The 69277-nt window shown below is 46.8% G+C and overlaps 5 protein-coding genes across 6 annotated transcripts; 2 read left to right on the top strand and 3 right to left on the bottom strand.

Annotated features, from left to right (window-relative positions):
* Nucleotides 1–20099: 20099 nt before the first annotated feature.
* srsf4 (serine and arginine rich splicing factor 4) lies at nucleotides 20100–29908 on the top strand. The gene is made up of 6 exons (XM_079258550.1): nucleotides 20100–20254; nucleotides 22798–22937; nucleotides 26312–26421; nucleotides 26504–26718; nucleotides 28963–29040; nucleotides 29119–29908. Exons 1-6 carry the CDS (start codon nucleotides 20148–20150, stop codon nucleotides 29555–29557), a joined length of 1089 nt encoding a protein of 362 aa, XP_079114676.1. The 5' UTR covers nucleotides 20100–20147; the 3' UTR covers nucleotides 29558–29908.
* A 1606-nt stretch (nucleotides 29909–31514) lies between these two features.
* Nucleotides 31515–39768, bottom strand: msto1 (misato mitochondrial distribution and morphology regulator 1). Of its 2 annotated transcripts, none has more exons than XM_079258545.1 (14): nucleotides 39609–39768; nucleotides 38508–38637; nucleotides 38300–38369; nucleotides 38148–38223; nucleotides 38037–38079; nucleotides 37812–37965; nucleotides 34311–34425; nucleotides 34099–34233; nucleotides 33869–34021; nucleotides 33663–33794; nucleotides 33410–33594; nucleotides 33226–33330; nucleotides 33043–33155; nucleotides 31515–32973 (listed from the first exon to the last, which is right to left on the bottom strand). In XM_079258545.1, exons 1-14 carry the CDS (start codon nucleotides 39690–39692, stop codon nucleotides 32714–32716), a joined length of 1755 nt encoding a protein of 584 aa, XP_079114671.1. In that variant the 5' UTR covers nucleotides 39693–39768; the 3' UTR covers nucleotides 31515–32713. The 2 variants fall into 2 exon arrangements, with proteins under 2 accessions (XP_079114671.1, XP_079114672.1); XM_079258546.1 differs by having other exon boundaries at nucleotides 38471–38637; nucleotides 39609–39747.
* A 777-nt stretch (nucleotides 39769–40545) lies between these two features.
* Nucleotides 40546–46226, bottom strand: smim13 (small integral membrane protein 13). Its single transcript, XM_079258552.1, has 2 exons — nucleotides 45818–46226; nucleotides 40546–41392 (listed from the first exon to the last, which is right to left on the bottom strand). The coding sequence occupies exons 1-2, from the start codon at nucleotides 45891–45893 to the stop codon at nucleotides 41190–41192; spliced, it is 279 nt and encodes a 92-aa protein (XP_079114678.1). The 5' UTR covers nucleotides 45894–46226; the 3' UTR covers nucleotides 40546–41189.
* A 2344-nt stretch (nucleotides 46227–48570) lies between these two features.
* On the top strand, nucleotides 48571–55257 carry zc3h12ab (zinc finger CCCH-type containing 12Ab; the record flags this gene model as incomplete). The annotated part of the gene is made up of 5 exons (XM_079259234.1): nucleotides 48571–48923; nucleotides 50483–50622; nucleotides 53326–53560; nucleotides 53670–53764; nucleotides 54371–55257. The coding sequence occupies 5 exons, from the start codon at nucleotides 48571–48573 to the stop codon at nucleotides 55255–55257; spliced, it is 1710 nt and encodes a 569-aa protein (XP_079115360.1).
* Nucleotides 55258–55402: 145 nt separating this feature from the next.
* Nucleotides 55403–68185, bottom strand: LOC306770374 (1-phosphatidylinositol phosphodiesterase-like; the record flags this gene model as incomplete). The annotated part of the gene is made up of 3 exons (XM_079259233.1): nucleotides 55403–55467; nucleotides 67260–68074; nucleotides 68151–68185. 3 exons carry the CDS (start codon nucleotides 68183–68185, stop codon nucleotides 55403–55405), a joined length of 915 nt encoding a protein of 304 aa, XP_079115359.1.
* Between the last annotated feature and the right edge of the window lie 1092 nt (nucleotides 68186–69277).

Raw genomic sequence — 69277 nt, 5'->3', positions numbered from 1 at the left:
CATAACATTTCATGTATATTAACCTTAATAATAATAAATTGATAGTATGTTATTTTCTTAATAATTTTGAATGTATTGAGTCAAAATTGTGACATTTCTTAAATATTTTTGACCAACCAATTAATAATTTTTTACAACTTAGAATGATGATATAGTTGGATCAACACAATTTACCAAAAAGATTGCTGAGAAAAAAGTTTTCATACACAAAAGTTTCTACCATCACAAGGGACTTTGACTGCCATGTTGTCTCTGTGATGCCACGCGCAGCACTGATCTGACGCATGCCTGATTAATTAAAAATGAACACATTAAATCTGATTGATACAATAAATGCCCAAAATTCCACAGCCAGGTGAAGACTGATCCCATCTGGTCTGTCCACAGCAGATGGTTTTTACCGGTCCAGCAGACCTTAATGCTATCAGCCACCACCCCAGCACATGTCAAGAAACATCCTGCAAATAAGGATTAAAATTGTTTACATGTAGGTGATTTACGTTACGCGCTGACGTTGCGGTAACGTATTGTGTCATTTCCTGTTTCCCTAGCGTGTATCACTGCGGATTGCTACGAGCCGTTGGCTCCTTTAACTTCTTTCTAACTTCTATCTATTGTTAACCAACCACTCACTTTAGCGCACAATATCTTCCCAAACCACTGTTCTATATATTGCCTTTATTTTTGGGATCTTTGGCTTTCTGTTTACTGACTTAAAACAGCTCAAGCACTCGGTTTTAGCATGGCTGCTAGCTCTCTTCCCACACCCCGGTCCCCTGCCTTTTCTTGCTCGGTGTGTCTGATGTTTAGCTACTCCTCCGCCTCCTTTAGTGATAACGGTAGGTGTATTAAGTGTAGCAGCGTGGCAGCCTTGGAGGCGAGGCGAGGCTCTGCGAGTTAGAAGCCCAGCTCCGCACTCAGTTAGGGAAGCAGTTAGTCAGCAAGCCCCCATTAGCCAGTGCGGAGCTACCAGCCAGGGCAGCTAGCCCACCTAGCCGTCCCTCAGCAGTTCCCGCGCAGCCGGGAGCCGAGGCGGGCTGGACGACGGTCAGGCGGAAGCGTAGCCTCAAACCAAAACCCACTGGCCACCACCGACCTGTTCACGTTTCTAAGAGATTTTCCCCGCTCGGCGACACACCTGCTGAGGCAGAAACCCTGATTATAGGTAGTTCCATAGTCAGAAACGTGGCACTAGAGACACCGGGGACCATAGTCAAACGCATTCCTGGGGCCAGAGCGGGCCACGTCGAATCGTATTTGAAGTAGGTGGTGTCCCGATAACAACGTGGGTTTTATAGATAATTGGAGCGCTTTTTGGGGAAAGCCTGGTCTTATTAGGAGAGATGGCATCCATCCCACGTTGGATGGAGCCGCTCTCTTATCTAGCAGTATGGACTCTTTTATTAGTCAGCTAAATTGACAACTCAGGGTTGGGACCAGGAGGCAGAATTGTAGTCCTACACACTTTTCTGCAGCTTCCCACCTGCCGCCGCCCACCCAAAACCCCATTCCGACCTTATACAACTTCCCAGCAGTAAGAATTAAACAACACAAAAACACTTCTGGGGTTAATCGTGAAAACCTCATAAAAATAAAAACAATGGATCTAATAAAATCTGAAAATAAGACAATAAAGTGTGGCCTACTGAATATCAGATCCCTCCCAAATAAGTCTTTATTAGTCAATGACTTGATAGGTGATCACCACATTGATTTATTCTGTCTTACGGAAACCTGGTTACAGCAAGAGGATGATGTTAGTATTAATGAAGCTACGCCAGCTAACTATTTAAACTTTCACATTCCTAGAACTACAGGCAGAGGAGGAGGTGTTGAAGCTATTTTTCAGTCAGAATTTTTAATTAATCCTAAGCACAAAACTAACTATAAATCCTTGGAATTCCTGACATTAAATTTATCTCATCCAAAATGGAATTGAGAGAAACCGCTCCTTTTAGCATTAGTGTATCGCCCACCTGGACCTTACTCCGAGTTTCTGACCGAATTCTCTGATCTCTTGTCTGAGTTAGTGCTGACTACTGATAAGGTCATTGTACTAGGTGATTTTAATATTCATGTTGACGATGAAAATGATAGTTTAAACATTTCCTTTAGCTCTATTCTAAACTCAATTGGGTTTTCACAAAATGTCAATGGAGCCACTCACTCTCATGGTCATACTCTTGATCTTGTTCTAACATCTGGTATTGAGACTGATAAGCTCAAAGTATTTCCTCAAAACCCTGTCTTGTCCGATCACTTCTTATTAACCTTTGAATTCACTTTATTTGATTACTCACTGACCAAAAATAAATTCTACTATAGTAGATGTTTATCAGACAATAATATTACAAAATTTAAACAATCAATTGAATCAATTTTTTCACCTCTACCATGTGTTAGCATGACTGAGAGTCCCCCTTTAAGCCTTACTCCTGCTCAGATTGATCAACATGCTGATACTATAACAGCTTCAATGCGTACAACCTTGGATAATGTTGCTCCCCTAAAGAAGAAGAAATTAGGTAAGATTATGAAGGCTCCCTGGTTTAATTCCCAGCTTCGAGCTCTAAAACAGGCGTCAAGGCGTTTGGAAAACAGATGGCGTTCATCAAGATTAGAGGAGTCTCACTTAACCTGGAAAGAAAGTTTAATTGTGTACAAAAAAGCCTTACGTACGGCAAGAACAGCTTATTATTCATCATTGATAGAGGAAAACAAAAACAACCCTCGGTTTCTTTTCAGCACTGTAGCCAGGCTTACTAGGAGCCGGAGCGCTGTGGAGCCATGTATTCCTTTCTCACTTAGCTGTGATGATTTCATGTATTTTTTCAGGAATAAAATTGATACTATTAGAGATCAAATTCACAATACTCTTCCTTCTACCTATAATGTTGAGCCTGTTGTGGTCTCCGAAGCATCCTTAGAACCAGGATCTGACTTGTGTCTAAATAGTTTCTGTCCTGTCCAACCCTCTGAATTAACTAAAATAATACCTTCATCTAAACCATCCACCTGTATCTTAGACCCTCTCCCAATGAGCCTCTTTAAAGAGTGTTGGGGAAAATTGTTATGAGTTTGGTTTGAATTAAGTATTAGACATATATGCATTGATTTGCTGTGATCCTGCTGTGTTTTGTGTCTATGCACAAAGCTTTCTTTAAGTTATATGATCCTTGTCTGGAATGTGCAGACAAAGTCTGAGACAGGAAGAGTTTCCTGCAGGGCATCTGTTTTTGTCAACTGCTTGGTTGACCAGTTGTCTAAAGGTTAGAGGTTAAAGGTAATAAAGTAATATAGTGAGTGATTGATGCTTAGTGAGTTCAGTTTAGTCTTAAATAAGAGATAATGATTGTTTCATATGGTGTGCTCAGCAACTAGGAGGAGTTAAGCATGGTTTATAATCGGGTGTTACTTCAGCATCTGCAGAGAGAGTTCTCTCTCCAAGCTCCAGCAGTGTGCTTGTATTAGTTTATAATAAAATGTTCATTGTAAGAAGACAGTTGACTCTTAGATGTATTACAACTTCTCAAGACCAGAGTATTTTCCACCACAGTTTTTGGGGGCTCGTCCGGGATCCTGCGTCAGTCCGCCCAGGTTGGGGTTAGACGGGTTGGCCACCTGAATCCACAGATTCATCCTAAGAACCTCAATTAGAGAATTTCAGAGGACAGGACGTCTTTCTCCCACCCGTGGTCGACTACGCCAGGACTCCTTCTGAACCAGTGTGAAAAGACAATGGTGAGAAGTGTTATTCTAAATTTACATTAATTTTCAGACTCAAACTGGAGTCAAACATTACTAGAAATTTATCACAAATTAATAATCAATATCTTAATTAATAATCACAATATTTTTCTGTTTTGTGGTCAATTGTCTTCATTATTCTCATTGTGACAGGGATTCTCCTCCTCACCTCCTCATCGAAAGAATAACTCAAGGGATAAGAGAATAACTTAAGACGAGATCAGGTTGACGTCATAAATAAAATCCTGTGAGTTTAAGTTAAGTTTAGGTTAAAGTTTAAGTTAAAAATCGTGAGTAACAAGACCAAGTCGTAAGTGCTGTGAGCTAGACGTAGCAAGACCAGACCAGTAAATCTTGTGAGTTACAAGACCGAGACCAGTAAATTAGTCAGTAAGTCCTGTGAGCTCGAGAAGCAAGACCAGGCCAACCTTGAGTTAGAAGACGGAGAGGAAAGCCATCTTGAGTGAGGAGGAACAGAGAAGAAACTGTGTGGGCTGGTTTCTGGAGACATTGAGAATTTTGCCTGATAATTCTACAAAGGTGTGGGATTGACCCTCTGTGTACATCCGCTGCAAACAGAACTAGTTCCTTTGCAGTAGGAGGTTGATGTACAGCACCATTAAGAAGTTGAAATCTCTGTCTTCATGTGAGGGTAAACTGGGGTGGTTGTGTAAAATTTCCTGTGTTAAACTTGATTGGATTGATTGTGTGGAGAATTAAAACCACGTCTTGTGAAGCCACACCGGACTCTCGCAGGAGAGCCTAGAAGCTTGTGTGGGGGTAGACAAACGTGGGGGCACGACCCATTCACATGCATTCATCCAACTGTTGAAGTGAATTGTTTGTGTAAAATCTAATTTACTGCAGTAAGAAAAAAAACGAAAAAAACAAACAACAAAAAATGTATGAGAGAAGGAAGTGAGGAAAAGAGTGTGTTCATTAAAGGCCTTCTGCTCACTGAAGGAGATGATGTCATAGCATGTTAGGCAGAAACAAACATATAAATCCTGTGTAAAATAGCTGCTTGTGCTTTTCTTCCTAAAGCTTTTATAAGAGCATAAAAGCCACTCCCTGTAAGAATGTGGAACCTTTTCCTAAGGAAAAGCATTCTTTATTATCACCTGAGAACATTTTAAAGAGCAACAACATATTAAGAATGAAAAATCTGAAATGTGAGAGATGTGATTTATAGTATTAGGAACTTATTATGTTAAATTACTGTACATTGTGTAGGCAATTAGCTTAGGTTTCTGTCTTTTCCCTTTCAGACATTCATAAGGTGATTTTTATTCCTTTACTACTGCAATTATTAATTTACGCCTAGCATGTCTAAATAAATCTAGATAAACTGGAAATAAATAATGCAGCTGAAGGATGCTGAAAATAAGCATAATGTTAGGAAAAAAAGAAAATTCTTGACCTTAAAATAGGAATGGTGAACCAACGTAACTTTGCTAGAGTAAATTTCCCTTGCAATAAGTTCACTTTAGCTAAATGTGAGCTAACGGCGAGAAGAGAAGTTCTCAGAACAAGTGTATCTTCTTAGCAAGATCATGTTCAGCTTTCCCAGGAGATAATTGAGTTATGAATCCACTGATAATATAGTCTCACACACACAATTACAATGTAATGTTCAAGTTACATGATGTTCACAGCACAGAACATGGTCCACATAATATGTTTGCCACAGGATTCAGAAGAAAACTATTATAATTATGAGGCTATGATCTTTATTTCCCCCTTACTGGAGAAGAAAATACACCACATGACCAAATGGTTCAGTCTCAAAAGCTCGTCTGCTGTATGGTGTTGGACACATTGCAGCGTTCCCTTCTAAACCCTTGTCAGCATGCAGCTTGGTCCACAGGGACCTCAAATGTCTATCTTGCCTGAAGGGGATTCAGAGGAGGGGCTGGGGGAGAGTGAGTTCTTGATCCGGGTCACTGCAGAGTTCTGGGTGTCACGCGTGGTCAGTCAGGAGACTGGAGCAGAAACGGTCCCTACAACCTACAGCATCATTCCACCTCCCTTCTGTGACCGATCTAAGTCCTGGAGCAGAACCTGATATGCAGATGTGGCTGCATGGACCCGGCCGCTGCTGATGGGGCCCGGAGATCCCAGAACCAGAGGGTCTGGCAGAGCCCTGTTGGTTGTGACTGTGAACAGTGTGGATATGGCTCCTATGGTGGACATGTGAGCTGGATTTTCACCTTTGACCTCTGGAGGTGATGGATCCTCCTTGTTCTCAGACTGTGTTTCAGTTGTGGGATTTTCTGGAACTAAAAGACTAACGAATGTGGCCGGCAGGCAGCACGAATCTCACCCCGACTACAGAATCAGATGGTGTTTTCTGGAATAAGCTGCACCCTGATTCTGTCAGAAAGACTGTTGGGTTCACTCAGTTCTCTGTGGAAAACCTGGATCTCCTTCCTTGAAATTTGCCTACTTTCTGATCCTTTACATGTTACTCTTAATTAATTACACATATGAATCTGATTTATCTACCAGGAAGCTTTGATGAACATGTGTCGGGCACTTCCTGGCATGAATTTCTGATTGTATGCTGATTGGAGGAGAGCATGGTGGCTGTGGCGCGTCTGACTCCTGAGCAGGTCGAGTGATACGAGCTGAATGATTATCCACAAGACCAGGCCAAGGAATGAGGCCCTACAACCAAACATTTACTCACTGTTTCTGCTTAGCTTTATACCACATTTATGAGCATGCATAAAATTTTGCACTCCTGCAGACTTCTGCAACTGAACAATGACACAGACATCTCTGCTCTGCTGCAGGGAAGCTGTTCATACAGACAAGTCAACTTCTGGCACGCTGTGCCTTATAAAAAAACAAAAAAAAAGGTGTCAAATTCTGCCGCCTTTTCAAAAAAAAAAAAAAAAAAAAAAAGTGATGAATACTAAGTTTTTAATGTTTGAGACAGAATAGATGTCAAAAGAGAAAAAATAAGCCGCTGTATGACATTAAATAAGAAGGTAGTTTTGTAATTTCCCGACTTCAGTGAATGCAACACAAGTACAACAATCTCCGTGTTTTATTTGCTGACAGCTGGTGTTTTATCCCTAATCTGAATTCATTATTTTGAATTAAAGCAGATATGCTCAGCGGTTAAAATACACATCAGATGACTTTTGTTTAAAGAGTAGAACCAACTCTTGCGATGGCTGCCAGTAAATAGACCAGTCTCCTAGTTAACACGCTTAATAAAAATAACAAACAAGTCATTTAAGCCCTGTATGTCCTCAAAATAACATGAATATGAGGCAGATTATTTGAACAGTATTGATACTTCCAAAGTTAAGCTAACTATGCTAAACCGTTAGCCTTGGCCTTTTCTGTTACACACGTTTGCATTAAAATCATTAAGGAAGAAGTGCTGCTGTGAGTGTGTGCACGTACATGTGTGCGTCGTGTTGTTGTAGATGAAAACAGCTTTACCATCAGTATTAGAAGTTTGTTTCTAAATGCTGCTTTAGTTCAAATGTAGATAGAAAACAAACAGCTTTATTATGACCTGAAGGTCTCTGGCTGTTCAGTACCTGAAGTCCAGCTGTTAAAGATGGGTTTACATCTTGTTGCTTTATGCTTATGCTTATGTTCACAATATATTTGGAATAGAAAGCCAGTCTTATCATGATCTCAGTTTTGTGTGTGTTGCTCCTGAATGGGTCTGTTGGAGTCTAAGAGAGACAAATCAGAGTAAACCATGAGACTAAACTAGACTACATTACTGATTAAATCAACAGTTCTGAATGAGCTTTATTTAATATATGCAGAGATTCTTCAGTTTGGTTCTGCTTCTGTCATTTAGCAGACATGACATAAACAACACGAGCAGTAAATCAGAAAGGAAATTCCAGCATGGATAAGTGTTGGTCAGACTGCTGGGAGTCCAGTTTGACACATGTCCTGCTATGCAGTACTAGAGGATTTTTCTGGTTGTTGATTAAGATGAGACTACCTCATCTTAATCAGTTTCCCAAAGAGATTCTGGAGAGACGCAGGGTCCTGTTTCCCATCCGGAAGAAGCTCAGAGACGAAGGATCCCGTGCAGTCATCGCGGTGGACAAATTGTTCGTCAATGGACAGCTTTACCGTGACAAAAATACCACCCCCTGGCTCTACTAACCTCAGGTAATATCTATCACTCATACAGCTAATTATTGTTCAATTTACATGTTAATCTGCTATAAGCACATTAATTATGGTAATTCAGAACTGTACATTTACTGCCAGTCTTTGTAAATTTGCTGTTGTTGTTGCTTTCGTTTTGTTCTGTTTTTGTTTTTTGCCCCCCCCCCCCCTTTAGGGCTTTTGTTTTTGCTCTTTTGTTTGTGCTATTTCTTTTTATGTGTAGTTGTAGTTGTTTGCTTTTCTCACTCCTTTCCTTTCTAGCTGCTCTTTCATTCTATTATGCCATAACAACAATAATAGGTAGGGTACGCACGTACATCCACATGACACAGACACTAAATGTCATGCACATAACACACCTACAACACAGAGCACGTTTAATCACATCAACACTCACCCCCAACTCTCACACACACTCTAAGCATGTGGACAGACATATAGGAACATTGTACACACAGATGAATTTATATACGCACACAATCTACACACAGCATGCATGCATTAATGTGGGCTTGCACACACACAAACACACACATACTTTTATAGAAACACTTCAGTAGCTTGAGCATGACCACCCTGAGGTTTGTTACGTGGAATATATGGGGAGCTGGTTCCAGGGAGAAGAGGTTGAAGGTGTTTAGCAGATTGAATGATCTACAGGCAGACATTGTCCTGCTACAGGAGACTCATTTATTAAAAACAACAGCTAACGTACTCTCTACAGTACAGTTCCCTCACGTGTACTCGGCCTGCTTCAACTCAAGACAAAGAGGAGTAGCCATTCTGATAAACAGGAAAATTCATTTTACTGCTAATAATATAATTTTAGACCCAGGTGGAAGATTCATAATAATGACATTATCTATCCTAAACATGAAGTTATGCATTGCAAATATTTATGGCCCAAACACTGATGACCCCTCCTTTTTTCATTCCTTCTTCTCCTTACTATATGATCACCTTGATAATACACTTATCATTGGGGGCGACCTCAACATGACCTTAAACTCTGGGATGGACAAGGGGGGCGGAGCAGGGAAACATAGGGTCTGGCAGTCAGCAAGAGTTGTTAAACAATATATGGAGGATTTTGGTCTTTGTGATGTCTGGCGCTCACAACACCTCACTGCTAGAGAGTACACTTACTTTTCATCTGTCCACCACTCATACTCCAGAATAGACTACTTCCTCACTAACAGCTCTATGATGAACAATATCTCAGAAACTAAAATCCATTCCATCACTATCAGTGATCACGCACCAGTATCATTTACCCTAATGAATAAGAAAACTAAACCATCTTATAGCAAATGGAGACTTAATACATCATTACTTAAAGATCCTGATTTTATCAGTTACTTCAAACGGGAGTGGTCTTTGTATATAGAAAACAATGACATACCAGGAACATCAGCATGTGTTCTTTGGGAGGCAGGAAAAGCAGTAATGAGAGGGAAAATAATTTCATTTTCATCACATAAGAAAAAGAAGGAGAGTTCAAAAATATCTGAACTAGAGCTTAAAATAAAATCACTAGAAGATGCCTACAAGGCTTCTCCAGAAGAGCAAGTGCTGAATCACATAAGAAAGGCTAAACTAGAGCTGAATGAAATAATTAACCAAAAAACCCAGTTTTTGCTACAAAGACTTCGCTTAGAGAATTTTGAACATAGCAACAAATCTGGAAGATTTCTCGCAAATCAATTAAAAGCAAACAAGGAGAAAACAACCATCTCCTCTGTTAAAGATTCAAGAGGAAATATCCTCCATGATCTTGATGGAATAAATGACACATTTAGGGATTTCTATAAAACATTATATTCCTCAGAAACAGATCCATCAGACAACAGCATTGAGGAATTTCTCAGCTACCTCAATCTTCCAAAGTTACAACAGGATCAGGAAATGGTTTTGGACGCACCCATTTCAGTAGGGGAACTACATGAAGCTTTAAAACACATGCCCAGCAATAAAGCTCCAGGACCAGACGGTTTTCCAGTTGAATATTATAAAGAATTTTGGTCTATACTAGCACCCACTTTTTATAAAATGGTTTTAGAAATTAAGGAAAAAGGCCAAATATCTCAAAACATGAATTTGGCTAGTATTACAGTAATACTAAAACCAGGAAAAGACCCCAAACTCCCATCTAGTTATCGTCCAATATCACTAATGAACGTAGATCTTAAAATAATCAGTAAAGTGCTTGCTACAAGACTAGAAAAAATAACTCCACTTATCATACATCCTGATCAAACAGGATTTATCAAGGGACGACATTCCACCACTAATACGCGCAGACTAATAAATCTAATTGATTATGCCACCATACATAACCTGGAAACTACAATAATCTCTCTAGATGCTGAAAAAGCATTTGACAGGGTGAACTGGAAATTCTTATTTGCAACATTAAGAAAATTCGGGTTTGGCTCATCGTTTATCGACTGGATAAAGATACTGTATAGCAATCCAAATGCATGCGTCAGGACAAATGATCAAACTTCTCACAGCTTCAGATTGCAGAGAGGCACCAGACAAGGCTGTCCACTCTCCCCCTCACTTTTTGCAATCTTTATTGAACCCTTAGCAGCTAGCATTAGACAAAACAAAGACATTAAAGGCATTAACTGTAGAAATATGGAGCATAAGACCAGTCTTTATGCTGATGATGTATTACTTTTCCTTCAAAATTCACAATCATCCATCTGTCAGACAATCGCACTCATCAATAAATTCTCATCAATTTCTGAATATTCCATTAATTGGTCTAAAACCACCGTTCTACCCATCAACTGTTCCTTCCATAATACTCCTGACACTGCTTTACAGTCAGGAGATATTAGATACTTGGGAATAAACATCTCACCCAGACTGTCAGACCTTATAAAGCTAAATTATGTCCCTCTACTAAAAACAATTGAGGACGATCTCACACGGTGGAAATCTTTACCCATATCACTAATGGGAAGAGTTGCAACTATAAAAATGATGATTCTACCTAAAATCAATTATCTGTTTTCAATGATCCCCATTAAACCTCCCTCCACCTGGTTTAAATCACTGGACTCTAATGTTACTAGATTTCTCTGGAAAGACAAACCACCACGGATTAGTCTAAAAACACTCCAGAAGACTAAAGATAGCGGTGGCTTAGACTTGCCTAATTTCCAAAATTACTTTATAAGCAATAGACTACAATACATCTCTAAATGGCTTAAACCTAGCTATCTAGATGAACCATGGCTTAATATAGAAGAAGCTATGTGTGAGGATATGGCAATTTCAGACCTGCCATTTATCAGCACAGCTGTCAAACGCCAAAAATGCTTTAAAAGCATTAATATCAGCTCCTCACTAATGGCCTGGTGGGAATTTCTTAAACTAACCAAATCCTTGCTTATTCCATGCAAACTTACACCTATTTGGAACAATCCCGACATCCAGCAAAACCGGAAAATGATAAACTTCCCTCAGTGGAAGAATAAAGGAATAAAACAGTTAGAACATTTAATAGAAAATGGGAACTTTCTCCCTTTTGATACAATTACTTCACGATATGAAATCAGCAGCACAAAATTCTTAGAATACCACCAACTTAAATCTATTATAGGTAAGAAATACACCCCTGATCAATTAAACTTGCAGCTACCTATCAGGGCTGCAGAATTCTTAAATCTCAATGCCCCGAAACTGTTATCCAAAATATATAGATTACTATCAAAGCTAGACGATTCCATCTGTCTCCCAACTTCTAAATGGGAAGCAGACTTATCCAGTAACTTTGACCAAAATGAATGGTCACAAATCTGTTCAAATACATTTACAATGACTAAGAATTCAAACATGCAACTAATACAATTTAAAATTCTGCATAGAACTCATTATACAGGACACAGGATGTTCAGGATGGGTCTGTCACAATCAAACATCTGTCCACACTGCACTGGCAACACGACTGACAGCTACTACCATGCTTTGTGGTCTTGCCCACCTGTCCAGGAATTCTGGTTTCAGGTATGTAAAGATCTGTCAAATTGCTTCAAATGTAACATCCCTACAAACCCCAAACTGGGCCTACTGGGTTACTTGGGTGAAATTAACATAGAATTTAATTCTGCAAACTTAATCCTCACCAGTTTATGTATCGCAAAGAAAACTATCCTTCTAAACTGGAAAAGCAAACAAAGTCTGTGTATCCAGCAGTTCAGAAATCTCTTATTAGATCACATCAGTGTCGAGATGATGTCTGCCTCCTCAAGAGATCAGTCAGCTGAACTTTATTCCCTCTGGTCCCCTGTGATCAGCTCCATCACTTAGTATGGGGGGAGAATGTGACCTTATTGCGCTCGGGGTTGGTGGCCGGTTGGGGTTCTCTGGGGGCTGTGGGTCTGTGGTGGGCTCCTGGGGGGGGGATTTTGACTGCTCCATTGCTGGAGTGGCTAGGTTTCTAGCCCTACTGTGGACCTGGATGGGCCAGCGGCTGGAGTTGCCGCGCAGCGGCGGGGCGAGGTCGCTGGCGGGGGATGGGTTGGCGGGCGTGACTCCGAACCGGCCGCCTGTGCCGCCGTGGGGTGGGCTGGGCGGGGTCCCGGGCTCCGGTGCCCGGGGTTGTCCCCTGTCTCTTGGGGGTGGGGGGTCGGCTTGTGCCGGGGGGGGGCTGGGCTGACCTGGACCTGCCGCTGCGGCGGCAGGCAGGTACGTGCTCTGGTGCCTGGTTGCGACCCTGGGACTTGTTGAGTGGGGGGTGTTTGATAGTGTGGATGGGATGTGAGTGTGTATGGAGGGATGTGTGTAGGGGGTGTGCGTTGAGGACTGGTGGCGGTACATAGGTATGTGGATGTGTGTGGGTGGGGAAGTGTGATGATGCGTGTGTGGGGGGGGTGTCGTGGTGTCTGTGGGGGGGGTAGTGCCGTGTATGTGGGGAGTGGCGGTGGTGCATGTATACGGGTGTGTGTATGGGGGGGGAGGAGGGGGGAGGGGGGGGCGTGCTGTCTGTGTGTGTGTGGGGGGGGGCAGGGGTGTATGTATGGGGGAGTGGGTGGTGCATGTGTGTGGTAGGTTGGTGGATAAGTGTAGATATGATGGATGGGAGTGGGGGAGATTTGGATGTGACGTGGGGGTCAGGAGGATGGTTTTAAGGGTGGGCTGAACGGGTGGCTGGGTGGACCTGAATGTGTCCGGAAGTGTGTGTGTGTGTGTGTGGCTGTAGGTTTGTGCTGAGACAGTGTGAGGTGCCGATGTGTGGACAAGGTGGGGACTTCATGTCCCCAGGTGGGGGTGTCCTCTGTGAGTGAGGGGGCGGTGGACAATCGGTCTGGGATTCCCCTTCTGCCGCCCCGCCTCCTCTTTGTCCTCGTGCCCCCCTTCTGCATGTGGTGAGTTGGTCCCCTCTTGGGTCGGTGATGACTCTCTGGTTAGAGTCGCCGAAGGCTCTGGTTACGGGGATGGCTGTCCCCGGCTTGTCCTGGTCCTTGGGGGGCCCTGGGAGTAGGGGGCATGCCCAGTGCTGCGGGCGGCTCACCTTCTGGAGGAAAGCTCACTTTCCTCCAGACTTAAATCCCTCAACCCCTCTTCCTCCCCGCTCCCCATCACACACAGGCAGGGTATTGGGAGGTGTGCACGTGGCGCTGGGTGGTGAGAAAGGCCATCAAGGTGGTCTTGATCGCTGCACCCAGCCTCGGCTCACCTCCCAGTTTTAATTACACTTAGACACCAAACACCAAAACACTGACGACTCACATGATTAGGGGGAAGAGCATGCGGTGTATGGTGGGCGGGGCTGCTTAGGTGGTCCCTCTCCCAGCACCGCGTGGCAATTCCCTCAGTTTTAATTGCAACTAATACATACTTCACAACCAGTCATAAGCGGGGGGGAGGCAGGGACGATAGGGTCTTCTCATGCCCCTGCTCTCGGGGCTTTACTGGGGGGGGGTACGGGTGGGGGAAGAGTGCCGTCCATTAGGCCTAAGTCTGGGCTGGCCTGGCTGTAGGAGGGTTGTCGCCGGCCCTGGGGGGGTGCTGGGTCGGCTGCATCTGTGGGGTGGTGGGGGGGACGCTGGGAGTGGTGGGCGGTAATTATGGAGGCCCTGATCGGGGCCATCCTGTCCTCTGCCCCCTCTGAGGTATCTCACATGGGACATGATGGAGGGGTGAGGTGAGGATGTGTGGGAGTGGGTGTATGGGGTTACAGATGGATGGTGGGATGGCTGGGGGGGGGATTAGGGTTGGGGATATAGGTGGGTAGGGGATAGGGATGTGTGAGGATGAGTAGATGTGTGTGTGGAGGGGTATGTTGGCGCGTGGGTTGTATTGGGGTGTGCCTGTGTTGGAGGAGTGAGGGTATGTGTGTGTGTGTGTGTGTGTGTGTGTGTGTGTAGGGGGGGGTGTATATGCGGAATGGGATGTGTGAGTGAGGGTGAAGTTTGGAGGGGGGCTATGGGTGGTGGAGGGGTGTTTGGTGGGGCATGTGTGGTTGGGTAGAAGTAGAGGGATGGGGTGGCGGGGTGTGAGCGTGTGTGTGTGTGGGGGGGGGGGTGAGCGTGTGTGGGGGCGGGGGCGATTGGGGTTCGTGTGACTTGGTATGGGTGAGTGAGTAGAGGTGGGGTGGGGTTGTATATGTTATGGATGATGTGCATGGATTGCAGAGGGTTGTGTGGATGGGGGTTGAGAGGGGAGTGCGTGTTTGGGGGGGGGGGGGGGGGTATGCATGTATATGTGTGAGGGGAGTGCGTGTTGGGGGGGGGGGGCGGGGTATGCATGTATATGTGTGTGTGGTTTGGTGGTGGGGGGGGTGGTGTCCTGTACCCGGGGGCGCAGCTGGTGCGCTGGGGTGCGACCTGGCTGCCGCTGGGTGGCGGTCTGGGGATCCTGGTCCTCCGTCGGTGTGGGCTGTGCCCTCTGCCTGCGGGGGCGGGGGGCTGCTCACGGGCTCTTGGGGCCCTGGGGCCTGCGCTCTGTCTGCCCTAGGTGGCTGGTGCCCGGCGGGATCGGCCCTTGCCGGCCTGGGCCTGCTGGGGCCTGTTCCCCCTGACTGCGGGGGACTCTGGTTGGGCACCTCCTTCGCCACCTCCTGGGCAGATGCATGGCTGGCTCTGGAGTGGGGGGGTTGGGATCTGTACCTGGGGGTGACTGTCGGTTACCCGGGTCTCTGGGTTCTCCTGGCCTTCCTCTAGCTGTAGGCGGGCGGGGTCACATTGGCATGATCACTCTTCTCTAAACATGTTCCACTCTGAATGTTCTGCATGAATGTTCTGCATGTGTCACAGTCACTGAGTCATCCAGCAAGTTTATTCACTAACAGCAGGTACCTCTCTTTCTGTCTTTTTGACTTAACTTGCTAGTTTCTGGTCTTCATGATTGTCAACGGTTTTGTTCTCCACGAATCTAGAGTTGGCTTGTGTGGGTGTATATATTTATGTGTGTGGGTGGGTATGTGTGTGTACTTATGTGTATGTGTATGTATGTATGTGTATGGATATGTATATATGTATGCATATGTGTGAGTGTATGTGTATGTATGTGAGTATGTATATGTGTATATATGTATATATATATATATATATATATGTGTGTGTGTATGTATGTGTATATGTATGTATGTATATCTATCTTTATGTATGCATGTATGTGTACATGTGTGTGTATGCATGTGTATGTATGTGTATATGTATGTATGTATGTATATATGTATATATATAATGTATGTGCGAGTGTATATACATATATATGTAGGTGGGTATGTATGTGCATATACATGTATGCATTGATCTCTTTCTTTTGTTTTTTTTTTTTTGTTTTTTTTATGTTCTCTTTTCTGTTCTCTTTCTGCCCCTTTCCTGTCCTTTCCGGTCGGGTCCAGTAGCATAAACTCTGTAATACAAGCTATTATCCAAAACAAATTGAAAAATAAAATAAGAATCAAGAAATACAAGGGGATCATTACATCTACAAAAGTTCCCCTTGGCAAAATAAATTTGCTCAGCAGAACACAGCATCCAGAACATCAGTCTGCTTGCTTAAATGCTGGACAAGACAAAAAAAAAAAAAAAAAAAAAAGAAAAAAAGATGAGACTACCTGATAGGAACTTTGCAATAAGTAATTAAATGAATTTTGTTACTTTGAATGATTACCTACCAGATAACTGAGTGGCCCTAACTGTTGCTTTGTATTGTTCATGATTTACTCCATGACTGTTTAGCTGAAACTGACTATCCTCTGCACCCCCCAGGCCTGGCCCCCTGACCGACCTCTAGTTGACCCTGACTTGATTTTCCTTTTGATGCTGTTTGCTCTGACTGTGACGCGGTGGAGGCTGCAGCTCTCCCGTCTCAGTTCTCGTTACTTGAGCTTACTCTTTAGCTGAAAACAAGTCCATGTTTTGGCGCTCTCTTATGAATGACTTTCTGGATGCCATTTTCCTGAATGTTTTCCTCCCACAGGTTGCAGACGGGGAAATTTCCTTCTGGCTCTCTTTTCAGGTCTTCCTTGGACCAAAAGTACTTTCTCTGGTTCTGATGTACATGCGCATGCGTAACATGGAAACATGGGCTTTTTTGTTATTCTTTTTGCAGGACCCTCACCCAAGCGGGCATGGTTCCTTCCAAGACTGCCTGTTCAGACACAGCTCTGTGTGAAAGTAATGTTTTAACATACTGTCCTAACCTCATAAGAACCCTTTTCAGGCATTTGCACACAGTTGAAAGCTGCCCTTCATGAATCAGCATCTACGCAGCTCTATTCACTTCAGCCGGGAGATTTTGTCCTGATAAGAAGCTTTAAACATCAGCGCTGGAACCAACATCGATGGTTTAGGCCATTTCAGGTTTTCCTGACGACCCAGACAGCGGTAAAGGTCGCAGAGTGAGCTGCTTGGCACTACAGATTGCTTGAACCTCCTGAAGCTCTTCAGTCTGAAATTACAGAAGAATAACGCACCACCCAACAAAGGGCAGAATAATCCCTGTGGTTGCGTGGGTAAGTGAGATAGTCTACTCTCACGCCTGAAGACCAGCCTTCGCTCTCAAGCAAGATCAGTGTGAGGTGAAGACAAAAAAGCGCTCCACTGCCACTGTGATATGCCAAGTCCCACCAGAACGCCGACAGTGTCTTCACTACACCTCTGTCACCCCCTAAGAGGAATGATTTGTTTCCACTTTTCTTACATTTATTGTTAGACTCAGATTTTGAAGCTGAAGCAAATGGCTCCTCACTATTGTAATTTCTGAAAGATTCTTTTAAAACCCGACAGGCATGAGGCTCCTGATGTTTTGAGAATGTTGTCTTCTGTATGTATTTTTGCGTTCTGATTATAATTTCTCTTCTTATTGTTGGTCCTGTAGGACCAAGAGGAGGGAGAGTGTTGGAGAAATTATTATGAGTTTGGTTTGAATTAAGTATTAGACATATATGCATTGATTTGCTGTGATCCTGCTGTGTTTTGTGTCTATGCACAAAGCTTTCTTTAAGTTATATGATCCTTGTCTGGAATGTGCAGACAAAGTCTGAGACAGGAAGAGTTTCCTGCAGGGCATCTGTTTTTGTCAACTGCTTGGTTGACCAGTTGTCTAAAGGTTAGAGGTTAAAGGTAATAAAGTAATATAGTGAGTGATTGATGCTTAGTGAGTTCAGTTTAGTCTTAAATAAGAGATAATGATTGTTTCATATGGTGTGCTCAGCAACTAGGAGGAGTTAAGCATGGTTTATAATCGGGTGTTACTTCAGCATCTGCAGAGAGAGTTCTCTCTCCAAGCTCCAGCAGTGTGCTTGTATTAGTTTATAATAAAATGTTCATTGTAAGAAGACAGTTGACTCTTAGATGTATTACAACTTCTCAAGACCAGAGTATTTTCCACCACAGGACATTTTCCCTTTAATTAAGACATCACTACTAAACCTTATCAATATGTCTTTAGTGACAGGATATGTACCACAATCATTTAAAACTGCTGTAATCAAGCCTTTACTTAAAAAGCAATCTCTGGATCCAGAGGTGATAGCAAATTATAGACCTATATCTAACCTCCCGTTTATGTCCAAAATTCTGGAGAAAATAGTTTCAGCTCAGCTACATGCCCACCTGAGCAGAAATAATTTATGCGAGGAGTTTCAGTCAGGATTTAGAGCTCATCATAGCACTGAGACAGCATTGGTGAAAGTTACTAATGACCTTCTTATGGCCTCAGACAAAGGACTTGTGTCCGTACTTATCTTGCTTGATCTTAGTGCTGCATTTGATACAGTCGATCATAACATTCTGTTACAGAGACTAGAACAGGTGGTTGGAATTACAGGTACAGCGTTAAGCTGGTTTAAATCATATTTATCTGATAGACTTTAGTTTGTTCATGTAAATGACAAGTCGTCCTCCCAAACTACAGTAAGTCATGGAGTTCCTCAAGGTTCTGTACTTGGACCAATACTCTTCACACTATATATGCTCCCTTTAGGCAAAATTATTAGAGAGCATGGAATAAACTTTCATTGTTATGCAGATGATACTCAACTATACTTATCCTTTAAACCAGATGAAACAAATCAGCCCAATAGGCTACAAAATTGTCTCATAGACATAAAGACTTGGATGTCTAGAAATTTTCTCCTCTTAAACTCAAATAAGACTGAAGTAATTCTCATTGGATCTGAAAAACTCAGAGCTAAATTTTCCAGTTTTGTAATTAACCTGGATGGCATTACTTTAGCTTCCAGTGCTACAGTGAGAAACCTTGGAGTAATATTTGACCCTGACCTGTCCTTTGGCCCACATATTAAGCAGGTTACTAAAACAGCCTTCTTTCATTTACGTAATATAGCCAAAATTAGGGACATTCTGTCTCAGAGTGATGCAGAAAAACTGGTTCACGCTTTTGTTACTTCGAGACTAGATTACTGTAACTCTCTATTACTGGGCTGTCCTAAATATGCCCTGAAAAGCCTTCAGCTGATCCAGAATTCTGCAGCCAGAGTCCTGACCAGAACCAGCAGGAGAGATCATATTTCTCCAGTTTTAGCCTCTCTTCATTGGCTGCCTGTTGAATCTAGAATAGAATTTAAAATCCTTCTCCTTACATATAAAGCCCTCCACAACCAGGCACCTCTATATATAAAAGACCTCATAATTCCTTATATACCAAGCAGAGTACTTCGTTCGCAGACTGCAGGCTTACTTGTGGTTCCTAGAGTCTCAAAGAGCCGAGCAGGAGGCAGAGCCTTTGGTTATCAGGCCCCTCTCTTATGGAATAAGCTCCCAGTTAGTGTTAGGGAAGCAGACACCCTCCCCACCTTTAAGACTAGGCTGAAGACTTATCTTTTTGATAAGTCCTATAGCTAGGGATAGTTAGCATCCCTTAGTTATGCTGCTATAGGTTTAGACTGCTGAGGGACATTTCCTGATACACTGAGCTTCTTTCTTTTTCTCTTTATCTCTTTCTTTTACCCCCCCTCCATAACAGTGTTGCATCATTAACATGTATGTCTCCTGTCTCAGCAGGTCTCCCTGGCCGGGAGTAGCAGTTCCTGTTGTCTGTTGTCTTTCTGTCCTCTTCCCCCCACACAGCAGAGGCAGATGGCTGCCTGTCCTGAGCCGGGTTCTGCCAGAGGTTTCCTTCCTGTTAAAAGGGAGTTTTTTCCTTCCCACTGTCGCCAGTGTGCTTGCTCAGGATGGGAGATTGAGTTGGACTCAACTCAATCTGTTGGTTTCCTTATATAGGCTATTATGAATTGGCCTTCATTATGTTTTCCCCTCTGTCTGTAAAGCGTCTTGAGATGGCACTGCCGTGATTTGACGCTATATAAATAAAGTTGAATTGAAAGTTGAATTGAATTAAATTAATTATCTAATTCATAATTAACCAGTTTGTCGGATTTATTAAACTACAGCAAAGAAACACTGAAGCCTAAAAGGGCAAAGTTCATATTAAAGTGAAACAGGAAAACACAGAGAAAGCTAAGGACGCTAGAAAAACAAGCGTCCTTAGACGTCCTTAAACAAAAAGAATACTAGGAAGCATGAGACAAGTTAGGAGCTTGACTAGTGATGGCAAACTAAACAGACAAAGAACAAAGAAACCTGACGCTCCGCAACCAGGCCTGGTTTACCTGACAGTCTAAACACGGGGAACACGTGGCCCTTTAGGCCACGTCCCCTGAAAGGAGAGGACTTTAGTGTTGCCGCCTCGCTCTCCTCCCGGTGCGTGAGCTCGTTCGGCTTTTATCGCTCACATTTCGGCAGCTCGCACACGCCAACAAAATGTCGCGGGTGTACATCGGAAGACTGAGCTACAGAGCCCGGGAAAAGGACGTGGAGAGGTTCTTCAAAGGCTACGGGAAGATTCTGGAAGTTGATCTTAAAAACGGGTAAAGTGTTGATGGAGGCTGGAGCGTGAGCCAACTGTGCGACACGCAGAGAAAGCAGCGATCCGGACTTGCTGGTGGACACGGGCCTGTGCTGCTCATGCTAACTAGCATCTCGCTGCTAACGCTAACTAGCATCTCGCTGCTAACGCTAACTAGCATCTCGCTGCTAACGCTAACTAGCATCTCGCTGCTAACGCTAACTAGCATCTCGCTGCTAACGCTAACTAGCATCTCGCTGCTAACGCTAACTAGCATCTCGCTGCTAACGCTAACTAGCATTGTTAATAAAAGAGACAGGCCTGCACTGCTAATGCTAATTAGCATCTCGCTGTTGCTAGCGAGCCCGCGCCACCAACATTTACCAACAAAATAAACTGAAGAATATATCCAGGCCGTGTTTAGGATTATGTTAATCTATTTTTAGTATTTTAACCTCAAAAATACATTTAGTTTAAACCGGGTTATTGTTCGCGCCTCATTGACCACCGCCGGCACATGCTAAGCTAAAGTCGGACGTGGCAAAGCGGCATGCGGCAGAGAGTCGGAGGAGTCCGGCGGAGCGTTGGAGGAGAGCCGCTGCTGGAGAATCCTTTTCTCAGAAACAGCCAGATCTAACGGTGGAAAATGCATCTCGGGTTCCAGTTGCATTTAGTTACAGAAAGTCTTTTCTGTCCAAGTATCAGCACGGTTTCATTGTCCTGGTATCGCGGTAATCTTCCTCGTTTACATGAAAATCTGAGGTTCTTTTGCTGGCATCAGCTGGAAATAATGAATTTTTAATAAGCTTCATTAGCTTTTATATGTATGTTCAGTTATTCTTTTTTTTTTTCCAGCTGTAAAACGGATTTTTTTTTCATGCAGGAAGTTAAAGAGTAAAACTGTAAAGGCTCGATGTAAACAGACAACATGGAGCAGCGGTTAGTCCTTTATTCGGTAAAAAAAAAAAAAAAAAATAGTGTTGTAAATAAAACGGAGAGTACCATCTTCTAACAGATACAACCAATACAATTAGTTGATATACAACTTTTTAATCTGGTCTTATTTCAGTTTAGGTGCAAAACTATTCTGTTTGCAAGTTTTAACATCAACGCTAACACCTTTCCTCAGAGGTGAAAGTTGCTTTTTGGTTCAGAAAGATGTCTTCATGAACCCAGCGTTAGTTCCGTATCTGTGGTTTACACAGCGTGCACTAATGCAAACATAATGCCTACGGTTATATGATGGTTTTTTAATTCGGCATTAACATATTCCCCTACGAGTTTACATGGAAATAATTCTGAATGGAGGTTCGCATAAAACACTTAATTCCTCTTTAGAGCGGCGGGTTGGGAAGGGTTCTGATTGGACAGAGGGTGCAGGTGACGTATGATGTATACTGGAAAACAAAGTTGTCTCCCTGCTTCTCGTCTTTTCAGTCGTAACTTGTAAAAACTACATAAGTACCAGTTTCGCCGCTGTTTTTATTATAAATGTGAAGTAGCAGCTCAACACGAGCATACTACTTCACTTTCTGCAGCAACTGAGAAGGAGACGAAAGATAGACCACCGAACACGGGAGGTAAAACAATGCGCGTCATCGGGACAGGACAAGGTAACGAGCATGCTCAGAATGACCAGAATTAAGCGTAATGAAGGTTTACATGACAGAGGAATTAAATAGTTCGGGGTAAAATCGAATCAAAAAATTGAATCTCGGGATTTTTTTGCTTCACAATTTTAAAATAAATGTTTTTGTCAAAAAAATTATTTTTTCAGATAAAAATAATCCATTGTAAAATTTTAATCATTTTTATTGTTTTTATTGATCGTTCATGTAAATGAACATGTAAATTGATTGAAATCAGCGATATCGAAGAATTGTGAGAATCGCAATTTGAATTGAATCGGCACCAGAAAAATCGGAATCGGGACGAAAGCGTATCGTCACAGTCTTGTTAAATAGTTCGGAATTAAATGCGAATAAAGCAGCCACTTAACACTGGAATTAAGTTTAGTCCTGAATAGAAATCTGCATTAGGAATGAAGTGTTTACATGGTCGTTTTTCATCAGTTTAAAGCAGATTAACTTTTATCCAGAGTTAAACAGGAATTAAACTTCGTCTAGATCCACCGTCCTGCAACACGCCTGGATCACATGTGTGACTCTCCTCCTCCTGTCGTTCCTGACCTGGCAACCTGGCAACCAGACAGCTGTGTGATTTGGGTGTGTTGGAGCAGGGATGTTACCAGCATGCTGCTGGAGTCCTAATTTAGTGTTTACATATTTATTTAGTCAAGATTTGCACGTTGTTTTGCTCCAGTTTTCCTCTCAAATAGGTTATCTACAAAGCAGATGCTGTAAAATGTTTTTTATAAATGAATATTTCCTGCATGATGGCCCAGCAGCGATGGTCACACCTCCAGTCTGAACATCATCAGCTAAAAAGCAAACTAAGTGACAAACACGTTGATGTGGTTTTCCTTCATCGCTTTGACCTCATTCCTGACCTTCACAGGACGAGCCTGCAGGCGTCTAACCTCCATGTGTCGTCTTCTGCCTGCAGGTACGGCTTCGTAGAGTTTGATGACCCCCGTGATGCCGACGATGCTGTGTACGACCTGAATGGTAAAGAGCTGTGTGGGGAGCGGGTCATCGTGGAGCATACAAAGGGGCCCCGCCGTGATGGCGGCTACGGTGGACGGAGTAAGTGTCCCTCGGGGCGTCCCGTTCATTTCACATGAATGACATTGACCTGATTGACAAGGGGCTGAATTTGAGCCCCGTCCTTGGTGGCTGATGAGCATTAGCGCCTTTAAGTTTGCTGCGACTGAAGCTTCCTCTGAGGTTGATGACTTAGACGTGGCGTTGGTACGCAGCTGAGGGAGGCGGTCGGAGAAGGGGGGCGTGGTGTTGGTACGCAGCTGAGGGAGGCGGTCGGAGAAGGCGGCGTGGTGTTGTTACGCAGCTGAAAAAGGTGGCCGGAGAAGGGGACGTGGTGTTGGTACGCAGCTGAAAAAGGTGGCCGGAGAAGGGGGCGTGGTGTTGGTACGCAGCTGAAAAAGGTGGCCGGAGAAGGGGGCGTGGTGTTGGTACGCAGCTGAGGGAGGCGGTCGGAGAAGGCGGCGTGGTGTTGTTACGCAGCTGAAAAAGGTGGCCCGAGAAGGGGACGTGGTGTTGGTACGCAGCTGAAAAAAGTGGCCGGAGAAGGGGGCGTGGTGTTGGTACGCAGCTGAGGGAGGCGGCCGGAGAAGGCGGCGTGGTGTTGGTACGCAGCTGAGAGAGGCGGTCGGAGAAGGGGGGCGTGGTGTTGGTACGCAGCTGAAAAAGGTGGCCGGAGAAGGGGGCATGGTGTTCGTACGCAGCTGAGGGAGGCGGTCGGAGAAGGGCGCGTGGTGTTGGTACGCAGCTGAGGGAGGCAGTCGGAGAAGGGGGCGTGGTGTTGGTACGCAGCTGAAAAAGGTGGCCGGAGAAGGGGGCATGGTGTTCGTACGCAGCTGAGGGAGGCGGTCGGAGAAGGGCGCGTGGTGTTGGTACGCAGCTGAGGGAGGCGGTCGGAGAAGGGCGCGTGGTGTTGGTACGCAGCTGAGGGAGGCGGTTGGAAAAGGCGGCGTGGTGTTGGTACGCAGCTGAGGGAGGCGGTCGGAGAAGGGGGTGTGGTGTTGGTACGCAGCTGAGGGAGGCGGTCGGAGAAGGGGGCGTGGTGTTGGTACGCAGCTGAGGGAGGCGGTCGGAGAAGGGGGGCGTGGTGTTGGTACGCAGCTGAGGGAGGCGGTCGGAGAAGGCGGCGTGGTGTTGTTACGCAGCTGAAAAAGGTGGCCGGAGAAGGGGACGTGGTGTTGGTACGCAGCTGAAAAAGGTGGCCGGAGAAGGGGGCGTGGTGTTGGTACGCAGCTGAAAAAGGTGGCCGGAGAAGGGGGCGTGGTGTTGGTACGCAGCTGAGGGAGGCGGTCGGAGAAGGCGGCGTGGTGTTGTTACGCAGCTGAAAAAGGTGGCCCGAGAAGGGGACGTGGTGTTGGTACACAGCTGAAAAAAGTGGCCGGAGAAGGGGGCGTGGTGTTGGTACGCAGCTGAGGGAGGCGGCCGGAGAAGGGGGCGTGGTGTTGGTACGCAGCTGAGGGAGGCGGCCGGAGAAGGCGGCGTGGTGTTGGTACGCAGCTGAGGGAGGCGGCCGGAGAAGGCGGCGTGGTGTTGGTACGCAGCTGAGAGAGGCGGTCGGAGAAGGGGGGCGTGGTGTTGGTACGCAGCTGAAAAAGGTGGCCGGAGAAGGGGGCATGGTGTTCGTACGCAGCTGAGGGAGGCGGTCGGAGAAGGGCGCGTGGTGTTGGTACGCAGCTGAAGAAGGCGGTCGGAGAAGGGGGCGTGGTGTTGGTACGCAGCTGAGGGAGGCGGTCGGAGAAGGGGGCGTGGTGTTGGTATGCAGCATAAGGCGGTCGGAGAAGGGCGCGTGGTGTTGGTACGCAGCTGAGGGAGGCGGTCGGAGAAGGGGGCGTGGTGTTGGTACGCAGCTGAGGGAGGCGGCCGGAGAAGGCGGCGTGGTGTTGGTACGCAGCTGAGAGAGGCGGTCGGAGAAGGGGGGCGTGGTGTTGGTACGCAGCTGAAAAAGGTGGCCGGAGAAGGGGGCATGGTGTTCGTACGCAGCTGAGGGAGGCGGTCGGAGAAGGGCGCGTGGTGTTGGTACGCAGCTGAAGAAGGCGGTCGGAGAAGGGGGCGTGGTGTTGGTACGCAGCTGAGGGAGGCGGTCGGAGAAGGGGGCGTGGTGTTGGTACGCAGCTGAAGAAGGCGGTCGGAGAAGGGGGCGTGGTGTTGGTACGCAGCTGAAGAAGGCGGTCGGAGAAGGCGGCGTGGTGTTGGTACGCAGCTGAGAGAGGCGGTCGGAGAAGGGGGGCGTGGTGTTGGTACGCAGCTGAAGAAGGCGGTCGGAGAAGGGGGCGTGGTGTTGGTACGCAGCTGAAGAAGGCGGTCGGAGAAGGCGGCGTGGTGTTGGTACGCAGCTGAGAGAGGCGGTCGGAGAAGGGGGGCGTGGTGTTGGTACGCAGCTGAAAAAGGTGGCCGGAGAAGGGGGCATGGTGTTCGTACGCAGCTGAGGGAGGCGGTCGGAGAAGGGCGCGTGGTGTTGGTACGCAGCTGAAGAAGGCGGTCGGAGAAGGGGGCGTGGTGTTGGTACGCAGCTGAGGGAGGCGGTCGGAGAAGGGGGCGTGGTGTTGGTACGCAGCATGAGAAAGGGGCGTGGTGTTGGTACGCAGCTGAGGGAGGCGGGCAGACTGGAGGCTGCTGGGCGAAGATGCAGACAGACCAGACCGGGGGGGTGGTATAGCAGTGCTGATGCCTATCAGCGCCACCAACGACCTGCAGCCTCCGTGCGGCGGATGCAGACATGATGTGACGGGGAAATGGTTCACATTGATTATGTGTAAAATGTGATGTAATATGTCTGATTCCATTTTATTTCATTATAAATCTGATTGTCAATTTAAAGGTAAAGTTTAACAAAGAACCTCAATGTTTTAATTGAAAGAGTCCTTTGCTGACTGCCTGCCCCTATTGCTGGCCATGGTGTCCCCCCTTTCCAAGAGTGTGGTTTGACCATTCTGGGCCCCTGGCAGACCAAAAAAGGGAGCCATTGTGAATGAAGACCGCTTTTGCCATTAGGCCCAGGCCGGGTGGTGAGGATGCCATGGGGTTAGGAGCAGATGTGGGTTCAGCTCTTCTAGGTGCCTGAAAAGCAACATGTTTTCTAACAGTGAAATGTTAGATAGGATAGTTTAGACATGCTTTAGTTCACCGTAAGTACTTCCTCCATCAGTTTAACTTTGTTTTTCTTTCTTTTCTTTTCATCTTTTTAATAGAAATATGTCCTTTTAAACTAAAGTATCTGCAGCTGTAACTAGGAAGGAATGATAGGGCTTTTTAGATTTACATGATTTAAATTAAACCTTTTTATCCTGTTTTACTTTTTTCCTTTTGCTTTGTTTTACATAAGATAATTGTAGCTTGTAGCTCTGAGATTGAATGATTTACTCCGTCTCCGTTCACCTCCGGTCCTCATTCGTCTTTCTTTTTCCTTGTTGCGTTAAAAGGTGGATATGGCCGGTGGGGAGGACGAGACCGATACGGCCCCCCCGTACGCACAGATTACCGACTCATTGTTGAGAATCTTTCCAGCCGCTGCAGCTGGCAGGACCTGAAGGTGGGACGCTCTTTCTGCTGGACCAGTTTCACCAGTTTGTGTTGGGTAACTGGAGTCCAACTGGATTCTGGTTTCTGTTCAGGACTACATGAGGCAGGCGGGGGAGGTGACTTACGCCGACACCCATAAGGGCCGCAGGAATGAAGGCGTGATCGAGTTCAGGCAGTACTCGGACATGAAGAGAGCTCTGGAGAAGCTGGACGGCACCGAGGTGAACGGCCGGAAGATCCGGCTCATTGAGGACCGACCCGGCGCCAGACGCCGCCGATCCTACTCCCGCAGCCACAGCCGTTCCAGGTCAGCCTTTCACCTTACGTTCTCTCGCCGTTCGTACAAACGGTCCTAAACTCCAACCTGCAGGTTTTCCTCCGATGGAGACCAACTCTCACACCGGCAGGTCTGAGTTGGTCTCCATGACAACTGCATCCTTACCCGCCAAGCAGCAGGTCAGCCAGATAGACGGTGGAATAATCTGATAATTTACAGCTTTTCTATTAATTCATCTCAATTTATCCCATTTTAGTTGCGAAACATTTTTCCCACAAAGCAACATTTTTTCATTTGATTAGATTTTAGTGATCAAATAGAAAATAATGTGTTAATGTCTACGTTTGGTTTTAAATGAGAAGAGAAGAAATCCCTGGTCACGTTTACTTCAACCAGCAGCTCCATCACGTTCTCCTTGTTCCCCTCCACACGCTTCGTCACCAGACATGAACATGTGACAGTAAACCTGTTGTGGCTTCAGTCTGGTCCTGCAGCTGGAAGCTTCTAGAGGCTTCCAGAGAGTTCTGGACAGGGGAGGGGCTTATACAGCTTCTAGAGAGTTCTGGACGGGGGAGGGGCTTATACAGCTTCTAGAGAGATCTGGACGGGGGAGGGGCTTATACAGCTTCTAGAGAGTTCTGGACGGGGGAGGGGCTTATACAGCTTCTAGAGAGATCTGGACGGGGGAGGGGCTTATACAGCTTCTAGAGAGTTCTGGACGGGGGAGGGGCTTATACAGCTTCTAGAGAGTTCTGGACGGGGGAGGGGCTTATACAGCTTCTAGAGAGTTCTGGACGGGGGAGGGGCTTATACAGCTTCTAGAGAGATCTGGACGGGGGAGGGGCTTATACAGCTTCTAGAGAGATCTGGACGGGGGAGGGGCTTATACAGCTTCTAGAGAGATCTGGACGGGGGAGGGGCTTATACAGCTTCTAGAGAGATCTGGACGGGGAGGGGCTTACACAGCTTCTAGAGAGTTCTGGACGGGGGAGGGGCTTATACAGCTTCTAGAGAGTTCTGGACGGGGGAGGGGCTTATACAGCTTCTAGAGAGTTCTGGACGGGGGAGGGGCTTATACAGCTTCTAGAGAGATCTGGACGGGGGAGGGGCTTACACAGCTGCTAGAGTTCTGGACGGGGGAGGGGCTTATACAGCTTCTAGAGAGTTCTGGACGGGGGAGGGGCTTATACAGCTTCTAGAGAGTTCTGGACGGGGGAGGGGCTTATTCAGCTTCTAGAGAGATCTGGACGGGGGAGGGGCTTACACAGCTTCTAGAGTGTTCTGGACGGGGGAGGGGCTTATACAGCTTCTAGAGAGATCTGGACGGGGGAGGGGCTTATACAGCTTCTAGAGAGTTCTGGACGGGGGAGGGGCTTATACAGCTTCTAGAGAGATCTGGACGGGGGAGGGGCTTATACAGCTTCTAGAGAGTTCTGGACGGGGGAGGGGCTTATTCAGCTTCTAGAGAGATCTGGACGGGGGAGGGGCTTACACAGCTTCTAGAGAGTTCTGGACGGGGGAGGGGCTTATACAGCTTCTAGAGTTCTTCTGGACGGGGGAGGGGCTTATACAGCTTCTAGAGAGTTCTGGACGGGGGAGGGGCTTACACAGCTTCTAGAGAGTTCTTCTGGACGGGGGAGGGGCTTACACAGCTTCTAGAGAGTTCTTCTGGACGGGGGAGGGGCTTACACAGCTTCTAGAGAGTTCTTCTGGACGGGGGAGGGGCTTACACAGCTTCTAGAGAGTTCTGGACGGGGGAGGGGCTTATACAGCTTCTAGAGAGTTCTGGACGGGGGAAGGGCTTACACAGCTTCTAGAGTGTTCTTCTGGACGGGGGAGGGGCTTACGCAGCCGCCGTTTGCAGACATGAGTAAACTACATGTGTTTTCACATTACTGACCAGGAGCCTCAGTCGTGTCGGTAACAGTAGAAAGTCGCTGGACTTTTTGTAATTCGTCGCTAGAGAGTCTGGAAAACTGCAGACTTTGTTGCTAAGCTAGCAGCGGAGGTCGAGCGACGATGTTATCGGTTTATCAGCTTTAATTTCTCTGTAATTAATTGCAACTAAAGTCCATCTGTAATTTAAACATAAGTGTTCTTACTGCGTTCAGACTGCTGACTCAGAAGTTGATTCAGGAAGTTGATTCTTTCCACCAATCACAGAACGGCAGCATGTCAAGCCCCGCCCCTTTAGGGTGTAATGAGGGAGATATCAGATGTGTGTAGATTAGCGAGGTTTGTCTGTTTTCATCCGTCTGGTCCGTCTGTCTGCAGGTCTCGCTCCAGAAGTCGCAGATCTCACAAGAGTCGCAGTCGCAGCGAGAGCAGCAGTCGCAGCCGCTCCAGATCCAGGTGAGACGCCGTCCTCGGATCACTTCCTGTCCTTGGCCTTGTGGTGGCGTTAACGGTCTTCCTCCTGGTCCTCCTCAGAGCGGGGTCTCGGTCCCGCAGCCGGTCTCGTAGCAAGAAGAACAAGAGCAAGGAGGAAGAGGAGCGCAGCAACGGCGCTCAGAAGGACGGAGACCACAGCCGAAGCCGCAGCCCCAAGAGCAAAAAGGGCAAGAAGGACGGGAAGAAGACCAAGAAGGAGGATTCCAGGTCCAGGTCCCGCTCCAGGTCCCGCTCCAGGTCCCGCTCCAGGTCCCGCTCCAGGCAGTCTGGGTCTAAAGGCCCCGAGCAGCCGAAGAGCGATGACGAGGCCGGCGAGCCCGAGGCCGGCTCCCGGTCCCGCTCTCCTGAAGAATCCAGAGCCAGATCAAAATCCAAGTCCAAATCCCGGTCCCCCTCACCTGCCAAACCCCGCTCCCGGTCCGCCTCCCGCTCCAAATCCCGTTCCCAGTCTCGCTCCCGCTCCCGTTCTCGCTCCTAGTTCAGGTTCTGGACTGTCAACAATCCCCTTCGCTGTGTACCCCGCATCAACATTCCCCGAACCCCCCTCCCCCACAACACCCTGCCTCCAGTTTTTGATAAGTAGCTGCAGGTCTCTAGTCTTTGTAGGATCCAGGTCTCTGCAGGTCTCTGCAGGGTCCAGGTCTCTGCAGGTCTCTGCAGGGTCCAGGTCTGCGTTAGTTCTTACCGATCTGAGTTTTATAAGTTGAACGGACGTGTGGTTTTTTTTTTAATTGGACGTAGAAACAAACTGTTAACATGGCGGCCGGGAACGCTGCAGCGTTCCGGCCTCGTCTCTCCTGGTGTCGTTTTGTTTGATTAAAATGTCTCAGATTAACGTTGGCTTGTTGTTCTTCCTCATACTGTCCACACACACACGGACCAGTAACTACCTGGAACCAGTTAAACCTGCTCGTTTTCCCTTTATGAGCCAAAACAAACTAAAGTTCACATTTTTACTTTTATCTGGAATATTTATTTTACACAGAAATATATAAACTCATTATTTCAGAATTTACATATATTCAGCTTTATTTTTATAGCATCAAATCACGGCAATGCCATCTGAAGACACTTTACAGAGAAGAAAACATGAAAGCCAATTCATAACAGCCTATATAAGGAAACCAACAGATTGAGTTGAGTCCAACTCAATCTCCCATCCTGAGCAAGCACACTGGCGACAGTGGGAAGGAAAAAACTCCCTTTTAACAGGAAGGAAACCTCCGGCAGAACCCGGCTCAGGACAGGCAGCCATCTGCCTCTGCTGTGTGGGGGGAAGAGGACAGAAAGACCTTTAGAGGTAAATATTATGGCAGGCACTTCAACATTCATCACATTTAACTTGTGTAGTTCACCCATGCTCCATTAATTCTAACAGATTCCTTGTCCACCCATTAGATCCTGTGTGTGTGTGTGTGTCTTATCACAAAACAATTAACGCAATGAATCGCAGAACATTTGAACAGTTTCCTGGTACTCTGATGCACACCAAGCAGGAACCTCCGGCAGTTAAAAGTGAAGCCTACGCAGAAGTGCATAAAACTGCAGTTCCCCCTTCATCCACTAGGGGCTGCAAAACAGCGAATCCCCATAGACTCCCATGTTAAAAAGACCAACTTCACAGCAGGAATAAACATGTTTACAGCAGAAATAAACATGTTTACAGCCTGGTTCAAAAATCCACTTTAGGTTCAATAGGTCAGGTTTACCTTCATGACAACTGTGGGGGGAGTGAATTTTTTTCTAACTCGCCCGTTTAAAAGTACTTTAATCTCAAAGTTCGGCAAATTTAGGGGCGTGTCCTTTTGATTGACAGGTACCCGATCTCCCGCTTCAAGTCAGAAGAACATAGAACAACCGTGGCTTTAAGCCAGTTAACAACGCGACTTAGCTTTAGCCCGCTTACCTCCGTTAGCTGGTTAGCTCCTGTTATCTGCAGGTTAGCTCGGTTAGCTCTTAGCTACAGAAAGCTCGGAGTTTGCTCGATGTCAATCATCCACCATGACCCTCTCAGCTCCACCTCTTTGCCCATATTTGTATTTTCCGGGCGAGACGACACGCATGCCCCTGCCAAGATGGCGACGGTAGGAACCGCCCACCGAGCTTCAATTCAGCTCTTCAGAAACCTACGGGTGACGTCACGGAGGCTGCCTCCATCTCTTTATACAGTCTATGATGCACACTCTAAACCGCTGCTACTAGCTTAGCAGTTTAGCTGTTTTTCAGAGTCTACTGAAAGAAAAGACGACCATCTGTCTTTCCTGGTGATATTGGAGACGTAACAGATGATGTTGTTTATTCCCTCGGTGTCTTGTATCCATGGACTCCTCTTGGAAGATAAGCAGAACACGTCAGCCGTCAGGATGCTGGATGGGTTAAACTTTCCACCAATCAGGGCTTCAGCCTGATCATGTGACAGGCTGAAATGATGCTGCTGCCTGTTACGGAAGGCTTCAGCTGCTGCAGGATACTTTCTGGATGAAAACCACATGGGCCAAACACACTTCCTAACCGCCAACAAGAGCTGGATGACACACGTTTGTATGTCAATAGTAACTTTATTCATGTTTACATCATAAAAAACATTTATTTCCATGTGAAGGTACATGTGGACTGAAGAGCACAGCGAATGTCGAGGCACCCAGCAGAGCGATGATGCAGGTTTACTCCACATGCATGGTCAAGAGCCCATCAGACTTCTCCATTTCCTAACCAATCACAGACAGGACAGCCTTTGGTTCCGTACGGCTCAAAACCTCATGGTAAAGGTCAAAGTTTCTAGTTCTCCCTCCAGAACATTTCCATCTTAACGGAGGAACAACAGAAAACCTGACCAGCCGTCAGATGGACGGACAGGGGCCACCGGCCTGCAGGTTTCAGAGCTTTCCTGCTCCGTCAGACTCAAGCCAGGAGCATTGAAGCAGGAAATTGGTCAAACTGAAGCGGACCCGTTAGATGTCGCAGAAAAACCTCAACTCGCAGGACGTTCCCCCGACCCACCAGAGCAGAACCAGGTTTCTACCTAATCAGGAACCAGATCCGTCCAGGAAGGCCGCTGGCTGGACTGCAGGGTTCAAAGCATCTGACTCTGGTTACCATGGCGACAGGTTCAGGAACACGCAGAGGTCTCGTCATATATGTAAAACATGATTTAGATTTAAATCTGTGTTCAAACACAACAGTGTAAAATCCCAAAACCAGATCCTCCACACATCCAGAAATCAGTCTCTTCAGGTCTCTGAGAAACGCTGGAGGTTTTTGAGGAACTTCAGTCTGAAGAGAAACTCCAGGTTTTTAATCTGCACCACAAACTAACAGAACGTTAGCTTCAGCTAGCATTTCGTTAGGTTCAGTTTATATTCCATTAGCTTCAGCTAGCATCTATTTGGCTTCACCTTATATTCCATTATCTTTAACTAACATTTCGTTAGCTTCAGCTAACATCCCGCAAGCTTCAGCTAGCATCTCATTAGCTTCAGCTAGCATCCCGCTAGCCTCAGCTAGCGTCTCTTTAGCTTCAGCTAACATCCCATTAGCTTCCAGCTAGCGTCTCGTTAGATTAAGCGCCATCAGCCAGATAAACCCGAGGAGAACCTGGACCTCCTGAACTCATTCCGTCCTTCCAGACAGACTCTCACTCGTCATCGTCATCCTCTGAGGAGGACCGCATCACACCGCCGCTGTCGTCACGGTAACGTCTGGCCAGCAGACGCAGCTGCTCCAGGGCGTCCTGAAAGTCGGCCATCTCGGGTCCCTGGGAGAAGAAGCTGGGCGCCACACGACGAATGTCGAAGGCGGTGGCGGCACGATGCAGCTCAGAGAGCCAGGGTTCGATGGTGGGCCCCGATTGCAGAGACGTCATGACGGGGACAGAGGAGACGAGCGGAGACGGAGCTGCAGAGACGAGATGGTTGGAGAATCTGGGCGGACCCTGAAGGAGGTGAACAGGAAGTAAAGACTCACAGCCTGGCGGCGGGGGCGGGGTCTGCAGGCAGCCGCGAGGGCCAAGCGAGGGGCTGAAGATCTGAGGGAAGGGCGGAGTCAGCCGGCAGGGGCTGGACACCAGCTGGACCACCCTGAGACGACAGTAAGACACGATGAAGACCAACACACCCGCCGAGCGAGACATCAGCTGATCAGACTCACAGCGGAGACGACGGGTAGAAGGAGGAGACGTAGGCGGACAGGACGTCCTTGCCGCTGTGGAGGCTGTGCAGCGGAGTCGGTGGTTTGATCCCCGGAGACGGGCGGCTGGCGGAGATAAAAAAACAACGTTTTTGTTTCCATCACGTGGTTTCGTTACATCTGAGGACTCGTTCGAGACCCAGACCTGATGAGTTTCTGGCCTTCGAAGCCCTTCAGTGTCGTCCACTGTCCGTAGCAACGGCTGCCGCCCGCCTCGCAACAGGCCGACAGGGGTCTCCATGGCAACTCTGCAGCGCAGGCGCTCAGGGCGTCGGGGAGAGAGGAGCCATGCATCATGGGAAACGGGACGGCGCCGTACGCCGCCGCGACCTGGAAGGTAAAGCAGAGTTATGGGACCTCTGAAGATCCAGATTCAGGAGGATCCGACGGTGACCAACCTTCCTGCCAGACACGGCCAGCGTGTCCGCCACCTGCCACATGGGGACGGCGTTGGTCCTCAGCCTGTACGGCGCCGTGACGGCGTCCAGGGCCAATGCCAGGACCGAGCTGGAGTGGTACCACAAGGAGGGCTGAGGACGGGGACAGAAACCCAGATGAGATCCACGTAGACCGGAGAAACCTCCAGGTCTGGAACTGGACTCACGTCATAGGTCAGATGTCGGAACTCTGGAGGACAACCGGGACGCCGGCCCAGGCCTCCACGCAGGGTCAGCGGGCAGAACAGAGAGCTGTTAGTGGCCATGTGGACCGTCCCCAGAGTCCAGTTCAGAAGGTGGTACAGGTCCTTGACTGGAGTCTGGATCGGCAGAGAGGAACTCCTTTCAGAACTTGGTTTTTAGAAACCAGTGAGAAACCAACCGGAGTATCACTCACCGAACCGGGATGGCTGACGGGGGCCATACCCCAAGTCAGAAGACCCCGCCCCCCGTAAGAGTCCTGCAGCATCTCTGTGACCTTCGAACCCAGACCGGAGAATCCATCAGCCAGGTCACAAAAGACCTGGAAACCCTGAAACCAGAACCAGCGTGTCAGAAAGGAAGACCGCCAGGAAGAGGAAAAAAAGGGAGGAAGGAGAACGAGGTTACCTGGAGATAATCACACTCCTCCACGTAGAAGTGCAGCTTGTCCTCCAGCTCGTCCAGCAGCGGTCCCTGCAGGACGGACTCTCCCTGGCCGAAGGCCTCCAGACGGTGCGCCTCCCTGTCGGACACAGAACCAGACCCGGTCCAGTTTACTCTGCAGGGTCGCGGAGACCATCAGGATTCTACACTACGGGACCCAACGGGACTGGGAACTGGACCAAACTGCGAACTGAGAACTGGACCAAAAAGAACTGGACCAAACCAGACTGGGAACTGGACCAAACTGGACTGGGAACTGGACCAAACTGGACTGGGAACCGGACCAAAGGGGACTGGGAACTGTATCAAACTGTGAACTGGACCAAAGGAACTGTATCAAACTGTGAACTGGACCAAAGGAGACTGGGAGCTGGACCAAACTGGACTGGGAACCGGACCAAACTGGACAGGAAGCTGGACCAAACTGGACTGGGAACTGGACCAAACTGGACAGGAAGCTGGACCAAACTGGACTGGGAACTGGACCAAACTGGACAGGAAGCTGGACCAAACTGGACCAAATGGGACAGGAAGCTGGACCAAACTGGACAGGAAGCTGGACCAAACTGGACCAAATGGGACAGGAAGCTGGACCAAACTGGACTGGGAACTGGACCAAATGGGACAGGAAGCTGGACCAAACTGGACTGGGAACTGGACCAAATGGGACAGGAAGCTGGACCAAACTGGACTGGGAACTGGACCAAAGGAGACGGGGACTTGACCAAAGGGGACTGGGAACTGGACCAAACTGGGAACTGGACTAAACTGGGGTCTGGACCAAGCGGCAACCTCCGGCGGTTAAAAGTGAAGCCTATGCAGAAGTGCATAAAACTGCAGTTCCCCCTTCAACCACTAGGGGCTTCAAAACAGAGCAAATCCCCATAGACTCCCATGTTAAAAAGACCAACTTCACGGTAGAAATAAACATGTTTACAGCAGAAATAAACATGTTTACAGCAGAAATAAACATGTTTACAGCAGGAATAAACATGTTTACAGCAGAAATAAACATGTTTACAGCCTGGTACAAAAATCCACTTTAGGTTTAATAGGTCAGGTTTACCTTCATGACAACTGTGGGGGGAGTGAATTTTTTTCTAACTCGCCCGTTTAAAAGTACTTTAATCTCAAAGTTCGGCATATTTAGGGGCGTGTCCTTTTGATTGACAGGTACCCGATCTCCCGCTTCAAGTCAGAAGAACGTAGAACAACCGCGGTTTTTAGCCAATTAACAACGTGACTTAGCTTTAGCCTAGTGCTGGGTGATATATCGAATATACAAGAGATATCGTGGCTAGTCCCCTGTGCGATATAGAAAATGTCTATATTCGTCATATTGGAGTATCCTGTTGTCACGCAGGTGTTTTTAGCTGTGGGCGGGGTTTCCTCCCTCCTCCTCGACTCTGCACTGCTTTGCACAGAGAGTTAAAGCAAGCGCACCTCGTTACGTACATAACGTGAGCTACGTGCTACGTCATGAGAGGCAGCGTGGAGCCACTTTCTCGCTAAATCTGGCAACTTCTTGTGAAAAGCGACTAGCGACAAATCTAGCGACTTTTACAGGAGTGATTGGAGACTTTCCTGGTGTTTTGGCGACTGACTTTAAAGCGCATATTGTAAAGTTATTGTCAGAAGGAGAGTCTCTCCCCATCCTAAAGCACTCAGTCGCTCCGGCTGCAGCTGCAGCCAGTCAGAGGAGCAGAGAGGACACCTGCACGACTCCACCTACAGTCACAATGAACAGCCAAATCCGCCACTGATCCCGCTCTGGATTACAGAGTGGGACGGAAATTACAAAGTTTTTCACGTCACGCAAAAATAATAATTCTATTTGATTACATTCACAGCCTCTGTCGCTTACTCACCTCATCCACTGTGTGTGACACAAGCATATTTATCTAGCTCCTCATGTCTCTAGAAAGTACAGAAAGCAGTGGGAATCAAATCCTGAATTAAAAGCTGTCTGAAGCCGTTTATTGGAGACGATACGAGGACATTCTGCCTGGATTATAAGACTGATTTCTACGCTAAACTCTGCGATTAAAAAATACACGACAACTCAGAAACGTATCCATAAAGCAAAGCCTTATAATAGTTCATCATTTGAAAAGTCCCCCCTAGAGCACCTATTTTCATACGTTGCATTTATTATATCATGCAAAGGCACTTTATTTTGTTTTAAAATGACATGTTTCTGCCACTGCTTTAACTGTTCAATAAATATGGTTTTGATCAATTTGCTTCGTTACAATTTCATCCTTTTGGCTTGAATGTTTAAAATCAGCATATCTTAATGCAGTATGAACAATTATGTTTTAATGGAGACACAAAATCATCTTACTGATGTGACTGTATGCACCAAAGCATTTACCTTAGCCTTGAATTAATATCGAGATATATATCGTATATCGTGACATGCCATAAACATATTGGGATATTACTAAAAAGGTCATATCGCCCAACCCTACTTTAGCCCGCTTACCTCCGTTTGCTGGTTAGCTCGTGTTATCTCCGGGTTAGCTCGGTTAGCTCGTGTTATCTCCGGGTTAGCTCGGTTAGCTCCTGTTATCTCCGGGGTAGCTCGGTTAGCTCGTGTTATCTCCGGGTTAGCTCGGTTAGCTCCTGTTATCTCCGGGTTAGCTCGGTTAGCTCCTGTTATCTCCGGGTTAGCTCGGTTAGCTCCTGTTATCTCCGGGTTAGCTCGGTTAGCTCCTGTTATCTCCGGGTTAGCTCGGTTAGCTCCTGTTATCTCTGGGTTAGCTCGGTTAGCTCCTGTTATCTCCGGGTTAGCTCGGTTAGCTCCTGTTATCTCCGGGTTAGCTCGGTTAGCTCCCGTTATCTCCGGGTTAGCTCGGTTAGCTCCTGTTATCTCCGGGTTAGCTCGGTTAGCTCCTGTTATCTCCGGGTTAGCTCGTGTTATCTCCGGGTTAGCTCGGTTAGCTCTTAGCTACAGAAAGCTCGGAGTTCGCTCGATGTCAATCATCCACCCCTCTCAGCTCCACCTCTTTTCCCATATTTGTATTTTCCGGGTGAGACGACGCGCATGACGCTGCCAAGATGGTGATGGTAGGAACCGCCCACCGAGCTTCAATTCAGCTCTTCAGAAACCTACGGGTGACGTCATGGAGGCTCCGTCCATCTCTTTATATACAGTCTATGGTCTGGACCACACTGGACTGGGAACTGGACCAAAGGGGACTGAGAACTGGACTATACAGGGGTAATGTGGATCATGTCCTGGATTTGCCCTAACTGGAGTGAACCAGATTAAACTGGACCAAATCAGTAAAACTTGTATCAATAAAGCTGGACTGAATTTCTGGAATTGTTTATTTAGAAATCTTGTGTTTAGCATCTAATTTGCATGTCATTAGCATATTTTGCGTGTTTAACGGGACTGACTGCTGGAGCAGAGCTGGACCCCCCTCAAAGCGGGCTCTGAAGGTGTTTCTGAGTCCGTACCCGTCATGGTTGTACTGGTGGATGACGGATATGGTGCGGGGGTGCAGGTGGATCCTCAGGAAGTCGGACCACACCTTCACGCTGCCCTCCAGCGTGTAGCCCTTCTGGACCCGAGCCAGACGTCCGTTCACCGTCTCCACGCTCACGGCACCTGCTGGTGGGACATGTCCACAGTTTCACTCAGCATGTCAGCCTTGGTCAGCCCACACAGGTCCGGTTGCTTACCCGACTCAGAGGAAAAGTCTGCTTCCGCCAGTATCTCCCCGGCCTGGAAACAGAGGTCAGGATGAGGACCAACCTGCGGCGCTTCGGTTTGCTCAGAAGTGAAATACTCACGTCCAGCTTGTCCAGGTCTTCCAGGAAGGAGTTCTTGACTGGAGGACTTTCTTTGTGCATCACCAGGCTTCCCTCCCTGAAAAAAGCCCGTTTTAAAACCCAGAACAGCTCGCGGTCCAATCAGAGAGCGGCAACATGGAGACGCTGCTTACCAGGTGATGGCCGACGTGTCCTTTCCCGCGTCATACAGACTTCCTTCCTGCCTGAGAGTCCGAAGACTTCCTGTCCAGAAGCACGACATCATCAGGGGCCGGTTTGGACCCTCTACTGGGGCTGTTTGGACACCCCCCCCCAGTGTGTATGACCAACTACCCAGGACTCACCTGAGCCGACAGGTGAACCAGGAGAGGGTGGTGTTACCTTTGAGATCCATGACGATGAGTCGCGGCGTGTAGGTGACGTGTCCGCCCAGAGTCTGGCCTTCACGGAACACCACGTCACTCTGGATCTCGCCTGGTGGCGACTCGGGGTCGTAGGACAAACACGCATCCTGCAACCAGACACACCGCATCCCGTCACGCAACGCTGTCCGACATGACTCTAGACCAGGATCCCAGTCACAACCAGAACCAGGTCCAGGTCTGAAAATATTTTTATTCTTCATCCCAGTCTGAAGAAGCTTCCCGCCAGGTTTCTAGGACCCTTCAAGGACTTTCCAGGAACTGGTTCTGGGGAGGATGGGTCCCCCCTGCCCCCTTCAGACTGGTTCAGGTCCTGGTTCTGGGGAGGATCTGTCCCTCCATCGAACCCGTTTCTTCTGATCTTCAGTCCAGTTGTTGGTTCATGTGACCTTCAGCCTGTTCTGGCTTCTTGAAGACATGTTTCCATGGAGACCAGTTCTGATGAGGCTTCAGCCTGCTGTCGATGGATCTTCTTCTTTGGTCCTGCGGGTGTTTCTGCCTCCATGCTGAAGCATGCTAAGAGCTAGCCGCTAACACCTAACAGCTAACAGGAAAATCGGTTAACAGCTAGCATTTACAGCTAGCAGGGAATCAGCTAACAGCCTAACAGCTGATTCCCTGCTAGCTGTAACAGCTAGCAGGGAATCAGCTGTTTTCCGGGCATCTTTGCTGCTTCTCAGATGAAACTAATAAACTGGGGGACCTGAAGAGTCTGAAGTTCCGTTTAAACATCAAACTTTATCCTCTAAAAAATACAAAAACAAACCCTTTAATATTATCCTCTGGGTCTTTCATGGTGTTTTAAAGGAACAAACCAGTAAAAAGCTGTGTATTTATTTATCTCGTGTTTAATCAGAATAAAATCCATCTGAACTTTAGGATGATGGATCTGGGGCGCTAACTTAGCATCAGGAAGTTTTTCCAGGTTCTGTCTCCATCACTACAATTAGCACACCAACACAGAACCAGTTAAAACCAGCAGGAACCCAACAGCTCCCAGTTCCACAAACTCACGTGGAGCTATCCTAGCCAGTTACCTTAGCTTTAGCCTGCTTCTCACCTGTAAATTCCACCAGTGGGTTCCCACGAAGTTGGCGTAATGTCCCAGCTGCAGCGTGACGACCTCCCTGCAGACGCTGCTCATCGCGACGAGACTCGGAACTCAGCAGAAAACCATAAAATCCACGCATTCCGACATGATCTGCGCCTCGCTGCCACGAACAACCCTGCACGCGTCACAGGGCCCAATGGAGGCTTTCCATTGGTTGGAAGATCAAGTAAGACAGAATGCGATTGGTTGAATCCTCGGTTCACCGCGCCGCCGACCGCAAACTTCCCTCAATATTTAATCAATTAAAATACATAAAAGTTATTTAAACTTTTTGGTCATTTATAAAACAGGAATAATTTACTAATATACAGAAAACAAATCTTGCAAAAAGAATAAAAACAAAAGTAAGAATTAGCTCAACAAAATACTTTAAATTGATCCAAGTCGGAAAAAAACGGTTTTGAAAGTAAACAAAAAAATTATTCCAATAATATGAAATTAATACAATTAAAACAAGCTCATTTTGCATTTGGAATAAGAGAATAAGTCAAATAACCCCCCCCCCCACACACAAAAAAAACCCACAAAAAGTGTCAGAAGTCTTCTGCTTCCTGATCCACCAAGGGAACATGACACACCCCTCCCTTTCACTTTATTTTTATCTTTCCACAATAGCTGAGTAAACGGAACAGAAACACGTCAGATGATGAAAACCTGCACTTTGTTATATTTCACCATGATTTCTGGATGTCTTCCTGAGTCCATGCTGGGATTTCCAGCAGAATCATGCTTTTAATGCAGACATCACACGACCCAAGCATACAGAGATTCCTTCAGATTTTCTCAAATTGTACAGTGCAAATATAAAATGATAAAATGTGTCACTTTCATCATCTGATGTGTTGTTTATCTTCTTCTGGGAATAAAACATGACCTGATGAGATCCAGTTTTTATTCACATTTTATGCAGAAACTCATTTTAAGGGGGGGGGGGTTCTTCTCCGGAGCAGAGAAGAAGAGTTTGGAGGACTGAAGCAGTGAAACCAGATGGTGTTTCTGAGGTTATTTATTAGAAGTTAAAGCTCCACTGAGACACGGTGAGAAAATGCCTGACTGGGCCGCTGGCGGCGGACACGCTGCTGGAGGACAAGCCGGTCACATGACCATTCAGGCACGGAGAACCGTTTGCTGCCTTTTCTGAGTCTCAACACCAACACTGTCCTGAACGGTTCCTCCGTCTCGTAGTGGAAAACTGGATGCAGGACGTGGCGTTGCCCCCTCCTGTAGGACGTGGTGTCGCCCCTTCTCCTCCCGTACAAAGCGGTGTGCCCCCCCGCCTCCCGCAGGACGTCTTCTCACTTTCATGTCTTACAGACATTATAGTTGTCGGGTAATAATGGCCGCCCCGTGATGCGGGTTCTGACCCCCGGTGCGTGGGGTGGGGGGGCAGGAAGCAGCTGGTCGTGTGAAGACGGTGTTTCCCTTTCAACCAGGAGGTCAGGTTGAAGCGTCCCGGTGAGGAGGAGGAGGAGGAGGAAGGCTAGCTATCCTGGCGTAGTGTGGCGTTGGCGTGAAGCGGGGGTCATGTGATCAGCGGCTCGTCTCCGAGGCGGCTTCAGGGGAGGCCAGTCTTTGGCGTGCGGTGCGGCTCCGGGTGCGTGTGACGGCGCTGGCCGGCCGCTCGCTCCTGGGTTGGGACGGCTGAGCTTCGGCCTGCGGCGTCCCGGCGTCACCGATGAGCTCGCGCAGGAACTTGAACTTGGACAGGAAGAGCTGCCAGACGACGTACCAGCCTGAGGACGAGGAGACGGCGATTACTGACGCAGGAAACACAAACACTGGAAACAATAACAGATTTTCCTGTGTCTAACTAGAGTTTCAGACCTTCCTCTGCCGTGTCGGAGCTTTGTTTTACAGTTTTTATCTCCTGGGTCTGTTATGAAAAGTGAAAGCTTTTCTATGTTTTCATGTTCTGGAACCAGTTGTGCTTTTATTTCTTCTGGACGGGACGACTGTAACGGTCTCTCTGTAGGTATCCACCAACACGCTCTCTCACGCTCGCAGTCGTCCAGAATTCTGCTGCACGACTTCTAACTGGGACCAGAAAACATGACCACATGTTTAGCTTCTCTCCACCTGGACGTTTCAGAACTGATTTTATGATCTTAGTTTGTTTTTAAAGCTTTAAATGGACTGAACCCTCAGTACGTTACCCAGTGCCTCCTTATTTACACCCCAGTTCACACACCAGTCCCAGCTTGTGGTGCCTGAGACGAGACTGAAGACTAGAAGGGACCAGACTACGTAGTCCGTCCTGAACTCTGCCCCCCATCCCAATGTTAAAATCCTCTCCAGTGATTGGACAAAAAGGAATTCAGCTCAGCGATTGGTCCATTTTGTGCACCGGTACACAGGTACACATACAAGGCACTGGTTCAAATGCATTTAACATATAGCTCCGTTGTCGTTTGTCGGCTGATGCTTGTGTGATGACGTGCAGTTCTGCAGACTGCTCAATGTGAACTGTTGGTCTCAGCTGCACACTTCCAGGATAAAAGGAATTTATTTCCAAATGTCTGTTAAATATGAAGGATTTGTTCCAACAATGCTCCCTGCAACATTTCAACACTTTGATAAATCTTAAACACATTAAACAAAGTTTTTCACATTGAACAAAGTCTGTCACATCTTCACTGGAGTTTAGTTCAACCTCACACACGTTTCTGCAATCCTGCTAATTCCACCCTGCTGGACGTGGAAAAAAAGGCGTTCCCATCCCAATTGGAAAAGATTACAACACTTTTTCCAAGGTGAAAGTAGAAGTGCTAGTGGTGCAGTGAGTAAGTCAGTGTGTTTCAATACAGGAGGTCATGGGTTCAATCCTGATGTGGGGCAATTAGAAAAAAATGTCAGTTGTACTTTTTTTTTTTTTCTTTCAATTTCTTATACTTATGCAATTTCATTTCAATCATTCAGCATAATTCAATAAATGGGAATTCACAATTGCTGTTATTTCAATAATAACTGGTTCTAGTTTTAAATGTTTTTTCTGTTCCTATTATTTTATGAATATATTATTTTATTTTGTGGTATTTGCCTCTGAGCAGCACTTTGGAGACGTTCTGATTTTTAAAAGATGCTTCATAAATAAAGTGGGTAGGTGTGTTCACAGTGGGACGTGACTGGAAACCAGTATGAAACAGGAACTTTTTCCTGGATGATGACCATGATGAGGGAGGTTCTGCTGGTCTACTTCCAGTTTAAACTGTTCTACTTCCAGTTTAAACTGTTCTACTTCCAGTTTAAACTGTTCTACTTCCAGTTTAAACTGGTCTACTTCCAGTTTAAACTGGGTGACCATGATGAGGGAGGTTCTGCTGGTCTACTTCCAGTTTAAACTGGGTGACCATGATGAGGGAGGTTCTGCTGGTCTACTTCCAGTTTAAACTGGTCTACTTCCAGTTTAAACTGGGTGACCATGATGAGGGAGGTTCTGCTGGTCTACTTCCAGTTTAAACTGGTCTACTTCCAGTTTAAACTGGGTGACCATGATGAGGGAGGTTCTGCTGGTCTACTTCCAGTTTAAACTGGTCTACTTCCAGTTTAAACTGGGTGACCATGATGAGGGAGTTTCTGCTGGTCTACTTCCAGTTTAAACTGGTCTACTTCCAGTTTAAACTGGGTGACCATGATGAGGGAGTTTCTGCTGGTCTACTTCCAGTTTAAACTGGTCTACTTCCAGTTTAAACTGGGTGACCATGATGAGGGAGTTTCTGCTGGTCTACTTCCAGTTTAAACTGGGTGACCATGATGAGGGAGGTTCTGCTGGTCTACTTCCAGTTTAAACTGGTCTACTTCCAGTTTAAACTGGGTGACCATGATGAGGGAGTTTCTGCTGGTCTACTTCCAGTTTAAACTGGTCTACTTCCAGTTTAAACTGGGTGACCATGATGAGGGAGGTTCTGCTGGTCTACTTCCAGTTTAAACTGGTCTACTTCCAGTTTAAACTGGGTGACCATGATGAGGGAGTTTCTGCTGGTCTACTTCCAGTTTAAACTGGTCTACTTCCAGTTTAAACTGGGTGACCATGATGAGGGAGTTTCTGCTGGTCTACTTCCAGTTTAAACTGGGTGACCATGATGAGGGAGTTTCTGCTGGTCTACTTCCAGTTTAAACTGGTCTACTTCCAGTTTAAACTGGGTGACCATGATGAGGGAGGTTCTGCTGGTCTACTTCCAGTTTAAACTGGTCTACTTCCAGTTTAAACTGGGTGACCATGATGAGGGAGTTTCTGCTGGTCTACTTCCAGTTTAAACTGGTCTACTTCCAGTTTAAACTGGGTGACCATGATGAGGGAGTTTCTGCTGGTCTACTTCCAGTTTAAACTGGTCTACTTCCAGTTTAAACTGGTCTACTTCCAGTTTAAACTGGGTGACCATGATGAGGGAGGTTCTGCTGGTCTACTTCCAGTTTAAACTGGTCTACTTCCAGTTTAAACTGGGTGACCATGATGAGGGAGGTTCTGCTGGTCTACTTCCAGTTTAAACTGGGTGACCATGATGAGGGAGGTTCTGCTGGTCTACTTCCAGTTGAAACTGGTCTACTTCCAGTTTAAACTGGGTGACCATGATGAGGGAGTTTCTGCTGGTCTACTTCCAGTTTAAACTGGTCTACTTCCAGTTTAAACTGGGTGACCATGATGAGGGAGTTTCTGCTGGTCTACTTCCAGTTTAAACTGGGTGACCATGATGAGGGAGGTTCTACTGGTCTACTTCCAGTTTAAACTGGGTGACCATGATGAGGGAGGTTCTGCTGGTCTACTTCCAGTTTAAACTGGTCTACTTCCAGTTTAAACTGGGTGACCATGATGAGGGAGGTTCTGCTGGTCTACTTCCAGTTTAAACTGGTCTACTTCCAGTTTAAACTGGGTGACCATGATGAGGGAGTTTCTGCTGGTCTACTTCCAGTTTAAACTGGTCTACTTCCAGTTTAAACTGGGTGACCATGATGAGGGAGGTTCTGCTGGTCTACTTCCAGTTTAAACTGGGTGACCATGATGAGGGAGGTTCTGCTGGTCTACTTCCAGTTTAAACTGGTCTACTTCCAGTTTAAACTGGGTGACCATGATGAGGGAGGTTCTGCTGGTCTAATTCCAGTTTAAACTGGGTGACCATGATGAGGGAGGTTCTGCTGGTCTACTTCCAGTTTAAACTGGTCTACTTCCAGTTTAAACTGGGTGACCATGATGAGGGAGGTTCTGCTGGTCTAATTCCAGTTTAAACTGGGTGACCATGATGAGGGAGGTTCTGCTGGTCTACTTCCAGTTTAAACTGGTCTACTTCCAGTTTAAACTGGGTGACCATGATGAGGGAGGTTCTGCTGGTCTACTTCCAGTTTAAACTGGTCTACTTCCAGTTTAAACTGGGTGACCATGATGAGGGAGGTTCTGCTGGTCTACTTCCAGTTTAAACTGGGTGACCATGATGAGGGAGGTTCTGCTGGTCTACTACCAGTTTAAACTGGGTGACCATGATGAGGGAGGTTCTGCTGGTCTACTTCCAGTTTAAACTGGTCTACTTCCAGTTTAAACTGGGTGACCATGATGAGGGAGTTTCTGCTGGTCTACTTCCAGTTTAAACTGGGTGACCATGATGAGGGAGGTTCTGCTGGTCTACTTCCAGTTTAAACTGGGTGACCATGATGAGGGAGGTTCTGCTGGTCTACTTCCAGTTTAAACTGGTCTACTTCCAGTTTAAACTGGGTGACCATGATGAGGGAGGTTCTGCTGGTCTAATTCCAGTTTAAACTGGGTGACCATGATGAGGGAGGTTCTGCTGGTCTACTTCCAGTTTAAACTGGTCTACTTCCAGTTTAAACTGGGTGACCATGATGAGGGAGGTTCTGCTGGTCTACTTCCAGTTTAAACTGGTCTACTTCCAGTTTAAACTGGGTGACCATGATGAGGGAGGTTCTGCTGGTCTACTTCCAGTTTAAACTGGGTGACCATGATGAGGGAGGTTCTGCTGGTCTACTACCAGTTTAAACTGGACTTCACACACCTGCAGCCTCACCTGGGTACAGGTGTTAGGAACAGATCTGGAGCAAGTCTAAACCATCAGAGGATCTGGGAGGGATGAAGAAGCTGGGGGGGGGGGTTAGGGGTCAGAGGTCAGGGGTTAGAGGTTAGAGCACTTGTTCCTGGACTTGTCCAGACTCACCAAACAGCGTGAAGAGCAGCACGCAGACCAGCGTGGCCACAAAGACCAGCAGCGCGAGCGCGACGGTCTGCCACATGTCGGCGGTGCTTCCTCTCCTCTGGCGGGGTGGGGGTCAGCAGGTCAGACAGCTGGCCGAGGCGACAGGTGCGACAGGTGGGACATTTCAGACTCACGGCTGCCTGTTAGCGCGAAGCTAGCCTGCTAGCTAGCTAGCTCAGCGGTTGAACCAAACGGCTTCACGCGGTCCTCAGGCCGGAGGACGGGACCATGGGCGGTTGGGACCGGTCCTAGCAGGCTGGAGTCCCCCTGCTCAGCGCTACATCACTGCGAAACAGACTTTGTGACGCGGCTGGACGACCCGGAGCAGCGCTGAAACCCGGTTAACACAACAACACCAGCGTCATGAGGTAGACTCCAACTGAGGCTGCGCAGCTTCCCGTTGACTTGTGGGTAATGTAGTTTGTTTTCATTTCTGCGCTTTAAAAGACAACTAAAAAAACGTTTTTACTTAACCCTATTTGTATTCTATTGTTATCACTTTAATACCCCAAATCTCAATTTAACATCACATTTCCTTCAATCAAGTACATTTTTCTATTTTAATATCTACTCGCTGTTGAAAAATTGTTTAAATGAGCCTGCTACAAGACAACCATTATTACACATATTACTAATAATCATTCTCATTATAATAGTTTGTTATTAATAGCTTATGATTATAGACATCAGTGTTGAGTCTAACATAGCCAGTTTGGATATAAATCTGCACATGGCTTTGCATGAATATTGGGTTTTTTTATGTGTGTAATCTACTATTAGTAGTATTAGGGTTATTCTAACTATATGTAACTTATACTAGTATTGCTGTTGGCATACTCCAGTATTTTTGTTATTGCATGTATACACACAATGCACACTTCAATCCCTTTCTCATGGTACATGGTTGGCTATTGTTCTGGGACAATGTCTTCTTTTTGTCTTGGATGTCATCGAATAACTTTTATTTGAAAACAGACATTATTTTTCTAACTCTGGTTTGTTTATGAAAGAATCATTGTGGGATATGTCTGTTTATCCATTTCCATTTTAAACTAGCTACATGATACCTGGACTTTTTCTTTATTAACCCACATGTCCAAAAATGTGCATTTGTCCCCCGAAGCTGGACTGTCCTTCAGTCTTTGACCTGAATGTGGTCCAGAAGGTGTAGAAGACGGAAGGCTTCGTCTCATCATCAGATTTTCTGTCTCTGATGATGCATCTCTCTGACATGTCCTCTCCTGTCTTTAGTGCCTTTTTATGAGGCACAGCCACAGAATTTGCATATAATTTGACGCCTTGGGCAGAAAAATCAGTCAAGTTACAAGGTGGTATTTCAACAGTGTGTGTGTGTGTGTGTGTGTGTGTGTGTGTGTGTGTTCGTTCCACCCCTGCAGGCTCACTGTCGCCTCCATCACATGCAGAGTTTGTTTGGCCCCGCCCCGGTGTCCTCGTGCTCTCCTGCACAGCGAGCCGGTGATGACAGGAGCTTCTACAATGTGGCATAACTGGAAAGCTGCGGGACGAAAAGGAAAAACTTCTTCCGCCTTTCTGCTCCGATCAGACGGTGTGCGAGCTGGAGCACCTGCTGGCTTTCAGCTGAATCAGGAGGAGGTCTGGACCGAGCTGGACCGAGCTGACATGACTTCCTCCGGGTCTTCCTGTCAGGTAAAACACCTTTCTTCTGTCCTCAGAAGGTCAAAGTTCAGATGGATGTGGCGTGAAGGATCCTGCACGTGCAGCTGGTTTCATCTGAGAGAAGAGCTGAAAGAAATGGCATCAAAACATAACATTAAATGCAACAAAAAAACTTTTTAAATGAGAATTAATAAGTCTTAAAATTCACCACAATCACCAAACTGAACGACAAAGTAGAAAACATTTCCACTAGTTCTAAACAACAACAACAATAAATGTTTGTGTTCCAGAGTCACAGAAAGTAAAAGATCAGAAAGAATTCATTTCATTTATCCTCCGAAATATTCAGCTTCTCACGCAAACAGCAGCTCATTTCCAGGCTGATGAAGAGAAACTTCTGGAAGAGCGAGGGAACAGATTTTCTTCAGGAACATTTCTGATATCAGAGATTTATGTGTGAACTTATAAAAAGGTTTTTCATGTTACTGACGGTTTCTCTTTAGCCTTTCCTTGTAGAGCGATAAAACCAACGGAGAGAAAGGATTAAATAATGTAAATATAAAAATAAAAGAGACTAATTCTGTGTTTACTGCTGGTCAGAAGCTCTGAGTAGAAACTAAATGAATGGGAATAGAAGCAGGAAGTTCCAGCAGAACCAGGAGAGGAATTATCTTTTCATAAGAAAATATAAAAACAGCAGGAAATGGAGGCAACTGCCCCACGGAGAATAAATACATGAATACATAAATAAATAAATAATGATGGCTTTGATCACACATAAAGACACAAAGAAAATATCATTTAAAAGGAAACTTCATCAATACAGAAATAATCAATAAGAAAGATGTGAAAACTCAGAGATGTTAAAAACTTGTATTTTTCACACATCAGGAGTCATTGTTACTGATGGAGGTGTTATTGATCATGTGACTGATCATGTGTTCCAGGTGAGCGCTTACTGAGATGAGATGAGATGAAAACAGACGTTAGTTTCTCCAGTGAAACCAACATCTCAGACTGGGTATGCCCTCCCACCCCGCCCCCCCCTCCCCCATACCACAACCACCAATGAAACTATGGATTCCAGTGAGGCATGTCCGGACCCCCGGGACCTCCCAGGGACCCAGCTGGACTTCTTCCACAAGCTGGGCTACTCCACATCTCAGGTTCAGGCTGTTCGGAGGAAGTTTGGTCCCAACGTAGACACTGACAAAGTTCTGGGGGAGCTGGTTAGGGTCAGGGCCCGCCGTGACGACACGCGGCGGCCTCTGACCACCGTATCAGCGCTGCAGCCCAGAGGGGAGGTCTCTGCCGGGGGCCCCGCCATGCTGCTGCCCCTCACCACCGCGCCGTCTGAGAGCAGAGAGGGAAAAGAAGGCAGAGATGTTCTGAGAGGCGTCGTGATCGATGGCAGCAACGTGGCCATGAGGTGAGAAGATCAGTCACAGCTTCTCATAGATCATTCAGCGTCTGATCGATCAGTTCAATAAGTTGGTCAATAAGTTAAATAATGATGATTGATCCAGATCCAGAAGATTATTATTAAAAAGGTCATGTGTTTCATCTGAATAAATCCTCATTAAGTCTAAACCAATCAATCATTTAAAAAGCTGTTTTCATCGTTTATACAATTTCAATGATCAAGTTATTGATCAAATCCATTTTCAGAGAAAAAAGGTCAAAACGTCTGAATTAATCTGTTTGAATGCAGATTTAATTAGTAAAATTAGTCTAATTCATTCAGTTTGTCTACAAATCAATCACATCATGTTTCCATGGAAACATCACGTTTCCATGGAGACGTGACGTTTCCATGGAGACGTGATGTTTCAGCCTCAGCTGTCAGATTCGGGGGCGAAAAGGATGTAAAATGACCAGATGTGGCCACATCTATATTTGGGCCACATTTGGGCCACATTTCAGCACATCTTTGCTACATCTGGGCCACATCTGGGCCCATCTGTGCAACATCTGGGCTACATCTAGGTCACGTCTGAGCCCATCTGCCGTCATATGCTTGATGTTAGCATCATGTCGGCGTACACATCATGGCTGCGTTCGCCACATAGACTGCCTGTGTTAAAGTGACGTAACACGTTGCATCTTTGAGTTGACTTAAACGCTGGAGGAGATGATATGAATAAGAGTATGAACTCGAGGTCAGAGCTCAACACAAAGGCAGACAGAGCTCAACACAAAGGCAGACAGTTCTGAAGAGTGTCTCTTGGACCTCCACAATGACAGGATTTTTTTCTCCCCATTGGACGGGAACAGACTCGCCCAAGTACCACCCCCTAGTGGTGACCTCCAGTACTGAGCTGTATCAAGCAAACAATGACGATCATTGTCAGAAAGAGCCTGCAGCCATTAAATACATTATAGGTTTTTCTTCTTTGTTCCTTTTGTGGCCCATAAATCAGTGATAGTGCTCAACACTGCCCCCACAGTTCCTTGGTTCTGTGGGGATATGCAATACTGAAGATCTGATATTGAATAAAGGACCAGATGTGGTGATACAGATTTTTTTATTTGGATTCCAAAAAATTTACATCCTACTGCAAATGAATTCACCTGTGGGATTTACATTAAAGTACTGGTGTGTCACACTGTCAGTGAACAGTTTTGAGATTATCAATATTGCCAATGTTGTAATATCCTCTTTTTTTTAATACTTTTTAATATCCCCATCTTTTATATTCAGTCTGTGGTTATTGTCTGTCATGTCACATGAGATTATCATTATTGTTATTATTATATTTGTTTAATTGTTATTATTATTATTTTATTATTGTTATTATTATGAACAGAATACAGAAAGTCTTCATGGTCCTATTTCTGGAAAGTCCTTCAAGGACCATCTTCCATTACAAATATGTTAATGCATATTCAGGCTCAACCTGTGTAATAGATGGTGCTTCTGTTTGGAGGTTTTCCAATAAAACTTTATTGATCAGCGCTGTGGATCATTGCTTCTCATCCCTCTTCCAGCCACGGGAACAAGGAAGTTTTCTCCTGTTTGGGAATCGAGCTGGCTATGAACTTCTTCCTGGACCGAGGCCACACCGATGTAACTGTCTTTGTTCCGTCATGGAGGAAGCAGCAGCCAAGACCAGATGTTCCCATCACAGGTACGAGTCCAGGACTCTACCTGGGATTCAGCTTTTCGTTCCCTCTGCAAGTCTTCTGCATTTCCTCCAACCTCTTCATCTTCATCTTCTGCTGCTTATCCGGGGTCGGGTCGCGGGGGCAGCAGCCTAAGCAGGGAAGCCCAGACTTCCCTCTCCCCAGCCACATTTGCCAACTCTGCGGAGGGGATCCCGAAGCGTTCCCAGGCCAGCCGAGAGATATAATCCCTCCAGCGTGTCCTGGGTCTTCCCCGGGGTCTCCTCCCAGAGGGACGTGCCTGGAACACCTCACCAGGGAGGTCCAGGAGGCATCCTGACCAGATGCCCGAGCCACCTCAACTGGTTCTTCTCGATGCGAAGGAGCAGCGGCTCTACTCTGATCTCCTCCCGGATGACTGAGCTCCTCACCCTATCTCTAAGGGAGAGCCCGGCCACCCTGCGGAGGAAACTCATTTCAGCCGCCTGTATACGAGATCTGGTTCTTTCGGTCACGACCCACAGCTCATGACCATAGGTGAGGGTAGGAACATAGATCGACTGGTAAATGGAGAGCTTCGCCTTCTGGCTCAGCTCCTTCTTCACCACGACAGACCGGCGCAGAGTCCGCATTACTGCAGACGCCGCACCGATCCGTCTGTCCATCTCACGCTCCATCCTTCCCTCACTCATGAACAAGACCCCGAGATATTTAAACTCCTCCACTTGAGGCAGGACCTGACCCCCGACCCGGAGAGGGCAATCCACCCTATTCCGGCTGAGGACCATGGTCTCAGATCTGGAGGTGCTGATTCTCATCCCAGCTGCTTCACACTCGGCCGCGAATCGCTCAAGTGAGAGCTGGAGATCACGACCAGATGAAGCCAACAGGACCACGTCATCCGCAAAAAGCAGAGACCCAATCCTGAGGCCACCAAGTCGGATCCCCTCAACACCTCGGCTGCACCTAGAAGTTCTGTCCATATAAGTTATGAACAGAATCGGTGATAAAGGGCAGCCTTGGCGGAGTCCAACCCTCACCGGAAACGGATCCGACTTACTACCGGCAATGTGGACCAAGCTCTGACACCTGTCGTACAGGGACTGGACAGCTCGTACAAGGGGGTCCGGTACCCCATACTCCCGGAGTACCCCCCACAGGAGCCCCCGGGGGACATGGTCGAATGCCTTCTCCAGGTCCACAAAGAGGGTATAGAACTGGTTCACTGTTCCGCGACCAGGACGAAAACCACACTGCTCCTCCTCAATCCGGGATTCAACTATCCGACGGACCCTCCTCTCCAGGACCCCTGAATAGACCTTACCAGGAAGGCTGAGGAGTGTGATTCCCCTGTAATTGGAACACACCCTCTGGTCCCCCTTCTTAAAAAGGGGGACCACCACCCCGGTCTGCCAATCCAGCGGCACTGTCCCCGATGTTCACGCGATGCTGCAGAGGCGTGTCAGCCAGGACAGCCCCACAGCATCCAGAGCCTTAAGGAACTCCGGGCGGATCTCATCCACCCCCGGGGCCTTGCCGCCAAGGAGCTTTTTGACCACCTCAGCGACTTCAGCCCCAGAGATAGGAGAGTCCACCCCTGAGTCCACCAGCTCTGCTTCCTCATCGGAAGACGTGTTGGTAGGATTGAGGAGGCCTTCGAAGTATTCCTTCCACCGACCCACAACGTCCCGAGTTGAGGTCAGCAGCTCCCCATCTCCACTGTACACAGTATTGATGGAGCACTGCTTCCCCCTCCTGAGCCGCTGGATGGTGGACCAGAATCTCCTCGAAGCCGTCCGGAAGTCTTTCTCCATGGCCTCGCCGAACTCCTCCCATGCCCGAGTTTTTGCCTCGGCAACAGCCGAAGCCGCATGCCGCTTAGCCTGTCGGTACCCATCAGCTGCCTCCAGAGTCCCACAGGCCAAGAAGGCCCGATAGGACTCCTTCTTCAGCTTGACGGCATCCCTCACTGCTGGTGTCCACCAACGAGTCCTGGGATTACCGCCACGATAGGCACCAACGACTTTACAGCCACAGCTCCGGCCGGCCGCCTCAGCAATAGAGGCACGGAACACAGCCCATTCGGACTCAATGTCCCCCGCCTCACTCGGGACATGGTTGAAGCTCTGCTGAAGGTGGGAGTTGAAGCTCGCTCTGACGGGGGACTCAGCCAGACGTTCCCAGCAGACCCTCACAACACGCTTGGGCCTGCCAGATTTCCCCCAACCGCAGTTGGAAACTTTCACTTCCTGAGTCCAACGTACGGGTATTTTCTCACAGTCTTTGATCAAATTAAATGTAATTATTCTTCTTTTAGCTCTCATTGAATTGTATTTGATTTACTGAGGATAGATAGATAGATAGATAAATAGATAGATAGATAGATATTTATCCTCGTTCCTGACTTTCCAGGCTGCTGCCGCCTGTAGCAGATACGTGCCAGATAATGAAATAAAGCCAACAAGATGAAACATGTTTCTAGGCTTGTTCGGTTTTTCTGACTCTTTGTATGTTGTGCACATAACATGTTTTGTTGAGATGAGATCTGTCTGAGGGAAACACCGAGGTTCAAATGCTTCCTGGAACGTGAGAATTTCTGTTCTGACTTGCAGAATTTTAGAGATTTTCACCTTCAGCCTAAAATTTCGAAAAGTGATTGGTACAAATCAGCTAAAACCAGTAATGTGACTGCATATTCATGGTCATATCTCTGCATCTTTGCTGCACAGATCAGCACATCCTGCGAGACCTGGAGAAGAGGAAGATCCTGGTGTTCACGCCATCCCGACGCATCGCCGGTAAACGCGTCGTCTGTAACGACGACTGCTTCATCGTCAAGCATGCCTTCGAGTCTGACGGCATCGTCGTGTCCAACGACATGTACAGAGACCTGCAGGAAGAGAGACCGGAGTGGAAGCGCTTCATCGAGGAGAGGCTGCTCATGTACTCCTTTGTCAATGACAAGTGAGTCCATCCTTCCCGGTGTGTCCTCATCCTGGTATAGTAACCCATTGATGGACTGGTTCAAAAGATAGGTGAAGGTGTTTTTCTCAGCTGAATGTTTGAATTTCAGGTTTATGCCTCCGGATGACCCTCTCGGCCGCCACGGACCAACACTGGAGAACTTCCTCCGCAAGTTTCCAAAGACGCAGAAGCAGTGTCCTTATGGTGAGGAAATCTCTGTAGGATCACAATCCTCCTGTCTGATATCAGTTGTACCACCTTATACATGTCACCACTAAGTGAAATGTGTTAACATTCGCAGCTAAAGCTAGGAGAGCAGAGTCTCACATTAGCAGCTAAAGCTTGGAGAGCAGAGTCTCACATTAGCAGCTAAAGCTAAGACTGAAAAAGTCTCACATTGGCAGCTAAAGCTAAGTCTGGGGGGTCTTTTGTTAGTTGCTAATACAAAGACCACGAGTTCTGACTATTGCAGCTAATGCTAACACTGCTGGCTTTCGCGTTAGCAGCTACCTCTAAGATCGCACATTTACATATTATTTTCAAAACATCAGGTCGGTGCCTGCAGTTTTAGCATTTTCTGCTAACAGTAAGTAACATTATTACACACATTGACTGGAGGATGTAGACCAGCGTATCAGATTTCAGATATCACATATAGAAATGTCAGATCAGAGTTTTACTGTAATCTTACTTCCAGTTTTCTGATTTTGATTCGAACTTCCAGTGAAGCAACATACGCGGTTAAAGCGAAGACAAAACTAAAAGTTTCTGGAGAACTTACCACACTCCTCTGCTGTCTTCATCTTACAGGAAAGAAATGCACTTTCGGGATGAAATGTAAATTCCACCATCTTGAGCAAGCCAAACAGCCAACAGGCATGCTGGCCGACGAGTCCAGTTACAGCTGCCATCACCTGCCCGCCTCTCAGAAACAAACCTGCACCGGTGGCGGTCTGGGGGTCGGACTCATGCTGGTCAAAGACTTGTCTGAGAAATTGACTCTGTTAAATGAGGGCACCTCGTTGGACAACAACAACCACCTGGTTCAGGTAAAAGGAGCTCGCTGCTCCCGTAAGAGGCCTTTGAAGAAGGCCGTTCAGCACTCTGATCGTGCCTCTATGCCGCTTGGCAGCTCCCAGGAGCCGCTGGACTCTGGTTTAGGCTCCATAGACAGTCAGCCAGTGGAGTCTGGACCAAATCTCTGTGATCAGCAATCCTATGGGAGCGTCTTGCAGCATTACTGTCTTCCAAGAGCTGCGTCCTGCAGCTGCTGCTCATATGGCCCGCTGGGCTGCACAACGCCTTTCCACCCAGACTTCAGCCCTTATGGCGCGTCTCGGTACCCTGGGTCTCTGTACCCTGGGTCTCTGTACCCCTGGTCTCGGTACCCTGTATGCAGGTCTGCATACAGCCAGCCAGCAAACTTTCACAATCGCAAGGTCTGTCCTACCCAGCAGCAACGGCACTGGTCCAACCCATGCATCCCCCATTCTCCAGGGCCCCCCAGCCTGCCAAACCAGAACTGTCCATCAGGACCGACCAATGAGGAACGAGAAGTCGTCCGGAAGAAGCTCCTCGCCATCTTCAGTGTCCAGCTGGTGGACACAGCCATGAACATGTTTCCTGAGCAGCTGGACCCACAGATGCTGGTGGCCGAGATCCTCATGCTACAGGGTCAGAGCCGGGCCCTGAGATGAGTCCTGATCGGGCCGATCTGTGGTCCGACTGCAGAAGGACTAAACAACCAGCTAGTGGTTTTCTGTATTGTGATATCCACCATGTTTAAGCCTCAGTGAGCCGTGAGGAGGCAGTGTAGCAGGTCGATGCAAAGTTTTTCTTATTTCACGCTTCACGTCCCTTCATGGGATTAATGTCCAACACGGGCTTCGTGATATTGGTCTGGTGAACTTGGTGAAAGGGACACTTAAATTGTAGAATGAATTCTGAAAGTTCTGGTCCATGTCATGTTGGCAGCATTGTTTTATATTGTTGGAGCAAGTTCCTGCAGAATCAGGTAACAATACAGCCAAAGCACATTTCATCTCAAGCGTCAGGAGGATTTATTTACCATGTTGGGTTCTGGCTGAGACTGCCTTACTAGAGACCGTTATCCTCTTAGAACATCATGTGTCTGATTTCTTTTGTACAAACTAATTCACCATCCCAAAGCTTAACAATCTGAAATAAAGATAAATAAATCATGATTTGTCTTTGTCTGTAAGCAGCCATGCTAGCTGCCAAGTCGGCTTCAGGCAGTGTTTCTCTATTCCGGTCCTCAGGCCCCTCCTGCCCTGTTTGTTTTATAGGCAACCCTACTTTAATACACCTGAATGAAGTAAAAGGTTCGTTAACAGGCTGCAAAGAACTTCTTAAGGACCTTCAATAATCTGACTCAGGTGCTTTGGAGGAGAAATGTGTCTAAAACATGCAGGGCAAAGGGGAAAAGGAAGAAAATTATGTCTGTATCTGTATCTGTGTCTGTGTGTATGTATATGCATATTTATGCATGTATGTATGTGCATATGTATGTATGTATCTATGTATGTAGAACCATATAATCTACAAAGAGCAGAGAACAAATACCGAGTCCTTGATTTAATGTTTGCTGTAAATTTGTTAAACTATTTTCCGGCTTGACACTGCTGTCTTTTTCTGAGCCTTTCCACCACTGTTTAATTCCATTTTTTAAATGTTGAAGAGAATCTTACTTTGGCTTGCCAGATATTGTGGTCTGTTAAAAACCAGGAAAGTAAAGCTCAAGTCAGAGCCGAAGTTACATGATAAGACCTGCACTATTAGAAGTGTTGGAAAGTTGGTTGGAGGAGCAGTGAAAGCTAATTCCGCTTTAATCTTAATCATTGAGTGATTAATATTGGCATTGGATAAACTAGCTTCTCTAAGCCAGTCTCTGGTAGACATTAGCATTGGTTAGTTAACAACTAGCTTTTCTAAGCCAGTCACTGGCAAAAGTTAGCATTGGATAAGCTAATGACTAGGTTTTCTATTCCAGTCTCTGGCTGATGTTAGCATTGGTTAGCTAATGACTAGCTTCTGTAAACCAGTCTCTGGTAGACATTAGCACTGGTTAGCTAATGACTAGCTTCTCTAAGTCAGTCTCTGGCAGACATTAGCACTAGTTAGCTAATGACTAGCTTCTCTAAGTCAGTCACTGGCAAAAGTTAGCATTGGATAAGCAAATGACTATGTTTTCCATTCCAGTCTCTGGCTGATGTTAGCATTGGTTAGCTAACGACTAGCTTCTGTAAGCCAGTCACTGGCAGACGTTATCACAGATAAATGAAAGGACAAAACTATTCTTGAGAATTTATTTTTAGTTTAGCCCCAAACATTCCCCCATTTATTGTGTTTAATCTGACTTAGTTTCTTCTGCGACAATTCCTCTGTCTCCATGATGGTTCTTGTTTATGCTCAATCTTGAAAAGGGTTTTAGCAACAGTGGGATGCTGATCTAGGTTGGCTGATGTAAAGTTCATCAAGTGCGGTCCATAATCTGGTCCAAGTCCAAGATCTGGTTTTGAAAATGCCAAAGATTCGGTTTTTCCTTCTGGTGCAGGATTTACTTTATTTCCGGGTTCAGGTTTACTTTCTGGTCTAAGCTCTGATCCAGTTACAGGTTTAGCATTTCCTTCTGATCCAGGTTCTAGTTCTTTTCCAGGTTCAGTTTTTCCTTCTTGTCCAGGTTCTGGCTCTGATCCTGTTTCAGTTTTTCCTTCTGGTCCAGGTTCTGATCCTGTTTCAGGTTCAGTGTTTCCTTCTGGTCCAGGTTCTGATCCAGTTTCAGGTTCGGATTTTCCTTTTGGTCCAGCTTCTGATCCAGGTTCAGGGTTTCCTTCTGGTCCAGGTTCTGATCCTGTTTCAGGTTCACTTTTTTCTTCTGGTCCAGGTTCTGATCCAGTTTCAGTTTCACTTTTTTCTTCTGGTCCAGGTTCTGATCCAGTTTCAGTTTCAGTAGTTTCTTTTGGTCCAGGTTCTGATCCTGTTTCAGGTTCAGTTTTTCCTTCTGGTCCAGGTTCTGATCCAGTATCAGGTTCAGTTTTTTCTTCTGTTCCAGTTTCCGATTCTGTTCCAGGTTCAGTTTTTCCTTCTGGTCCAGGTTCTGATCCAGTTTCAGGTTCAGTTTTTCGTTCTGGTCCAGGATCTGATCCTGTTTCAGGTTCAGTTTTTGCTTCGGGTCCAGGTTCTGATCTTTTTTCAGGTTCAGTATTTCCATCTGGTCCAGGTTCTGATGCAGTTCCAGGTTCAGTTTTTCCTTCTGGTCCACGTTCTGATCCAGTTCCAGGTTCAGTTTTTCCTTCTGGTCCAGGTTCCAATTCTGTTCCGGGTTCAGTTTTTCCTTCTGGTCCAGGTTCTGATCCAGTTTCAGGTTCTGATTTTACGTCTGGTCCAGCTTCTGATCCAGGTTCAGTAGTTCCTTCTGGTCCAGGTTCTGATCCAGTTTCAGGTTCAGTTTGTCCTACTGGTCCTGGTTCTGGTCCAGTTTCAGGTTCAGGTTTTCCTTCTGGTCCACGTTCTGATCCAGTTTCAGTTTCAGAAATCCCTTCTGGTCCAGGTTCCGATTCTGTTCGAGGTTCAGTTTTTCCTTCTGGTCCAGGTTCTGATCCAGTTTCAGTTTCAGTAATCCCTTCTGGTTCAGGTTCTGATCCAGTATCAGTTTCAGTAATCCCTTCTGGTCCAGGTTCTGATCCAGTTTCTGGTTCAGTTTTTCCTTCTGGTCCAGCATCTGATCCTGTTTCAGGTTCACTTTTTTCTTCTGGTCCAGGTTCTTTACCCTTTTCAGGTTCAGTAGTTCCTTCTGGTCCAGGTTCTGATCTGTATTCAGGTTCGGATTTTACGTCTGGTCCAGGTTCTGATCCAGTTCCAGGTTCAGTTTTTCCTTCTGGTCCAGGTTCTGATCCTGTTTCAGTTTCAGAAATCCCTTCTGGTCCAGGTTCTGATCCTTTTTCAGGTTCAGTTTTTCCTTCTTGTCCAGGTTCTGATCCAGTTTCAGGTTCGGATTTTACACCTGGTCCAGGTTCTGATCCAGTTTCAGGTTCGGATTTTACGTCTGGTCCAGCTGCTGATCCAGGTTCAGTATTTCCTTCTGGTCCAGGTTCTGATCCAGTTCCAGGTTCAGTATTTCCTTCTGGTCCAGGTTCTGATCCAGTTTCAGATTCAGTTTTTCTCGCTGGTCCAGGTTCTGATCTGTATTCAGGTTCGGATTTTCCTTCTGGTCCAGGTTCTGATCCTGTTTCAGGTTCAGTTTTTCCTTCTGGTCCATGTTCAGATCCAGTTTCAGGTTCAGTTTTTCCTTCTGTTCCAGTTTCCGAATCTATTCCAGGTTCAGATTTTTCCTCTCTACCAGGTTCTGATCCTGTTTCAGGTTCTGATTTTACATCTGGTCCAGCTTCTGATCCAGCTTCTGATCCAGGTTCAGTATTTCCTTCTGGTCCAGGTTTTGATCCTGTTTCAGGTTCAGTGTTTCTGTCTGGTCCAGCTTCTGATCCAGTTTCATTAGTTCCTTCTAGTCCAGGTTTTGATCTGTATTCAGGTTCGGATTTTACGTCTGGTCCAGGTTCTGATCCAGGATCAGTATTTCCTTCTGGTCCAGATTCTGATCCAGTTTCAGGTTCAGTTTGTCCTTGTGGTCCTGGTTCTGGTCCAGTTTCAGTTTCAGTAAATCCTTCTGGCCCAGGTTCTGATCCAGTTTCAGTTTCAGTAATCCCTTCTGGTCCAGGTTCTGATCCAGTTTCTGGTTCAGTTTTTCCTTCTGGTCCAGGATCTGATCCAGTTTCAGGTTCGGATTTTATGTCTGGTCCAGCTGCTGATCCAGGTTCAGTATTTCCTTCTGGTCCAGCATCTGATCCAGGTTCAGGTTCAGTTTTTGCTTCGGGTCCAGGTTCTGATCTGTATTCAGGTTCGGATTTTACGTCTGGTCCAGGTTCTGATCCAGGTTCAGTATTTCCTTCTGGTCCAGGTTCTGATCCTGTTTCAGGTTCAGTTTTTCCTTCTGGTCCAGGTTCTGATCCAGTTTCAGGTTCGGATTTTATGTCTGGTCCAGGTTCTGATCCTGTTTCAGGTTCAGTTTTTCCTTCTGGTCCAGGTTCTGATCCAGTTTCAGTTTCAGTTTTTCCTTCTGGTCCAGGTTCTGATCCAGTTTCAGTTTCAGTAATCCCTTCTGGTCCAGGTTCTGATCTGTATTCAGGTTCGGATTTTACGTCTGGTCCAGGTTCTGATCCTGTTTCAGGTTCAGTTTTTCCTTCTGGTCCAGGTTCTGATCCAGTTCCAGGTTCATTTTTTCCTTCTGGCCCAGTTTCTGATCCAGTTTCAGTTTCAGTTTTTCCTTCTGGTCCAGGTTCTGATCCAGTTTCAGTTTCAGTAATCCCTTCTGGTCCAGGTTCTGATCCAGTTTCTGGTTCAGTTTTTCTTTCTGGTCCAGGATCTGATCCAGTTTCAGGTTCGGATTTTATGTCTGGTCCAGCTTCTGATCCAGTTTCAGTATTTCCTTCTGTTCCAGGTTCAGTATTTCCTTCTGGTCCAGGTTCTGATCCAGTTCCAGGTTCAGTTTTTCCTTCTGGTTCAGGTTCTGATCCAGTTTCAGATTCAGTTTTTCCCGCTGGTCCAGGTTCCGATCCAGTTCCAGGTTCAGTATTTCCTTCTGGTCCAGGTTCTGATCTGTATTCAGGTTCGGATTTTCCTTCTGGTCCAGGTTCTGATCCTGTTTCAGGTTCAGTTTTTCCTTCTGGTCCAGGTTCAGATCCAGTTTCAGGTTCAGTTTGTCCTTGTGGTCCTGGTTCTGGTCCAGTTTCAGTTTCAGTAAATCCTTCTGGCCCAGGTTCTGATCCAGTTTCAGTTTGAGTAATCCCTTCTGGTCCAGGTTCTGATCCAGTTTCTGGTTCAGTTTTTCCTTCTGGTCCAGGATCTGATCCAGTTTCAGGTTCGGATTTTACATCTGGTCCAGGTTCTGATCCAGTTTCAGGTTCTGATTTTACATCTGGTCCAGGTTCTGATCCAGTTTCAGGTTCTGATTTTATGTCTGGTCCAGCTGCTGATCCAGGTTCAGTATTTCCTTCTGGTCCAGGTTCTGATCCTGTTTCAGGTTCGGATTTTCCTTCTTGTCCAGGTTCTGATCCAGTTTCAGGTTCAGTTTTTCCTTCTGGTCCAGGTTCTGATCCAGTTTCAGGTTCAGTTTTTCTTTCTGGTCCAGGTTCTGATCCAGTTTCAGGTTCAGTTTTTCCTTCTGGTCCAGGTTCTGATCCTGTTTCAGGTTCGGATTTTCCTTCTGGTCCAGCTTCTAAACCTGGTTCAGTTTTTTTTTCTGGTCCAGGTTCTGATCCAGTTTCAGGTTCGGATTTTACATCTGGTCCAGGTTCTGATCCAGTTTCAGGTTCTGATTTTATGTCTGGTCCAGGTTCTGATCCAGGTTCAGTATTTCCTTCTGGTCCATGTTCCGAATCTGTTCCAGGTTTAGTTTTTCCTTCTGGTCCAGTTTCTGAATCTATTCCAGGTTCAGTTTTTTCCTCTCTACCAGGTTCTGATCCAGTTTCAGGTTCAGTTTTTCCTTCTGGTCCAGGTTCTGATCCTGTTTCAGGTTCGGATTTTCCTTCTGGTCCAGGTTCTGATCCAGTTTCTGGTTCAGTTTTTCCCTCTGGTCCAGGTTCTGATCCAGTTTCAGGTTCAGTTTTTCTTTCTGGTCCAGGTTCAGATCCAGTTTCAGGTTCAGTTTTTCCTTCTGTTCCAGTTTCCGAATCTATTCCAGGTTCAGATTTTTCCTCTCTTCCAGGTTCTGATCCTGTTTCAGGTTCGGATTTTCCTTCTGGTCCAGGTTCTGATCCTGTTTCAGGTTCAGTTTTTCCTTCTGGTCCAGGTTCTGATCCAGTTTCAGGTTCAGTTTTTCCTTCTGGTCCAGGTTCAGATCCAGTTTCAGGTTCAGTTTTTCGTTCTGTTCCAGTTTCTGAATCTATTCCAGGTTCAGATTTTTCCTCTCTTCCAGGTTCTGATCCTGTTTCAGGTTCGGATTTTCCTTCCGGTCCAGCTTCTGATCCAGGTTCAGTATTTCCTTCTGGTCCATGTTCCGAATCTGTTCCAGGTTTAGTTTTTCCTTCTGGTCCAGTTTCTGAATCTATTCCAGGTTCAGTTTTTTCCTCTCTACCAGGTTCTGATCCAGTTTCAGGTTCAGTTTTTCCTTCTATTCCAGTTTCCGATTTTGTTCCAGGTTCATTTCTTTCCTCTGGTCCAGGTTCTGATCCTGTTTCAGGTTCAGTTTTTCCTTCTGGTCCAGGTTCTGATCCTGTTTCAGGTTCTGATTTTACATCTGGTCCAGCTTCTGATCCAGCTTCTGATCCAGGTTCAGTGTTTCCTTCTGGTCCAGGTTTTGATCCTGTTTCAGGTTCAGTGTTTCTGTCTGGTCCAGCTTCTGATCCAGTTTCATTAGTTCCTTCTAGTCCAGGTTTTGATCTGTATTCAGGTTCGGATTTTACGTCTTGTCCAGGTTCTGATCCAGGTTCAGTATTTCCTTCTGGTCCAGGTTCTGATCCTGTTTCAGGTTCAGTTTTTCCTTCTGGTCCAGGTTCTGATCCAGTTTCAGGTTCGGATTTTACATCTGGTCCAGGTTCTGATCCAGTTTCAGGTTCTGATTTTATGTCTGGTCCAGCTGCTGATCCAGGTTCAGTATTTCCTTCTGGTCCAGGTTCTGATCCAGTTTCAGGTTCAGTTTTTCCTTCTGGTCCAGGTTCTGATCCAGTTTCAGGTTCAGTTTTTCCTTCTGGTCCAGGTTCTGATCCAGTTTCAGGTTCGGAATTTCCTTCTGGTCCAGCTTCTAAACCTGGTTCAGTTTTTTCTTCTGGTCCAGGTTCTGATCCAGTTTCAGGTTCGGATTTTACATCTGGTCCAGGTTCTGATCCAGTTTCAGGTTCTGATTTTATGTCTGGTCCAGCTGCTGATCCAGGTTCAGTATTTCCTTCTGGTCCAGGTTCTGATCCTGTTTCAGGTTCGGATTTTCCTTCTTGTCCAGGTTCTGATCCAGTTTCAGGTTCAGTTTTTCCTTCTGGTCCAGGTTCTGATCCAGTTTCAGGTTCAGTTTTTCTTTCTGGTCCAGGTTCTGATCCAGTTTCCGGTTCAGTTTTTCCTTCTGGTCCAGGTTCTGATCCAGTTTCAGGTTCGGAATTTCCTTCTGGTCCAGCTTCTAAACCTGGTTCAGTTTTTTCTTCTGGTCCAGGTTCTGATCCAGTTTCAGGTTCGGATTTTACATCTGGTCCAGGTTCTGATCCAGTTTCAGGTTCTGATTTTATGTCCGGTCCAGCTGCTGATCCAGGTTCAGTATTTCCTTCTGGTCCAGGTTCTGATCCTGTTTCAGGTTCGGATTTTCCTTCTTGTCCAGGTTCTGATCCAGTTTCAGGTTCAGTTTTTCCTTCTGGTCCAGGTTCTGATCCAGTTTCAGGTTCGGATTTTCCTTCCGGTCCAGCTTCTGATCCAGGTTCAGTATTTCCTTCTGGTCCATGTTCCGAATCTGTTCCAGGTTTAGTTTTTCCTTCTGGTCCAGTTTCTGAATCTATTCCAGGTTCAGTTTTTTCCTCTCTACCAGGTTCTGATCCAGTTTCAGGTTCAGTTTTTCCTTCTATTCCAGTTTCCGATTTTGTTCCAGGTTCATTTCTTTCCTCTGGTCCAGGTTCTGATCCTGTTTCAGGTTCAGTTTTTCCTTCTGGTCCAGGTTCTGATCCTGTTTCAGGTTCTGATTTTACATCTGGTCCAGCTTCTGATCCAGCTTCTGATCCAGGTTCAGTGTTTCCTTCTGGTCCAGGTTTTGATCCTGTTTCAGGTTCAGTGTTTCTGTCTGGTCCAGCTTCTGATCCAGTTTCATTAGTTCCTTCTAGTCCAGGTTTTGATCTGTATTCAGGTTCGGATTTTACGTCTGGTCCAGGTTCTGATCCAGGTTCAGTATTTCCTTCTGGTCCAGGTTCTGATCCTGTTTCAGGTTCAGTTTTTCCTTCTGGTCCAGGTTCTGATCCAGTTTCAGGTTCGGATTTTACATCTGGTCCAGGTTCTGATCCAGTTTCAGGTTCAGTGTTTCTGTCTGGTCCAGCTTCTGATCCAGTTTCATTAGTTCCTTCTAGTCCAGGTTTTGATCTGTATTCAGGTTCGGATTTTACGTCTGGTCCAGGTTCTGATCCAGGTTCAGTATTTCCTTCTGGTCCAGGTTCTGATCCTGTTTCAGGTTCAGTTTTTCCTTCTGGTCCAGGTTCTGATCCAGTTTCAGGTTCAGTTTTTCTTTCTGGTCCAGGTTCTGATCCAGTTTCAGGTTCAGTTTTTCCTTCTGGTCCAGGTTCTGATCCTGTTTCAGGTTCGGATTTTCCTTCTGGTCCAGGTTCTGATCCAGTTTCTGGTTCAGTTTTTCCCTCTGGTCCAGGTTCTGATCCAGTTTCAGGTTCAGTTTTTCTTTCTGGTCCAGGTTCTGATCCAGTTTCAGGTTCAGTATTTCCTTCTGGTCCAGGTTCTGATCCTGTTTCAGGTTCGGATTTTCCTTCTGGTCCAGGTTCTGATCCTGTTTCAGGTTCAGTTTTTCCTTCTGGTCCAGGTTCTGATCCAGTTTCAGGTTCAGTTTTTCCTTCTATTCCAGTTTCCGATTTTGTTCCAGGTTCATTTCTTTCCTCTGGTCCAGGTTCTGATCCTGTTTCAGGTTCAGTTTTTCCTTCTGGTCCAGGTTCTGATCCTGTTTCAGGTTCTGATTTTACATCTGGTCCAGCTTCTGATCCAGCTTCTGATCCAGGTTCAGTGTTTCCTTCTGGTCCAGGTTTTGATCCTGTTTCAGGTTCAGTGTTTCTGTCTGGTCCAGCTTCTGATCCAGTTTCATTAGTTCCTTCTAGTCCAGGTTTTGATCTGTATTCAGGTTCGGATTTTACGTCTGGTCCAGGTTCTGATCCAGGTTCAGTATTTCCTTCTGGTCCAGGTTCTGATCCTGTTTCAGGTTCAGTTTTTCCTTCTGGTCCAGGTTCTGATCCAGTTTCAGGTTCGGATTTTACATCTGGTCCAGGTTCTGATCCAGTTTCAGGTTCTGATTTTATGTCTGGTCCAGCTGCTGATCCAGGTTCAGTATTTCCTTCTGGTCCAGGTTCTGATCCTGTTTCAGGTTCGGATTTTCCTTCTTGTCCAGGTTCTGATCCAGTTTCAGGTTCAGTTTTTCCTTCTGGTCCAGGTTCTGATCTAGTTTCAGGTTCAGTTTTTCTTTCTGGTCCAGGTTCTGATCCAGTTTCAGGTTCAGTTTTTCCTTCTGGTCCAGGTTCTGATCCTGTTTCAGGTTCGGATTTTCCTTCTGGTCCAGGTTCTGATCCAGTTTCTGGTTCAGTTTTTCCCTCTGGTCCAGGTTCTGATCCAGTTTCAGGTTCAGTTTTTCTTTCTGGTCCAGGTTCTGATCCAGTTTCAGGTTCAGTATTTCCTTCTGGTCCAGGTTCTGATCCAGTTTCAGGTTCGGATTTTCCTTCTGGTCCAGGTTCTGATCCTGTTTCAGGTTCAGTTTTTCCTTCTGGTCCAGGTTCTGATCCAGTTTCTGGTTCAGTTTTTCCTTCTGGTCCAGGTTCTGATCCAGTTTCAGATTCAGTTTTTCCCGCTGGTCCAGGTTCTGATCTGTATTCAGGTTCGGATTTTCCTTCTGGTCCAGGTTCTGATCCTGTTTCAGGTTCGGATTTTCCTTCTGGTCCAGGTTCTGATCCTGTTTCAGGTTCAGTTTTTCCTTCTGGTCCAGGTTCTGATCCAGTTTCAGGTTCAGTTTTTCCTTCTGGTCCAGGTTCAGATCCAGTTTCAGGTTCAGTTTTTCCTTCTGTTCCAGTTTCCGAATCTATTCCAGGTTCAGATTTTTCCTCTCTTCCAGGTTCTGATCCTGTTTCAGGTTCGGATTTTCCTTCCGGTCCAGCTTCTGATCCAGGTTCAGTATTTCCTTCTGGTCCATGTTCCGAATCTGTTCCAGGTTTAGTTTTTCCTTCTGGTCCAGTTTCTGAATCTATTCCAGGTTCAGTTTTTTCCTCTCTACCAGGTTCTGATCCAGTTTCAGGTTCAGTTTTTCCTTCTATTCCAGTTTCCGATTTTGTTCCAGGTTCATATCTTTCCTCTGGTCCAGGTTCTGATTCTGTTTCAGGTTCAGTATTTCCTTCTGGTCCAGGTTCTGATCCTGTTTCAGGTTCTGATTTTACATCTGGTCCAGCTTCTGATCCAGCTTCTGATCCAGGTTCAGTGTTTCCTTCTGGTCCAGGTTTTGATCCTGTTTCAGGTTCAGTGTTTCTGTCTGGTCCAGCTTCTGATCCAGTTTCATTAGTTCCTTCTAGTCCAGGTTTTGATCTGTATTCAGGTTCGGATTTTACGTCTGGTCCAGGTTCTGATCCAGGTTCAGTATTTCCTTCTGGTCCAGGTTCTGATCCTGTTTCAGGTTCAGTTTTTCCTTCTGGTCCAGGTTCTGATCCAGTTTCAGGTTCGGATTTTACATCTGGTCCAGGTTCTGATCCAGTTTCAGGTTCTGATTTTATGTCTGGTCCAGCTGCTGATCCAGGTTCAGTATTTCCTTCTGGTCCAGGTTCTGATCCTGTTTCAGGTTCGGATTTTCCTTCTGGTCCAGGTTCTGATCCAGTTTCAGGTTCTGATTTTATGTCTGGTCCAGCTGCTGATCCAGGTTCAGTATTTCCTTCTGGTCCAGGTTCTGATCCTGTTTCAGGTTCGGATTTTCCTTCTTGTCCAGGTTCTGATCCAGTTTCAGGTTCAGTTTTTCCTTCTGGTCCAGGTTCTGATCCAGTTTCAGGTTCTGATTTTATGTCTGGTCCAGCTGCTGATCCAGGTTCAGTATTTCCTTCTGGTCCAGGTTCTGATCCTGTTTCAGGTTCGGATTTTCCTTCTTGTCCAGGTTCTGATCCAGTTTCAGGTTCAGTTTTTCCTTCTGGTCCAGGTTCTGATCCAGTTTCAGGTTCAGTTTTTCTTTCTGGTCCAGGTTCTGATCCAGTTTCAGGTTCAGTTTTTCCTTCTGGTCCAGGTTCTGATCCTGTTTCAGGTTCGGATTTTCCTTCTGGTCCAGGTTCTGATCCAGTTTCAGGTTCAGTTTTTCCTTCTGGTCCAGGTTCTGATCCAGTTTCAGGTTCAGTTTTTCTTTCTGGTCCAGGTTCTGATCCAGTTTCAGGTTCAGTTTTTCCTTCTGGTCCAGGTTCTGATCCTGTTTCAGGTTCTGATTTTCCTTCTGGTCCAGGTTCTGATCCAGTTTCTGGTTCAGTTTTTACATCTGGTCCAGGTTCTGATCCAGTTTCAGGTTCTGATTTTATGTCTGGTCCAGCTGCTGATCCAGGTTCAGTATTTCCTTCTGGTCCAGGTTCTGATCCTGTTTCAGGTTCGGATTTTCCTTCTTGTCCAGGTTCTGATCCAGTTTCAGGTTCAGTTTTTCTTTCTGGTCCAGGTTCTGATCCAGTTTCAGGTTCAGTTTTTCCTTCTGGTCCAGGTTCTGATCCTGTTTCAGGTTCGGATTTTCCTTCTGGTCCAGGTTCTGATCCAGGTTTAGTATTTCCCTCTGGTCCAGGTTCTGAGTTATTCTCTTTTTTCCTGTCCGGTAACGGTTCTGGTTTCACTGTTTCTGGTTCTGGTTCTTCTTTGGGTTCTGGTTCTGATCCAGACTCGGACTTCTGATCAGGTTTTGTGTTCTCTCCGTCCCTTCGTGTCATTGGCTGAGGACAGTCACATGGTCTGAGCTGAGTGATGCGTCTGATGATGTCAGCACTGGGGAAGTTCAGCCCGATCACACCCAGGCATCCTGTGGTCTGGGACCCGCTTCGCTCCAGGAACCGGCTCAGCTGGACGTTCACGGCTCGAGCCAACGTCTTCGGACTCCTGAGAGCCGGAGCAGCCGTCTCGGTCCGGATGATGCGGCGACCGCACATGTCCTCCTTCATCCCATTTATTTTCCTTCCAACGTCTCTCAGCTTGTTCGACTCAAATAGGTGCGATTCTGCGTTTTCTGTGCCGACCCTGAAGGTGTCACTCTGCAGGAGGACCATCTGGCCTCGGGTCTCCTTCAGGTTCGGGACGGACGTCTTCGTCCATGTCACATTTTTATACTTATCCATCAATGTCATCACCATATGTTTAAGTTTGTCCCTGTAGAGTCCGTGCAGCGTCACTCTGAGCAGGACCACCTCTGTCCTGTGCTCCTGCAGGAACCCCGACACCTCCCCGACCACCTCCTCCAGGTGTGTGTGCTGCCAGAACATCCAGTTTCCGTCCCGAATGTAGATCTCCGTCTGGCTCGGCAACCAGATCCCCACATGTAGGTCGAAGTACCGCAGCCCCACGTTGAGCTGCTGTCTCAGAGGCCACACCTGACTCACAGCCAGCGGTCCTCCGTATAAAGTCAAGCTCTCATGAGTTCCAGGGATGGAGACGGCCGACAGCTTCGTCTCGTCCGGGACAGACTCCATCCAGTCCCTGTTGTAAAGCCCGGGATCCAGGTCCGGCTGGTCGTTGAAGCCAGTTCCGGCGCCTAAGCAGCAGCTTACTCTGGTGGAAAAATGAACGTTTAAATATTTTCTCCAATAAAACAAGATGAAGGTCTGAACATGTGGATTTAACTTACGCAGCGAGAAGCCAGAGGTAAGGGAGGGTCTCCATAGCTGCTCCAGGTCGGGATTTATCCAGAGTCCTGTTTCAGGTGTTCCCTCATTCTAGTCTCCGCCGTCACGCAAAGGTAAAATGTGTCTCTAGCAACGACAGCAGCAACGCTCACACAGCAACCGTCCACCCAGCTGAGACCTGCAGCAGGCGGCAAGATAAGGTCTGCTTTGCATGTTTTACTCACGTCTCTTATCCACAAGAGCAGAAACACAAAGAGGCACGTCGTAAAACTGCTCCCTGGATCAGATCATCCGAGCTGGACGTCCTCAAGGCCTCCACACGGAAAACCAGCCGGCACTTCACAAGGATGTGCTGGACGTGTCGGTATGGACGGGTCGGTATGGACGGGTTGGTACAGGACGGGTCGGTATGGACGGGTCAGTACAGGACGGGTCGGTATGGACGGGTCGGTATGGACGGGTCGGTATGGACGGGTTGGTACAGGACGGGTCGGTATGGACGGGTCAGTACAGGACGGGTCGGTATGGACGGGTCAGTACAGGACGGGTCGGTACAGGACGGGTCGGTATGGACGGGTTGGTACAGGACGGGTCGGTATGGACGGGTTGGTATGGACGGGTCGGTATGGACGGGTTGGTACAGGACGGGTTGGTATGGACGGGTCGGTATGGACGGGTTGGTACAGGACGGGTTGGTACGGACGGGTTGGTACAGGACGGGTTGGTACGGGACGGGTTGGTACGGACGGGTTGGTACAGGACGGGTTGGTACAGGACGGGTCGGTATGGACGGGTTGTTACAGGACGGGTCGGTATGGACGGGTCAGTACAGGACGGGTCGGTATGGACGGGTTGGTATGGACGGGTTGGTACAGGACGGGTCGGTATGGACGGGTTGGTACAGGACGGGTCGGTACAGGACGGGTCGGTATGGACGGGTCGGTATGGACGGGTTGGTATGGACAGGTCGGTATGGACGGGTCGGTATGGACGGGTTGGTATGGACGGGTTGGTACAGGACGGGTCGGTATGGACGGGTTGGTACAGGACGGGTAGGTACAGGACGGGTCGGTATGGACGGGTCGGTATGGACGGGTTGGTATGGACAGGTCGGTATGGACGGGTTGGT

Source organism: Telmatherina bonti (assembly GCF_933228915.1).
Source record: "Telmatherina bonti genome assembly, chromosome: 19".
Lineage (NCBI taxonomy): Eukaryota > Metazoa > Chordata > Actinopteri > Atheriniformes > Telmatherinidae > Telmatherina > Telmatherina bonti.
This window is presented reverse-complemented; position numbering and strand designations above follow the sequence as displayed.

Excerpts from the sequence above, each read along its gene's own strand:
- srsf4 (XM_079258550.1), top strand. The coding sequence starts at position 20,148 with ATGTCGCGGGTGTACATCGGAAGACTGAGCTACAGAGCCCGGGAAAAG. Across the intron at positions 22,938-26,311 it reads TGGCGGCTACGGTGGACGGA|GTGGATATGGCCGGTGGGGA; the intron begins GTAAGTGTCCCT and ends TTGCGTTAAAAG. Across the intron at positions 26,719-28,962 it reads CGCAGCCACAGCCGTTCCAG|GTCTCGCTCCAGAAGTCGCA; the intron begins GTCAGCCTTTCA and ends GTCTGTCTGCAG.
- msto1 (XM_079258545.1), bottom strand. The coding sequence starts at position 39,692 with ATGAGCAGCGTCTGCAGGGAGGTCGTCACGCTGCAGCTGGGACATTAC. Across the intron at positions 38,370-38,507 it reads CATCGTCATGGATCTCAAAG|GAAGTCTTCGGACTCTCAGG; the intron begins GTAACACCACCC and ends GCTTCTGGACAG. Across the intron at positions 34,426-37,811 it reads CACCAGTACAACCATGACGG|GGAGGCGCACCGTCTGGAGG; the intron begins GTACGGACTCAG and ends TGTGTCCGACAG.
- smim13 (XM_079258552.1), bottom strand. The coding sequence starts at position 45,893 with ATGTGGCAGACCGTCGCGCTCGCGCTGCTGGTCTTTGTGGCCACGCTG. Across the intron at positions 41,393-45,817 it reads GCTGCTCTTCACGCTGTTTG|GCTGGTACGTCGTCTGGCAG; the intron begins GTGAGTCTGGAC and ends CCTCGTCCTCAG.